Source organism: Cheilinus undulatus, linkage group 13 (genome assembly GCF_018320785.1).
Source record: "Cheilinus undulatus linkage group 13, ASM1832078v1, whole genome shotgun sequence".
Lineage (NCBI taxonomy): Eukaryota > Metazoa > Chordata > Actinopteri > Labriformes > Labridae > Cheilinus > Cheilinus undulatus.
In genome coordinates this window covers 30,771,431-30,842,624 of record NC_054877.1, presented here as the reverse complement: position 1 = coordinate 30,842,624, position 71,194 = coordinate 30,771,431, and the positions used below count along the sequence as shown (strand labels likewise).

The window sequence follows — 71,194 nt, the reverse complement described above, 5'->3', positions numbered from 1 at the left end:
TTTGTTTGCTTGTGTGGACCTGGCTGGACGCCTGGACCTGTGGAACCTCAACAATGACACTGAAGTATGTACAGTAAACCTGAAGATCATAACCTTACTCTATGAGGAGAATAGTTTGACTCTTTTTGGATCTACAGTTGGTTGCTTTTTTTTTTACCCTGGATGGATAAAATACCTTATACTTACATGTCTTCAGTGTTCTGCAGAACTCAGTAGGTGGTTAGTTTAGATTGACCTTAATATTAAAACAGAGTAAACAACCAGCTTAGTTCTCTCCAAATGTGACAAAATCATCCATCACCCCTTCTAAAGCTTACTTGTAAATACACATTTGATTAGTGCAGTGTCTTGAAGGAGGATAAACTGATTGCCTTATGAGCCTTCTAATGATGTTCAGTTATTTTATGATAAACATAACTGTAGTGCAAGAGGTCACCCTTGACAAGCCATGGGTCTGCTTCTCTGTAATTTGTTTTTCCATTTCTTTTAGGTTCCCACGGCCAGTGTGAGTGTGGAGGGAGCTCCCGCACTGAACCGTGTGAGATGGGCTCACTCAGGCAAAGAGATTGCCACTGGGGACTCTGATGGACAGGTGCAGGTCTATGACGTGGGAGAGGTGAGAAGTCTTCTCATTTGCAACAACTAAAAACAAACAGATTCCAGATGAATGACTTGCTGTTTTATGTGTTGTTTCTTTTGCAGCAAATCTGCGTGCCCAAGGCTGATGAGTGGACACGCTTTGTCAGGACACTGGCTGAGATCAATGAGAACAGAGATGAAGCTGAGGAACTGGCTAACGTCTGATTGTTAAAAACCTCTCGCTGACCACCACTCATAGATTTTTCTCCAGAACCTGACACACCTGAAGCACACTACACCACACTGGCTTCCAGCTTTCTCACCCACTACAACATGATTTGGCCTGAGGAGATGTGCAGAGCTAGGGATAGACAAGATGGTTTTAGAAGCGTTATTAAAAGTGTTTCTGGAGTTTAGAGTACGTGTAGGAACAATGAATGTCATGTGTAGCAGTAGTAGTACAGAACTAAGGTTAAGTTGTTTAAATGGAAAACAAGGGAAGTTGCTTTCAGCTGTGGCTGTCCACTCTAAACTTCTAGCTTTGATTACATCCTCAGGGCTTCAGAAACTGCTCTTCTCCTGAGGCCTCAAACAACTCAGCCCTTTTTTAAATATGCAAACCTTTGTACCTGCACCTTTTTATTACCATTTGAGTGTTTTTACATGTTTTCATATTTTCCGGACGGCAAAGTGTTTCAACCAAGCTGACATATCACAATCCTCAGCAGCACTTACTGACTAAACAAGCTGGTGTGCTTTCAAATGAACACTCTGGCCTATGCAGGAGAGTGTCAATCTTATATTTTAACCACTACAATATTTAATATTTATTCTGGTGGTTACACTTATTTAAATATTTTGTGTATTGTTTTAAAATTGCTGCTTTGTACTGAGAGCTTGAGTAGTACATTCCTAAAGTTAGCACTACAAGTGTTTTTACCAGGCAAACTTACTATACATGCCTTGATTTTATTGACTCTAGTACAGTTAAAAAGTGACATTTTTTCTGTACCAAAGGATATTGTTTTATACTCTGTATCTGTGTAATAAGTAGTAGAGAACAGTTCCTGACATGTCCTCTTTAAGAGGATTTAAATAAACCACATGAAATTGTAAGAGATGTAAAGCTGGGGTTGAAAACTATTTTATCACTCGTGTTGATTTTTATTATCTTCCTTTTCCATTCAGTTTATCATTCCTCCCAGGATGCAGCAGTCCGACCTTACCAGGCTGGCTTCAAATTTAAGCTTCTCTTAAATGTGTAGAATGAGCTAAAAAATGTACTGTAGCAACCATGTTTGATCTAACATGAACAGTATTCTGCTTCGACTCATTGTGCTCTTTTCCTGTTTCTCATACGGTTGGTGGTTGCACTTTTCCATTGGAATAAAACTCTAGACATATTGTTAAAATTAAAACCATATGGATGATTTATTTCAATAAAATACAATGACTGAATTTAGATACATTTAATTTATTAACCTAATTCTCGGTTTCTGATTCTTGTTTCACCAAGAAAACACTGAATTGAAAAGTTCTGTACATCAGTAAGAGTGATTCTCAAACCCAAGGACCGAAGGCCCGGCGCCATAACATTACAGTTACTGCATGTTATGACAGTTTGTCTTGTAACATTTGCTTCACTGCTTCCTGTTAATGTACTCTCAGTACAGTTATACAATATGTACAGTATATAACCTCCTGTCTGAGGATCAAGCAATAATGTTGCCCCACACACACACACCGTGCTGACCAATCTAATATAATCTATGCCCTTCGTCCCATGAGAGAAGTCCTACTCACACTGAGTATCAGACAGAAAAAAAATCATATGTGCTACTTATGAAATAGAGAGAGGAGTGCTGAGACTCGGCTTCATACAAATGCTGGAGAAAAACAAAAAATGTAGTTGCCAGGAGCGTTCAGCCACTGAAGATACAACAGTCTGGTCCCGTCACTGTTCACTCACTTACATCCACAGCTGGTTTAGGACGAGTGCAGCACACCTTCACCCTGGAGAGTTATGAGCTGTGGCTGTTTGTTCCTAACTTAATGGCCCTCTATGTGTGGAGTGTATTTTATTGTGCGTGTTTTTGTATCTATCTAAGTGTCTGGCTCCTGGTTAAAGGAGAGAAGGGATGGCATGGTGATAAAGAGACTCAGCTCTCTAAGGGGCCTGAGCTGGCGTGGCAGAAGCTGGCTCTGGATGATGGATGGAAACCACGCCGGAGGACTTGAATTTGGGAAGGTGGAGGCCAAACTTGTTCTCAACACCGGCAAAGGTAGCAGCGGCCAGGCGGTAGCCTCCAACATGGTCGGCGTTAATGGGAGGAAGCTCTGAGATGCGGGACTTGGGCGTGGGCTCGGATCCTGCTGGACGGCTGGTTAGATGAGAGGTGGAAATAGATGTAAGAATTACAAAATACTAACATTTCATTGAAAAACAGATTATGTTTGTAACGGGCATACTTTTTTTGGGTATAATATGACATAAGTGTCTCCTTAGGTTGTCAAACTTCTAATAATTCAATACTTTTTGATATTATGTGCTTTAAATGAAATAATCTCTATTGTTTTAATGATCAATAGTATTGAAAGTACCAAAGCTTGAAGAAAAACTGCACCTATTTCTTAAGATTGGTGCTTAAGAAGGAAATGAATCCATTAAAAATCCCAAACATTTAAAACCCTTTCACTTATTAAATTGCACTCTCTAGCCCTATCCTTTCTAACCCTCTTTTTCCACCTTCATTACTCTGCATTTCAAGACTGGCATAGGAAGGTATCAGACGAGTGCTGTCAGTAAAAACAATCTAATTCAGTATAGGCTTTGTAATTAATTAATCACATATATTAATGATTTGAGAAAGACGGCACTACTGGTAGATTAGACATGCTTCTGAATGGCATCAAAACATTTTACTAGCTTTTGAAACAGGAGAAGTGGAGACTGAGGGTAGATTGTTCACTTATGGTTTCTATCCATAAAATCATAAAAGTTAAGAGCACAGAGAAGTTTTTTTTACACGTGTTCAATGGAAGTTACAAAGCTATTTTAGCCGGTTGTGTGAAGGCATCAGAGTGTGAATAATCAGCATACAATCTTAGACCCATTTTTACCCCCTGGGATTAATTAATCAAAATTAATCCAAATTTTTGACCGCACTATATCAGTCATTTTAGAGACTTATTTATCAAGAAAGAACTGTTTCACATCTTTCAAACAACTACAGGAGAAACTGCCCACTACTCATTTCTTCTGGTATCTACATGACAATTTCCTTCAGGATAATTTTTTTTTCCTACAGCGTCTGCGGATGAGGCTTTTGGCCTTCATCCAGCACCCAAGGGCCTAATTTTAATAGGGTACCATAAGTTGACTGATATAGGACATGCTCCCTCTGGATCAAATTCAAGCTATTTTAACTTACATAAAACTATTTTAAGACATATAAATCTAACATCTTTCTGTGCCCATCACTTCCTCCTGCAGTTTGAAGTATTACAAAGAGCTCATATATAAACCTAAGCTATCTTGTATGCCTTTAAACACAACTCTGCTGTGATAAATGTAAAATCAGTGAGTCCAACCTTCTCCACATGTTCTGTACGTGTCCCTGTCTCAAAGAACCTGATCAAAGATTCTTCGCAATATCTAGAACCCAACTCTCTGGTGGCCCTCTTTGGTACTCCTGGAGATGATGATGTGCACCGGACCCCAATCAAAAGCTGCTGTTTGTCCTTTGCCTCTATTGGCCAAGCATGTAATATTGATCCAAACAGTACTGTCCTGTTTGGAACTCAAAAAGATTTACTACTCAATCACTGACTGTAACAAAAAATCGAAAGGGTATAGCAACATCTTCTGGATCACATTCAGAATCTCTCGTCAATTTAGCTTTAGTACTCTCCTCCTTTTATCTGCTTCTACATAGAGTGGTGCAGTCATGACTTAATTTTGTAGGCAAACATGAAGTTAGTGTCGCATGGGTTCCCTCGGTTTCAAGCCTATGGGAATTTTCAATGGGTTTTTGGATCATTGCTAAAAATAAGATCTGTGTCCAATAAAAGTTTATGAAGCTTACATGTTTTGTTTGTAAAGATAATCTTCATAAATTGATAATATAAACATCATATCTGGTTCATTAATCTAACTGACAAAAGTAAAAAGCTAAAGTCAAGTTATACTGAATTACAACACAGTCAACTGAATTTAACTTCATCAACCGCGGATACAAGTGAAGGGCAGGCTCAGTTGCCGCGCTTCGGATAATGATGTATAGTATTCCCAATAAACGCTGTAGTCCTTGTTAGCTGTCCTTTAGCAACCGCCTTTATTAAGACGTAAAAGGATACACAATTCAAAGGAGGGGCACATTTCCGATGAATTTTATGTAGTAGAATAAAATGTTCAAATCTCTCAAGCTTGTGTTCACCACAGACCTTATTTCAGGCATTTAACCAAAAACTCCCATAGACCTTCAGGCAAGGGAACCAGAAGTGCTAAAATGCTAACTCGCTTCAGTGTTTTAGGACTCATTCTTGCACCACTTAATAGGAAGATCTTCATTACACTTAATCCCTAATTTAATGCACAAGCTGCTTAGTCATTTCTTTATCTGTATCATATTTCATTTCTGAGATTACCTCTCTTTTATTCTTTTATATTATGACAGGTAACCTGACTTCAGGCATTAGTTTGGTTTAAACTCCAGGGCTTGATATTAAGTAAAGTGGTCTGGGTTTGTAACTGGTAGACGGGATCTGTACCCTTTATGGCTTTTTAACACGGCTGGGATTAGTCTAATCTCAGACAGAAGCTTGTTTGATAAAAACAAGAGTTAAACAGATCATATTTTTTAAATTAATAAAAATAAACACGGATATTGTATGAAAAAGCAGTTTCCGTCATGTACAGTATGTCTTCACAGCATGATGTTCTGTATTTTTATATTGGTCTTGTATCCTACAAATGCAGCCTGACTGATACTTTGCCAGCCTTAGCCCTAACAAAACATTATCAACTCTCTAATGTGGTTATTTAGTTAAGAAAAAGAGATATAAATGTTCCCAAAAAACAAAAAGAAGATAAACTTACTGTCCTCCAAAGTCAATGTAGAACCACCGCTGTAAGAGCTCATACGTCACCAGAGTCACACCAAACTGAGGAGAGGACCGGCACATACGAGCTGGAGAGGGGGAAAAACATAAACTTTAACACACTTGAACACTAACACAAACAGAAAATGTCTCTGTATGCAGCATTACACAAACTCACCTCCAGCTCCCTTCCACAGAGCTCTAAAACCCTCCTCTCTCATAATCTTTCTGAAGCAATCGATGACTCCTGAGTAGGTAGTCTGTCCTGCCCTTGCTGCCACCTGCAAACGTGTCTTGATGACATCAGCAGGGGTCACGAGTGAGGCCGCAGGGATACCTAGGAAACAGAGTTACAAAGACATCAGATGATGAATATCACTTCCCTTGTGTGAAGATAAAGTTCACTGCATCTTAAGGCAGTTCAAGTGAACTTAATTTCACCTCTCTATTGTGCTGGCAGCTGTAATGCTATCTGAATTATTTGCATTTCATTAAAGCAGTATTTCATTATACTCAGTGAAGGTTAATTTAGTTTTGACTGACTGCTGCTGCTCTTCTGAAGTTACCTGCAATTGCTCCAGCAGTGAGAAGCTGCAGAGCTCCCAGCCTTCCTTGCTCATCAGCCATGCTAGACTTGAGATGTGCATAAGCAGGGAAATAGATGGCTGAGAAGGGGATGTCTCTCAGGAAACATGCTTTAGCTCCCTATTGAGATGCACAAAGAACAGACAGATACACGAGGTGGTGCTTGAAAGCAGACTAGGAGGTAAAAAAAAGTGCAAGGATTCATAAAGAGTGATATCAGTATATCCAAAAGGGCCTTTGATACATCAGAGATACATTACCTTGTAGAGGCCAAAGAAGCCAAGGTCGCGGACCACGCTGAGTGCACTCACTCGAGGTCCAGTCGTGATCTCACCTGCCACCTGCAGGCGAATCTTCACAATCTCCAAAGGGTTGGTAAAAATCACCTGAGAGCCTCCAGCCTGGAGAAGAAGAAGAGCTTGTTTAAAACACCTCCATGAAAAAGACATCACAGCTTCTGCATATTACATCTATACACCGAAGGAGGGAACCAAGTCTTTTTCAAAAAAGTGTCAAATTTCAATTAAAAAAAAAAAAAAAGATCCTGATCAGTTATTACTTTTCCATTTCCTCCAAGGGTAAGGTGTTCTGGGCCAAAGTTTGTGTAAGGATGAACAACGCTACTACAACAAAAACAGAAAAAACATGTTGTATTGGAAAATGACATTTCTTTTTTTTACCCTGAATGCACTTTTGCATTGCAGCCTACTGTTAGTGACGTCACTTTGAGTTCAGCATGCGTGTTAATACTAACACTAGAGAGCATGCGTGCTGAGATTTCAAACTGACAAGGCCCAACCTTTAGGTTACTGACTGCAGCCACACTCACTTATTCTAATGTTTATTAATGCATTCACAAACCTATGGAGCAAAAAAGGGATTTAACTTACACAGCCACCAGCCAGAATCTCAGCAAATAGGGGAATTGTGTCGTCTTTTGTCGTGAACTTGTCTCTGACAAAGTCGTTCACCTGTGGGGGAAAAAGCACAAGTGGGTTGTGAGACAGAAGACCTCTGGATATTTGGGTCATCTTGTCCTTGTAAACCTGCTCTGGTGTCATGTCTTCATCCAGTACATCTTTATTTCACACAGATTTCAGCTTTTGTTTAACTTCTTTTTTTATTCTGTAGACTTGTCTCAGTAACATTCTTGTAAAATGAAAAAAATATCTATTTCATTACAGCAGAAACAACCACAACTACCGCCTGGAAGTTATATGCCTCTGCAAAGTTTCAATAGCCCAACAGTGAAGGTACAGGGATAGGTCAAGCGGTAGGGCTGTTTAATCACCTCATCCTTGGGTCAGGGGGAAGAGATGTGCAAAGGCTTGTGAAAATTCATCAAGGTGTTTTTGAGATATCATGTTCACAAGAATAACCCCAGATTTAAATACAAACAACCTGAAAACATAATGCCTCTGGCCTCAGCTAATGCTAGTACAAAGGCATCAAAAAAGAAAACCTTTAAACACAATATTGGGTACTTTCTTGTCTATACTTGCTAAAAATGTACAACAGTTACCCAAATGTGTTAGAACCATTAAACTTGAAGCAGCATTTGGCTTTTAACTGAAGATCTATCTTCTCTTTTTTAAGTCTTTGGTACTTTTTGGTTCACCTTGAAAAGCAGATGGATTGGCCAGGTTTTGTGTTTGTCATCAGGCAAATCCATCTTGCAAAGCTCCGATCTGAAACCATTATGTCAGGTCTGAAAACAGGTTTAGTCATACTGGAAGAGGGTAGCAATGGCTGCCGCTGGCGTAGCGATTAGCTCAGATGTAGCATAGTATAGCATCAGTTTTACCAGAGCTGGGCCACATTTCTCTATTAAAACAAGAGCAAATAGCCATAATGAAAGCTTTTCATGACAGTGAGGATGTTATAGCTCTTCTCCCAACTGGCCTTGGCATGAGTTTGATCCACCAACAAGCTACACCGTTCAAAAACACCAGCAGCGCTGCCCTCAAGCTCTTACTATGCGGAGCTTGCATAGTACTGCACTTTGTCTTGTTTTGGAAAGTCCTGCCCTTCCCAAACACTTTATATGACAGGTTTCCCATGCAATGGATATATGACAGTTTATCTGGTATGTCAGGTTACTTTTTGGTGCTAACGTGACTGTAATAACAGAGACTGTGTTGTTTTAAAACCTTAGTTTTCTACTTTTCTAGTGTCAGGACCTACAGCCACCACCTTAATGGCAAAGCATCACCCAATTTCCTCAAAATTTTCAATCATAGCTTCATGTTTTTAATAAAATGGGGTAATTTGGATTTGAGATGGCACAAAACATGTGACAAAGAGAGATGGAGACACATTCTTCAAAATAAAATCCCATCATCGATTTTTTACGGCATGTTTTTTCAAACCACATACTTATGACTGACTGACTGAAAATGGCTTTATGACCCACAAAATAAGGACCAACATTTTAAAACACCTGGTAACAAATACTGTTGAAAAACCTTAGTTTTGATTATGTCTTTTTTAAATAACGAGTGTGATGAGAGGAGACACTCACTGTCAGTTTGATGGCCTTCTCAGGTGCCACTCCTATAAGCTGAGGGACCAGACCTGTGAGGGAGAAAGACAAACTTGATTATTGATTTATATCACCTGGAAAAAGGGTCAAGGGAGGACGGTTACAACGGAAATTTAAAGATAGCTGTCAGCATTGTCCCTCAGCTTTATCCTGAACAGTCTAGAGGGGTCCAATAGCAGCATCTTAAATTACATTAGTTTACTTATGTCTCTAGAGACATCTGAAATGTGTTCAAATATTATCATTGATTATATGATAACATCCAGTTTAAAAAAAACATTTTTACAATCTCTTCTTCCTGGCCTACCTCTGTAGAAGCCGAAAAAGCCCTCATAGCGGAGCACCTTCTTAGCACAGTCAAAGCTGTTCTTGTACATCAGCTCTCCTACAAAGGATCCTGTAGACCTCTGGTTCTGCATGCGGGTCTTCACCAAGTCGATGGGGTACACTGCAGTTGCTCCCGTAGCTTTGTAAATAAAATGCACCCATAATCAGACCAAACACTTTAAAACGGTGCAGATGCTTCATTGGCTGCTGTGTGACCACTTGTCTCTGGTGAAAGCATGACCCACCTCCAGCAATGGAGCCCAGAGTGAATCTATAGGCTGACTCTGCAACCTGCAGCCACACAGGCCTGGAGGCGTCCCCATGGGCCTGATGGAGAATCAGATTATGAATGCACATAATGAAAATGGTTAATAATGCCCTCACTTTAAATAATTGCTGTTTTTCATGCAAGGAAATCTTTCTTTCATAGTTTGAATGTACAGGACAGTTTAGTAATACTTCATGGTTTAGCTTGAGCAAGCCTCCTACCGGTTTCTGGGATTCCACCAGGTGGTAGGGCAGGCATCCTTCCTCCAACGGAGCTATCCTCTCAATGTCAATTAGGTTCAGGCGCCTGATACAAGCAAATTTATTTCTGTTAACATCAGTGTCTCATAGGTGATTTCTTAAGCTATTTTCACACATCCACTTCACAATTTTTCATACATTTCAGACAGGCTGGCCCTGAGAGGCAGGGTGGATGCTGCAGAAATCCAAGAGGAAAAAAGCAATAGAGTCTAACACGATAATAAAATGAAATGTCATTATCTTAGCCACTCAAATTTTCCTGACTTTTGCTTAATTCTCACAATGGCTACCCCTGACTTCATGCCTAGAAATTCAGCTGGTCGTGTTCACATATGCAGAGCATTTCAGGACATTTTCAGACTTTTTGTGCACACAAGAAACTTATAACTCGGTAAAAGTAAGAAAGTAGCCGTTTACCCGGAAGGAGAGTGCAGTCCTGATAACTGGTACAGGATGTCGATTTCCATGGGAGTGATCTGACCAAACTTGTTAGCAGCATGAACAAACTCCTCTGCAGGAAAAAAATCCAGAGAAAGTTATTTTTTAGATAACACTATATCATCTGAAGAGCATCACAGTAATGCAACAGCTTTGTGTACCTTTTGTCACAAGTGTGTCCTTTCGCGTGCCGGCCAGCGTGCTGTAGATCTTGCGTATCAGCTCCATGTTGTTCAGCAGGGAGTTGAAGGCGTTAAAGTAGGAGAAGCTGACCATGTGAGAGGTACTGCCACCAGCAGCCTAAGAGAAGGAAGGTAGAGTGTGTCAGGTGCTAATCTAACAAAAGCTTCTTTTTCTACATGCGTGCAATCTTCAGGAGAAAGCCTCAACCAATGGCAAATAGTTTTTAATGTTCACTAGTTTGTACTACTTGATTCAACTTTGATTGTAATGAGTATTCATTTGTATTATTTGCTCAGTTATACATGCTGTGATTAGATTTAATTCAGCTTTTTTCTAGTTTTACAGTTGCTATTAGTTTTTTTTGGTATATATGGGATACTTGTGAGGGGCAAGAACCCAAAAAGAGCCAGAAAAAGCATCAATTCACTTAAAATAATCTATTCAAATAGAGAGATGAACAACCACAACCATCTGCAAACAACAAACAAAACATGACTCAGTATATGCATGATAAATTAACAAAAAATAACAGGATTAGTTTTAACTAGGGATCTCTGGTAACTTGTAATGATCATGCAGGACATCTGTGTTTTTAATCCTGTGTGAATCATCAGTGTCTGTTATTTGCAAAGTAAAAAATCCAGGGCAAATTATGTACTATATTTTAGCACACACGTAAGTCCACAGATAATATTAAACTTGTGTGAATAAACATCTCTGTAATTTGGAGTGGCAATTGTGTTTTTTTAAAAAGTTGTTACACATTTAGGTTAGAGGTAGTGTTTTTCTTTCAATTAATTCCAGTTCATGTTAAAAATTACTTTATTTTGCATAACTGATTAATTTAATATTAATTCATTTGAATTATCAAATATATATCTGTTTAGAAAAATCTGGTTCACTGTGTTTTTGTTGTTGCAGTCATGCTGCACCTTTGTGTTTCCTTTAGAAATGTCAGTAAATTTTACAGACCTCCCTCATCCTGGGTGAATACACAGTACCAAACACTGACATCAGGGGGTAATTCAATCATAAGAGATCCTCAGGTAATACTAATCCCATGCGAATAGTACTATATTCAAACAAATCTGCACCTTAGGTCTGATTTTCCGTAACACTATCCCTGCTAAATGTGTGTTTAATGTTTCATACTTTACCCTATTCATTTTTTTTCTTCACTTATTGTTTTTACTTTTATTTTCATAAATACCCTTCTAGTCATGGGTGTTGCAAATTAGAATTTGCTTTAAACACTAAGATACTGGCATGGGATGGCTGTCCCAAACAAATAACCCATAAATATGTATAAAGATAAAGTTTCACTTAATTGTGGTTTTTCAGCACTGTTTTTTATATTTACTGCAGTCAATAAACATGTTTGAAGGGTCTTGTTTTCACTTCTGTGTTAGACCTTTTTAATTCAGTTTAGTTCCTAGTATAGGAGTATTTTTCCTCCTTAACTTACAGGATTGAATAATGTTTTATAATGGAACCTTAGATGTGTTTCTTAATAAACCTAAGATTTTTCAGATCTAACCATAAAACACCAACAATAGTTTCTGAAAGTAGTTAAACTTATACAAATAATATCTATGACCTATCTTCACCTGTTTAAAACCCCACAGAACATCATTTTACATTCCTACATCCAGTCTGCCAATCTTTCTTTCCCCAACATATTCTGAGAGATGGAAAAAACACATGCCATTATGCACAGAGGAAGAGAAAGTGACAAAACTTCATTTGATTCCCTGTGCTGGAAACCTTAGGGAAGTTTAACAGTATCAAAGACTAGCTACTGCCAATTCCTAGTAGATTAAGAGATTAATAGGATTATAATCAAAGTCAAAGTTGGAGAATTTAATGGGTGTTTGTATTTGTACAACTCATGTCAAAGCAGATGATGTTGCCATTAGCGGGCAATTAAAAAATATAAAACACTTTTTGGACATTTTTGAACTTTTGTTTCAAATTATCCTCTAAAATCTTTTCTAATCCTAAATTGCCTGTTTCAAGTTTGAATGGCCGAGCTTCAAGGTTTAAAAATTAAACATTCATGCGATTATCTGAAATAACTCTCCTCAGTCTTTCTAAGGCCATAGTGAGGAATAATGATGCCAATACTGCCAGTAAACTCTTCTTGCATGTGCACTCAAACACTCACAGAGACAAGGTTCTCCTCCACAAATGGAGTGAGCATGTGGTGTCTAATGGTGGCCATAATGTCACTGAAGTCCATGGCAGAGATGACACCATTCTTCCCTTTGTCCTTCTGGGCAAATGCCTGGCGTGCATGCTCCAACTGCAGCTCCTAAAACACAGGACACCACAAGGCTGAGTTTGAATAAAGTCAAGTGGAAGGAGAAAATGAGACAAAAGCAACAACTCTGGACTGATCTGTGTTTGTAATAAGCTGACCTGCAGGAACTGGGTAAACTCGAGGTAGTTGAGGCATTTCTTGTTGTCATGACCAAAGTGCAGACGGATGAACTCACAGTCCCAGTTGAAGGGGATGTGATGGTGCACTGTGGTCTGGCTGAAGATGTCCCGCACATTTTCTGCAGTAAAAGAGGAATAAATAATCAATCACTGAGACAGGTTTCATAACCAATAGTTGAGCCAAATAATTCAAATGACGTGGAGGACAAAGCTCTGAGCACGTGTGACCTCCGCAAGAAAGCAAAGGCAAGACAAACAGAAGAAACGGTGCATGAGAGAGATTATGTAAGCCCATGTTAATGACTTAAACCGAGAATAATCTGGTTAACAATGTCAGGAAATTCTTTCTCCACGTGAATTACAATTGAATTGTGTAACCTGATGACTAAACACACATTGATGGTTATGGTGCAATGTAAATATTCCAAAGTGTAACTTTCAAAAAAAGAACGCAGTATTTATAATGTCTTGTTTTTATGTGAAGTGACTCAAAGCTGAAGCAAAAGCACAGAAAAGCCACAGGCTCGTACCAAAGGAAATGGTCCCAGTTCCAGTCTTGTCAAAGAGCTGGAAAGCTACAATGAAGAGTGCGTCAGGTGCACACAACACGGACTCAAACGCAAGAAATTCCTGGAATGAGATCAGCCTGCCATATGGGGAGAAAGAGAGCAAAATATAAGTGGTTAACATCAAACATCTGTAAAAAAGGCCCAAGATCAGATCATAAAGTGCTGCTTTTATGTTCTTTCTCTTCCTTAATGAACATCTTTTGAGCTTGAAACAAAAGATTGTCATTACATATTTCAGTAAGATTTGAGCTGGTGTGTTTTTCAGTTAACTTAAACAAAACTGGTCACCAATATTTTCTCAGCAGATCTAAACAGAAGTCACATTATCTGCAGAGAGCGGGCACATATCACTTCATATACAGGCTGATAAACTGATAGATTTATCTTATCTGTAAGTGCTATAATGCTAAGCAATGATCAGATATAGCTCAATAAATTTTCATTAGTGATGATAAGCAGGGTCCAACCCTGTGCATGTGTTAGCACATACCCGTCCTTTGTGGTGTCGGCCACAGCAGCAATGAGCTGTACGGTTTTAGGGTTGTGGTGGATCTGTGTGTGTAGTCCTAGATACCTCTGGACAAAGTCTCCTGGGGTCATAAACCTTTCTCCATCCTTGTCCACAACACTAGAATACTAAGAGGAGAAATTAAAAAAACATACCTTGACACTTAATTCTTCACAGATACTGACTTATTTGACTTAAATGAGCAAACAAACAACATTAAACAAGCAAAAGCAATTATAGCTTGCTTGCTTGTGTTTTTCTCAGTCTGCTGTGTTACGAGTAATTTACATAACTTAGAGTTAATCCTGCTCAGGAGTGTGGCTTACAATCAGCTGTTTTAACCCTCACAGTGTCCTTGCTACAGGCCTGTTTGGTCAGTGTACAGAGGCAGTGAAGCACAGTGCAGCTGTAATGCTTTGTATACTGGGAGACATTTTCACATGTAGCCCTGATAAATGCCCTTTAAGGATCTTTCCGTTATCGTTAAGCACAGACACATAGTTTAATTATGAAGCTTTAGCTTAACTAGTTTAACAGAGCAAATCTCCGCCATAACATCATGACCACCTGTGCAAACCAGTACAACAGTTTCACCACAGTCGACTGTAGTGGATCTTCTACATTTTGTCGACACAGGATATATACTGAAAATCAGACATTAAATGTAATTCTTTTTAAGACTCTTCATACATTTTAAGACTATTGCATCTAGAATTTCCAACCCATTACATTAGTAACACAGTTTCTTAAAAGTTTTGTGCTGATTGTGGAATAAAAATGTGACAACACTGAAAAGAAAACACAGGTACTATGTCTTGTTGAAGTTTGCAAATTAATCTTTCTTGAAGCATTCTGAGATTAGAGTATGAGGGAAAAGACCTCAATTTGATACCATAAGGTAGCTGACAACGAAAGGTCTTATTTTTTGACAATCTGGAGTTTCAAAGTACCTCAAAGTACCTTTCTACAAGTTTTGCACTTCAGCTAAAACTACAAAGTAGAACAGCCTAAATTTAACTTTTTAGAGACATGACCACTTTGCTGTTGCAACTGATAAAATATATATTTAAAATAAAATATAACTCAATAGCAGAAAAACTTATCACACTCTTGTTTGGTGTATATTAGTATTTTTAAAAAGCAACAACATTTAAGACCTTATAGTTTTTAATATTTGTTTTAAGACCCTGCAGACACCCTGTGACAACAGTGATAATTATACTTTACTGAACTACATTATGTAGTTAGGCGTTTATTTTTTGTGTGTTGTTAAGTTTCTGCTATTTTAAAACAAGTTTCCCCATGTTACCGCTTTTATCTTTTCTACCCTTTACACATTACTTTGCTCTTTTACACCTGATACTTTTTGTACATTTTTGCTTATAGCATTCCTTTAACCTTTTGTATGTTTGAGCTTTTTTGTTACATTTTTTGCTCATTTCCTTTTTATTACTATATTCCCTGCCTTTGAGTAAATGTTTTAAAATAAACTGAAGACACATATTTTTAATCTTGCTTTTTATTTGCAATGATTTTACAATCTTTGACTGTTTTTAAATTAGAAATTATCCAACTTTCATAGATTTGAATATACTGTTTCTGAACAGTTTTATATTAATTCTTTTTAAACTTTAACTGTAGTTTTTCCATTTTTTACTTTGTGTTATTACTTTAATTTTATTTCTTTATTTCATTACGAATTCCTTGTTTTAATCTTTCATGATTTTATGCATTGTCTCTATATTATTTCCTGTCTGTCTGTTTCTTGTTAAACCCTTTAAGCCGCATGTTCTATGTATGAAAAGTTTAATTAAAAGTTAAAACTTGTATTTTCTTTGGGAATACAACTGTCAAGAAAGTGTCTGTATATTTATCTTAACAAATATATGGAGAGCAAAATGTAAAGGTTAATAAAGTGGGATTTTTGTACAGAGTTGCATGACATTGCATGAGGGGTAGTCACATGAAATTTAGAAGAAAACTGAATTAGAAATAAAAAAGCATCATTTGTGTTCATTTTAACAACCACTTGTTTGTGGTTTGAGATTAAGAATGTGAATCATTAACACTTTTGAATTCTTATCTCTCCATTTCTTATGTAAATACTATGAAAACTATCTACCTAAATTATTAGAAATAGGACTTGGCAATTAATCAAAATTGAGATGAAATTGCAATGTGGCCTGCTGCATTTTTTAAATAGCAGAGGGTGCCATATTTGTTTAACCCTGAAATGTCAAAATACTTATTTTAAAACTTATTTTGCTGCAGAGATGTTATGACATACAAATCATGCATCATTAAAGTGTCCTTTCTTTAGAATTGTTACAAAAACTCCAACTTTCCTCATTTTTTTGTTCTTCGTACTCGATATGAGAATGACCTGAAATGATCAAATTTGAAATATGAGTCCGAATAACCACAATTATTTTTTTCCATAATTGTTCAGTCATGGTTTAATCCATCTAATATTGTGTTGGTTATAATAAAGAGTGATTTAGTGCATTTTGAAAGACACATAAGATTAAAACCTTCAAAAATGACTGCTTATTAAATGGCAATGTGTGGGGAAAAAAATGCAATAAGATTATCTTCCCAAATTGTTTATTTGATGTTTATGTCAGCATCTTTTGCACTCCTCACCACTACATTTGGCTCATATTAGTTTAAAAGCTTAATGATTAATTTTTAATGTTTGAAAAGAGGGAGAGAAAAGTTAACTGGGCACAAATTCCTTGTATCTTCAAAAATGCCTGGACAATCAAGCAGACTCTGATTGTAAATGAATTAAAATGTGACACCTTGGATTTCACATTTTCAATTACTTCTAGAAAGAAAGTGAATATAGCTGTAGTTAGCCTTGTCAGTAGTCACGATAATAATGACACAAACAAGGGACTTAAGACTACTTTGAGGAGGATGTATAGAAATCTCTATAAAGAGCATTCAGGGTATATATGTCAGGTCCATGGCTCACAAAAGCACCTGCTCTGTCCCTGCACTTGTACAAAACAGATTTATGTAACACCTTAAAAACACACAAGGTCACCGATCTTGCAGTTGTAGCATGACATGTCAGAAATCCACTACCCTTCATTTCTGCATGCATGGGTAGGCACATGTCCCATAGTGTCTGTGGGCTGTGCTGTCAGCTATTTGACCCAAGTATTTCAGACTCCTGTCAACTACAAGCCAACATGGCAAACACATTGTGGGTCACACACTTAGCACCGCAGTGGCTACTGCAGAAAGGTGAAGGTTAACTAAATCCACTCCTCATGCATCCTCTGCGTGTTTTCTTTCATGTGAAATAGCCTATACTGGCTCTTCCTGTGTGTTTAAATACACATCAGCATAGCTAGTTTTATATAGTCTATAAACTGTTAAATATTACAGTTAAAGCTGTCGAGGCAGTGAAACTAAATTTTCTGCTGAAGAAGCAACTTGAAGCCTTGATACTGAAATGCTGTTTTCCCCACAACTTCTCCACTTAAAACAGCAGTTCTCACAATAAGTATAAACCTTGATTGTGTGTTATGTTAGAAACACAATAATGTTTGGCTGCCTGAGAAATATGATCACTACATCCATTAAGAGCAAGTTATTTATTTTATGTAACACCAGCAGCCTTGTTGGACCTTTAACCATGGTTAATACTGTAATTTAAACCCCATGACTAAACTTCCAAGCTCATTCACAGAGTGATAACAGATCTGTTTGAGCCTGTACCAAATCCAGAGCTTTTGTACAAGAGAGGTCCAAAACATCGCATATCTTAGTAATTTATCGTTGAACAATCATTTAATTCTGATTTGTTTGGGTGAAATCAAGTTAAAGCTTACCTTCTGGAAGATTGCTTTCAGCTCACTTGGGTCCCCACGTTTGGTAGATTGCACCTAAAACAGCACAGCAGATGAACAAAATTAGATACTTTGACGATGTTAAGAAGCATTTTTACATTTCAAAGGGCTGCTGAGTGGAGCAGGTTTGGCAGAGCAAGAGGCAAGATAAGCCAAGTGCTGTGGCTTTGTGTCTCCTTGAAACTCCCACGGCTGTGGGGGAGAAAAAGAGACCCCGTTGAGACGGATACGACACGTAAATTAAAGCTAAACAACACCCTCACAAGCAATGAAGCCTGGCAGGTTACGCAGTTAACCATCACTCGACTGGCCACCAAGTCACAGCTCTGGTAGCCGGCTAACAAGCACAAACTACTCACAGGAAGAGGACACAGCCCGCTGCAATGACATGTAAAGATTTAGAGCTGCAAACAGCGACAGGACGAGTTAAAAATAACAAAGTGATGGCTGTAGCGAAAAGAGGCGACTCTAGGTAGCATTGCTGAGTCTATCGCGGCAGTTTTAGCAGTCTGATAGCTGTTTAGCTCTATCTCGCTAACTTCGAGGTTGTGGATATCACATCAAGGCCAGCCACAGCCGGGCGGAGGCTAGCCCAGTGATGCTACAACCTCAGAGTACACGGCATCCGAGCCACCGTAACTCGACAACGACTCAACGTCTAGCTTTGGTATTTCCTACGCGTGAAAAAGAACAGAAGATGTGCAGAAATGTGAAAGTAAAGGTATGAAAATCGCTACGAGAGCGATGCCGAAGTCACCTTGACCGCCATGCTGGTTTGACGTCACGTACAGTGAGCGAGCTAGGCGCAGCGCACGCCTTCAGACGTGTATAGTAGTGGGATCATGAAAACGAAACCGCGCAGCCTCTCATGAATAGCACTGATAAGCTGATAAATGAAACACCATCCTCTAAATCAACTGTCCCAGAAGTTACGGCTTTGGAGATTACATCAAAGGTTGGTTGTGATTAAGGAGTTTAGAGCACTAAGCATCCTGTACCACACTGTTAACTATAACTCTCCCCTCTCTCTCTCACTCACTCACACACGCGCGTGGACGCGCACACGTTGCCACAGCTACCACGGCTACTAAACCCCCCAGTGGACCTGCAGCCACTAAAGCTACAGCCTATTACCCTGCTGCTATCCTCTACTGCTGCTGCTATTTCTATGTCGACTACTTTGAAATGAAACGCTAAGGGTAGGACCCTGGGACATATTCTAAGTTGGATAAAGTCACTTAGAAGCCAAGATCATCTGTTAACAGTAGTGTCATGGCTAAATGCTACCATGATAGAGCTACAGAAAGGGTAGAGGCGTTCCTAGCTAATGATGCTAGCTGTAAACCTACATTGGTATAGCAGTCCTTATGAGTTTACAAATATGTTATTTTCATAACCATGCCCCCCGTAAAGGCCAAGTTAGGGGGGCCATGGAGGTCAGAAAAATCATGGTCCATTGTAAAATTAATCTGTGATAACCATATTTTACATTTAACCCTAATAATAACCACTCTTATCAAAGCAACAGAAATAGTATTTATTTATATATTCATGCTGCAGTACAGTATAGCTTTTTTCAAAACGTAAACCCCTTTTCTTAAAACAGAATTACCTTTTTTTTGTCAATGCTAACTTTGAAAAAAAAAAAAAATCTGGAAAGTGATATCAAACTTAGCCACTGTATGCAATCAGTGATGTGATCAGGCTACCAGATAGTAAAGTAGAAGGAACTGACATAAATTTAAGGAAAATTAAATTTAATAATTGCAAAAAATCTGCCAAAAAAATATGTGAAAATGTGCAAATCCAGACTAAATGATTGATTATACTTTATTATAAATCCTCATGGGTTTATAAGACACCAGAAATACAATTGCAGTGTTTTACAGAAAGATAAATTCATAACAATTACAAAGTTGCATGATCTTTTCCCAGCTCAGTAGTAAACAATACGTTCTGCCTTTTCTCCCAGGCTTTGCAGATAAAATCTGCAATAGCAAAGGTTCTTTTTCTGAAAAAAAAAACCTCAAGTTTTTCATAGTCATCAAACCAGAAAAAGTCAGCATTAATCTAGGACATTTTCTTAAAAAGTAAATCCCTTAAGTCATCATAAATTGGACAGTAAAACAGAAAATGAATCTCGTTCTCAGTTTCACCAAAGTTACACAAACACACACACTCTGTCTTCTTCTGGAATGGCATTTAACCTGCCAGTCTCCATGGCTAAGGGTAAAGTTCCTAAGTGCAACTGTGCACATAATGATCTCTGTCTTCTAGTGAGATTATACTTCACATAAGACTCTACATCATAACTATTCTTCATGAGACAATACATTCGTAGTTTTAGTTAACACCATATATCGACAGACCATTTTTGTCTGTACTTAGTAAACATAGAACTCTTAATTTCCTGGATGTCACACAGTAACTTATTTTGAAAAATGAATGACATGTTATTATCTTTTCAAGACTGTTTTCAGTTCCTTGGCCCAGGGATGACAATGAGAAACATCCCAATTAAAAATCTTCTTAGTGAGTCTCTGATCAGACATCCTTACAAGCCTATTCCAGAGCTGCAGCATTTCACATTTGTGTCTGATGTTTGGAGGATCCCATCCTGTATCTCCACTCATAGCCAGGACAGATGTGAATTTATGAACTCCCAAGAAGGCCTGAATCACTGTGTAATGTATAGAATTAGACCTCTGATGCTCCCGGGACCCCCAAACACCAGAGTGGCAAAAATGGTTGAAAAAAAGTGGTGAAAAGTGGTAACAGAGTGGCAAAAAGATGGGGAAAGGCAAAAAATATATTTTAAAAAGGTAGAAAAGTGGTTAAAAGTGGCAAAATTAGGGAAGAACTTGCAAAAATGGTTTAAAAGTGGCAATAAGAGATTACAGAGGCAAAAAGTAGTTATAATTTATTTAAAAAATGTACAAATGGGCATCACATCTCAGCTGTATTGATGATCAGGCATGTAACCATACTAGAATGAGGTATTTTTGTAACACTTTTGAAACACAGTCTCTGGTGGTAGATTGCTTACTTGATTGTAAAAGTGCTGTTGGTAAAGTCACTTACAACTGAGGTATTCCAATCCCACTATGAAAACTCAGTTCACTTTTTTTTTCTTATTAGCAATATCTGTTTCTCCAATTGATCTGCATTTTTTTAACACAGCATTGTGTACTTTTGTGGTCCCTTCTTCCCTAGTAAATCAGTACCAGTAGACAAGAGCTTATCTATCTGACCTCAGTGAGGTGTCAGTAGAGATATCCACTGTATTTGCTGTCACTGATAAAGTGACCTCATGCCATTTTCTTCTTTACATGCCCTGTGCCAGGCATGGGTTGTGTAACTTTATATGTTGTGGTGTAATTTGCTGTAACAGAGATGCCTAATGAACAAAGATATTCACTGCTGTATTTTGTTTTTACAGAAGTTGGAGGGCAGTTGAAAGTAAGGCTGGAGTTTAGACAGTCTCCATTAGGTTTGAAAGACTGCTGACTACTGTTTTTATTTGTGTGTAAATTCTCATGGGATTCAACCAGTAAATTGCTTTAGATAAGGCAGTCCAAAGCCTAAGTGGGATAGTTTCAAAGGACCGCAGGCATCCATTAAATCACTGTTTTCAGCTTTTGCCCTCAGGACAAAGGTACAGATCCCCTATGTGAGGAAAAACATTTATCAAAACATTTGTCCTAGTTTCCACTGAATATCTGGATCAGTTAGGGCACTTTAAAGTCAGCCTCCTACCTCAAACTGCACACAGCACTTTCTAATTATTTAACATCCTTCATTTACTATTAAAGAGCTGGTATCTTGCTTCATTGCAGCTCTAATATGCATGTTTTATTGTGTTTGATTTCTTTTCTTGTGGTTTAAAGTGTTTTTTTTCTTAAACTTAATTGAATTACCTTTATCTTTCAGAATATTTTGTACAAATTTCACAAAATCTCAACCTTAGTGGGATACTGTGTTCATTCAGCAGTTCTGAATGACTGCATTTTTTTTTTTACTCCACCAACTAAACTAGTTCCACAGCCTAACTGATATTGGACTGAAGCCAGCGTGCACAAACATTATCCTGCATGCCGCTTTGCTTGTCTTTGTGGTAACAACAGAGCAGCTGACTATTTTGATTGACGTTTTTTTTTTGTGTGTGTTTTATGTCATTGGGAAGCAAGTTGAGTCTGTTTTGTGTTTCAGATGAATCAGCTAATTTAATAAACACTCTTCGGTGATGTTACCTGGCTGTACCCAGAGCACCTGTCTCCAGTGGAGTGTAACACATTGTGAAACGTTTTAGTGACTATAAACTCTAAATCACAACCATTAATTCAACATCCAATGCCTAACAGACCATTAATTTAAGTTGTTGGATCTTCACTTTGCCATTTTAACAATTTTCATTGCCTGTTTTGTGAAGCACAAAACAGTGTTTTTTCAAGATTTTTCTTTATTAAGAGAAAATCCATATTAAATTAGTCATGATTTATGCCCTGACTGTATCTTTATGCATTTACTTGAATGGACATTGGTTTTTAACCAATTTTGGCATTTTTAGCATTGCTTATTTTAATTGATGTCATAAAGTTACAAGCTTTACCAACTTAGCACCATGATTGTAAATTGTGTACACTCTGATGCTTGACACAAACAACATAATGATCATGTTTTTTGTAGAAAAAATGCATAAAGTTATAACTTTATTATAACTATTTTCTTTATTTGGTTCATATAACAACAAACATTACAGGGAATTTAGTGGAACTAGAGCAGCGCTTCACAAAGGCTACCTTCACACCTTAATGCTCAGATCTGATTCTTTTGTTTGGTCTTTCACATTGTGGTTGAAATCCAAAAGATAAGATGGGATTCTGATTTAGTATCACAGAGTAAAGTGGCCTAAATCTAATATAAAAAAAAAAAACAAATTCAGTGTGACATGTGCTGTTCACACTGTCAGAAAAGCAAATATGAGTCACATATGACTATGATCAAATAAATCAGAATCGGGTCACTTTTAACTAGAGTGTAAACACATCCAAAGTGTGGGCTGGGGCCCTCTGGTGGGCCTCAGAGGCACTATAGGTGGGCAATGAGAGGCCATTGATATCTGGATATTTAAACAAAAATGTAATCACATTTTAAGTTATCATAAAATAATAATGGTTTTATTTCAAGACTCAGATGTTACAAAACACAGGCATAAGTTTTAATTCATGTTAAGTTTTTATCATTAATTTTGTCTCATGTATACAGTGTTACAGTTTACTTAGTGTTGGATTATCTGGTGACTCTCCATTAAACACTCCACTATGCAGCTCACTTCCCAATTTTAAGACTTTTCAGTGTTTTCTGAGACATTAATTATAGTTGGGATGAGTTTGCAGAGCAACAAAGTATGTTGAAAAGAAAATAGTTTGAAAAGAAAATTTAAGTGATATGGCGGATGCCTGACTAAAAAAAAAAAAACGGCAGAGGCTCATTTACTGTGACCCTACAAATAGTTTCCAAGTATTGTTAATGTAACTGAAAGCAAAGCGTTTGCAATGAAGTTTTCTGTTTCTTTTTTTTTTTTTTATTTGGTACAAGTAAGGATATTTGAGTCTGTACTTGAGTTTTAGGCCGCAGCATGTTGCAGTTTGTGAAAAGCTGAACTAGAGCATTATAGAAACACTGTAGTTTTATTCGTGAGGAAACCATAAAACTAGGAGAAACCCCGGGCACACAGAAAGAGATAAAGTCCACACTTGTTGGCTGAGACGCATCAAAGTGCGCCCCCGTGTGGCTTTAAAGCGTTACTGCAACTGCTTCTAATATGAGCACCCTTTTGTAAAGGTTCACGAATATGTGCTGATGTCAGCTAATCTACACAAGAGGTTTGCCTGATTAAATAAAGGTTGAATAAAATAATAATAATAAAAAAACAGGGTCATCGGGTATAGTTTGGTATTTTTTTTTATTTTTTATTTTTTGGCTTTGATTGCTGGAACCACATTGGGTTCATTTTCTCTCACTTTGTTTCAGAGGAAATGAAAGATGTGGGAATCGAATTGTACTGGCTCACAATTGGATCAATCGATAAAGAAATAATGAAATGAAATAAACACATACCTCTTCTTAGAGTTCTAGCCTATACGAAGTTAAGTCACATACTCCGCACCGATTTCCGTATTAATAATATTTGAATGTAGTCCACATACATTTAACGATGTAAAAAGAGTCAATACATCAAGTTGGTCGTTTGGCTGTCTCTTGCGTACATCAGGCCCTATAAACGCATCTCTGTCAATCTCAGCATGTTTCATAACAAGAAATAAATACTCACAGGCGCTTCGATTAATTAATAACGCTGATTCTAAAATACGAACTTTGAAGTCAGAAGTGAATAAGAAAACGGCAGCATAAATTTAGCACATTTAAACCCAGACTGTACATGAAACAGTGCGACAGATAGGGCTAATAAATGTCAACTGACAGCCTGGCTAGTTGAATTCCAAGTCACGTGACTCCCGCACCACGTGACCAGCAACAAACCTCCATGGCGGCGCACTGCACAGCAGGACTTGTAACAAGATCAGGTATACAATAAAACACTTTATGAACACGAACAGGCCACCCTCTTAGCTGCGTGTCGAACTACTTTTGTTTCAATGTAACGGTAAAGTAAATGATGTATTAAACACACTGTAAACACGGCAGCAGTGCTCATGTTGAAGAAAGGGGCGGTAATCACCCAAAACCAAGCTAATACCCTAGCTAGGTGTATCTAGCTGAATTGAAACGAGAGAAGAGCGCTTTACTTCACAAATGCAATTCACAAAGTATTTCTGTTAACCTAACGCATTTTACAGAAGGCTACTGCTGCATTTTTACACCAGGTTTAATTTGAAAGAAAGAAAGACCAACATGCACTGGTGAAAAGTAATGTTCACAACTACAGTGAATCATGACAATATATGATGGTACTAGAACTGCCCTATGTTTTTACTTAAATGGTCCAATTACTCTTAAATGGCAGATAGATACATCGTTGTGTCTTTGTGTTTTGCCTGAACCCCTGTAGTAGTTAGCATATTAAAATGATAATTTTGCCTATTTTCTAATGTGGGACATTTTGGATAATGAAGGAGGAGAAATCTGACTAATTGAGGCAGCGCTATGATCAATGACTCGCATCTTTTGGCCATCAGTCCACCAAAATGCTTTGATTGCACACATACTGCTTGTGACCAAACTAGCACTCTCTTCCTTTTTTTTTGTTTTTTTTTGTTTTGTCTTAATTTTACTCTCCAGTTGCCCCTAATGAAGCTTCAGCAACACACACAGAACAAAGTACACTTTTTATTGTGTATGTATTGAGACATTGCACCTTTCTTTATTATTTTGCTTTTTTCTCTAGGACTGGGTTCCTTACTAAGGAGAGTTTGTTGTATAACAAACTCCGGTCCCCCCACAGCCTTACTGTGCCAGCAACACCGTTGCTTCTTCTGGAGGAAGTGGAGAAGTTCTCATAATGTAGTTCGTCCTGCTACCGTGAGGCCTGCATATGCAGTACCAAAGGTAAAGTAAGAGTGTGTTAAAGAAATTATTTTCAGTCATAAATGACCTGTTTGGGAAGCCTTCCCTATAGCCTTCTTTTCAGGGATATAATTAATTTCATGTTTTTCTTATGATACAGGAAATTCTCACACAACACAAAATTTCTGGAGGTTGAAGTGTTGTTGGAAATTAGTGACAGTGTTTTAATTGCCTCATGGTTTTTCAGTCTTAATTTTATCTTATTTTCTGTGTTAACTTTCTATGTCAGCTTGTCTTGGCTGACAAAAATGTCTACAGGAAGTGCATAATAAGAAGTAAAGAGGGTATATTCAATTCAATTCAAATTTGAATTTTTGGCAAAAGGATTGTTTATTAATGTACAGCACTATTCCTAACCTACACTGGTTAATGCTGATTGCAATCATTGGACCAACTATGCAAATGCTTTGTCTAAGTGTATTGAGCTTTGACTGTCTTCTTTTGTTCTTGAAAGCCAATTATGATGTAAAAAAAAATCGAATGTGTACATCATCGTCCTGCCTGAGTCTTAATTTATTCCAGAATTCTTAGAACTTTCTAATTAAGTGAAAATGACACAAGGAAAAAATGGATGAGATAAAAAAGATTATTGGTAATAATTCTATTGAAAGTCTTCTGAATATAGAAGCATACCCTTTTCTTCAGATAATCGTTGTAAGTCAAACAAGTAAACAAGTAAAACATTGTAATAAAGTATGGCTAACCCATCTTGCCCTATCTTTTCTCTCCTCCCTGGATGCAGCACATTGAGCGGCCTGACTATGTAGGCACTGGTCTAGTCCCAGAATGGCCGGACTACATAGAAATTAAAGGTCAGGAGCAGGTCGAAGGTCTTGCCAGCGCCTGTCAGCTTGCCAGGCATGTACTGCTGCTTGCAGGACGCAGTCTCAAGGTGAGCACTTACTCATGACAAGAAATGTCTTTGTTTCTGTGTCAGAAGAAAACACAGTATTTCTTGTTGCTTCCAGGTTGGTATGACAACAGATGAAATAGACTTCATTGTGCACCAGGAGACAATCAAGCACAACGCCTATCCATCCCCCCTCAGATACGGGGGTTTCCCTAAGTCAGTCTGTACGTCTGTGAACAATGTGGTCTGCCATGGCATACCTGACAGGTAAACAAGAAAATCTGCTCTTAATATTTACGTCAGAGCTGTCTTTGGTTGTGTGGGAAAAATGTATATGCTCAGGCTATGGACTCATACTGCACCCTCTCAAAGTGAGGAAAATAAGAAACGAAGGCTAAGTAAGCATGTAAACATTTATTTGCATTTTTGCTAGACTTCAGCTTTATTTTTACCCAAAGGAAATTAGTTCTGCAGCAGCTATCAACACATGACAAATACACAAAAACAACATTAGAAGTAGTGAAAAACAGAGACATTATAACCCAGTGGTTCCCAACTTGGTGTCCAGGCACCCCTGGGGGGGGGAACGTGGGACCCTGTCTGCTTTGATGCTTTTATAATTAGGTGTGTGTGTGTGTGTGTGTGTGTGTGTGTGTGTGTATGCTACCTTAAAAGATTGAAAAAAAGAGGATCTGTTCATTTTTGAGAAAAAAATGAATTTTTTGAGGTTATAAAGTTGTATATTTACACCAGACATCCCAAGAATATTGCTGCACTGAAACAACTTTTTGAAGAGGAATGGTCCAAAATTCCTCCTGAACATTGTGCAGGTCTGATCTGCAACTACAGGAAACGTTTGATTGAGGTTATTGTTGCCAAAGGAGGGTCAACCAGTCATTAGCCTAGAGGTTCACATACTTTTTCCACCCTGCACTGTGAATGCTTACATGTTCAATAACAACATGAAAACATATCATTTTTTGTGTGGTATTAGTTTAAGCAGACTGTGTTTGTCTATTGTTGTGATGTAGATGAAGATCAGAACACATTTTATGACCAATTTATGCAGAAATCCAAGATATCCCAAAGGGTTCACATACTTTGTCTTGCAACTGTATGAAGGCTCATTATGTTGGAATTATGTCTATGAAAAAAAGGGATTTTTAATATTTTTAAGTGGGTCCTGAGGGGGCTAGGCTTTTTTAGATATGAATCTGGGGTGAATTCTTACCAGAATTTCCCCTCTGGGGAAATTTAGAGAGCATTATCTTATCTTATGAGTAAAAGGGGGTCCTGCTCGTAGCACACTAAGGCAGAGGCTAAAACAAGTTGAAAACAGTACATTAAAGTGCATCATTTAGTGTAATAAAGTGCAATGACATCAGGTAAATAAAAAATAAATGGACAATCAAAGTAACGTAAATAAGTAAGGTAAGGGTAATTAATTTCTAACCAAAGCATACATTTAAATAAACTTTTTTATCCAGAAAGATCTGGGTGCAGCTGTTGTTGAAGTTGGAGCAGAACTTTGGGAATTGCCGCTGTAAGCAACTATATCTGTGATGATTTCCATCCCAGTGACAAATGCTTTCTCAAACTAGTGGTTAAAACTTTGGAATATTTATAACACGTGATAGGTTGAGCTGGACTTTCCATATCTATTTCATTATCTTTAAAGGAAGACACATCAAAGTCTGGCTCCTTTTCAATATAAAGATTACCAGGGGTCAAATCCTGTTCCTGTAAAGGGCTTGGTTTTGATCATTTTTTTGCTGTACAGTTGAAGGTAAACAATGTGTAAATATCTTTTTGTTCTTTGCAAATCACATGCCTGACATGTGTAAACATGGTTAATATAAGAGTTTCTATAAATGCACCATAATGTTTTTAACTGCATGTCTTGCAGTCGGCCTCTTCAAGATGGAGACATCATTAACATAGACGTCACAGTGAGTTTATCACCCATCGTACAAATGCAAAGTCAGAAATAAGTGAGAATATGATCAGAGCAGCTCCTCTTCCCTAATTAATTGTAGGCTATTTATGTGTACTCAGGTTTACTTGAATGGTTACCATGGGGACACCTCAGAAACCTTCTTAATCGGTGAAGTGGATGAAGCTGGCCAGAGATTGGTGGAAACCGCCAGGCGCTGCAGAGATGAGGCGATCGCTGCATGCAAGCCAGGTGAACGTCTTTGTGTCATAGGAAACACTATCAGGTAAACTTGCACAAAAATACACTCTATAGTATTTTTTTATATTCTCACCAGTAATTTTATATTTTACTGCTTACAGTGAAATAGCTCGTGCCAGTGGCTTTCAGGTGTGTCCTTATTTCATTGGACATGGAATAGGCTCCTACTTTCATTGCTATCCTGAGATCTGGCACCACGGTAAGCTGTGACACATAATCCTCCCTTGTATGCATTGTGTGATATTATGTTGATATTTTACTTGCTCTTTATATGCCAAAAAATATTTGGCCAAGACACTTGAAATCAAGTAAGCATTATTAGATAAACTGTTCTAAACTGTATGAGTCACTGCACTGAAATTAAATGGGATAATAAAAGCTGAAATGGTCAAACAATGATCTTACTGTCATTAAGAGAATTCTTATTCCCTCTGTTCAGCGAATGATAATGACATGACCATGGATGAAGGGATGGCTTTCACGATAGGCAAGTCATTGTTTACATTACTGTGCTCATTTAAGTGTCTCTGTGTGAACATATGGGGTTGATAGTGTCTGTTACCTTATAGAGCCTATACTGATGGAGGGGTCTGCAGAGTTCAAAATCCTGAAAGACAAGTGGACAGCAGTGTCTACAGATGATAAAAGGTACAGAGTGGACAACCAGAAATCTCTGGCACCATGTTTGGAGCAATAAGATGAGCAAAATACAAACTCCAGAATGACTGGCTTGTTAAATACTTGTTAAATGCACAAGAGCCTGTAAAGCCTCAAATAGTTGTTTTTCGATGAATGCTTGTGTTTGCTAAGCTTAGCCTTCTAGTTATAGTTACATAGATACACAAAGGAAAGGCAATAAGCCTGCATGGATATAAAAGAAGAGAGAAATGACCTTGAAAATCTCACATTTGCATTGTTTTTCCTGATTTGCAGGTCAGCTCAGTTTGAACACACAGTTGTCATCACGTCTGACGGAGTGGAGATTCTCACTAAACTGCCAGAAGAAGAGAGCAACCCGTGACCTGCACGACTCTACCTCCTCACACTTTTTATGAACTGTTAAAAATGGGTTTACAAGCTACCTTTGTGACAACAAAACACAGCTAAAAGAACTTGAGTGGTAACTGAAGACACACATATTCTTCTACCGTTATGGTCGGAACATTTTTTTTAAAAGTGTTTTCTCTTGTTAAGTATTTAAAAACAAATTTATTTTTTAAATATATGTGGAGTTATGGCATATAGTGTTTGTATATTCAATCTGAGTAAGGTGTATTTTCACCCTCGACTGCAGCATATTCAGAAAGAAAGTGGCTGCTGGTGTGTTCCTCCTACTAAAGTCAATAATTATGAGGGTTTATTTATACCTCTCAGAATGCAGTCTTTTCTTTGCTAGCTTCTTGGCAGGCCCAGTGAATCTAGATTGTTTTGCCAACTTACAGATTTGTGAGGGTTTGGTTGGTTAGGTAGCAATAGGGGAAGCATGGCAATAATATTTGAAACTGAGAAACTCCAAAGGTCCTCGGCCAGGACTTTAAACGTGCCACTCACTCTGTATTTAGTAAACTCACAAAACTCCTTAAGTTATGTATTTAACTTCTGTTATACTTTTTTGTATTACCTTTTAAACCACACTTTTCTTTGAGTTGTCTATATTTGATGCCCTATTATACAGTAATGGTAAATGAAGCCCTTTATTTTTACTTAATTTTGCAGTCTAATTCAGATAAATCGATATTTAAAAACAATTATCCTTTAAAATGACCATAAAGACACACTTTTGCTTATATTAGAATGTGGTGATACAGTTCCTATAAAAAGTATTCACCCCCTTGTTTGAACCTTTTTTGACATAAATTAGTCGTGGACGTTACATTTAGACTTTTTTAACACAAAAAAAGAAGAAAAAAAAATAGAAATCCAAGAAAAAATAGTGATTGCATAAATATTCACCCTCTTTTAAGTAACTGACCTAATTCAGCAGAGGTCCAGCCAATTGAAGCTGTTGCCCCGTCCAGTCAGAGCTTTATGGGAGAGTGGCAAAGAGAAAGTCACTGCTGAAGAATACAGATTAAATCTTGACAACAGTTTGCCAGAAGGCATTTGGGAGATTCCATGGTTAAGTGGGAGAAAGTTCTTCTGTCTGATGAGACCAAAATTGTGCTTTTTGGCCATCAGACAGGATACTGTGTTTGGCGAACACCAATTCTTAATAATAATAATAATAATACATTTTATTTATGAAGCGTTTTTCAAGAACTCAAAGACACTGTACAAAAATAATAAAATACATTGCACAAAAAGCCAAAACAGGACAATATCACAATCAAACAAATAAGCAAGCAGTTAAAGTGACAAGACAACAACAGAATCAAACATTAAATTCTTGCACATCATCACAAACACACCATCCCCACTGTGAAGCACGGCGGTGGCAGCATCATACTGTGAGAGTGCTTCTCAGCTGCTGGCCCTGGAAGGCTTGTTAAAGATGAGTGGCAAATTATAGTAAAATCCTGGAGGACAATCTTATTAGGTCTGCAAGAGAACTACATCTTGGGAGGAGATTTATTTTCCAGCAAGAAAATGACCCAGAGCATACGTCCAAGACGACAAGGTGAATGTTCTGGGGTGGCTGATTCAAAGCCAGACCTCAATCCAATAGAGAATTTGTGGCTGTGCTTGAAAAGAGCTGTTCATGAGAGTTCAAGAGCTGCACGGTCTGACAGAGCTTGAGCAGTTTTGCAAAGAATAGAGTAAAGTTGCAAGGTCAAGATTTGCAGGACTAATTGAGACCTATCCACACAGACTCTGTGCTGTGATTGCAGCATCTACTAAAAACCAGCTTGAAGGTGGTAAATATTTATGCAGTCACTTACATTACGTATTTTTATTTAACTGACATTATTTTGTAGAAATGTGATATCAGTTTTATATTAAAGAGGGATTTTTTTGGCTCAGAAAGCCAAATTATATTGACCATTATTGATTTATAAAATCAATTAAAGGGCCAAACATCAAAGGGGCTGAATACTTTTTACTGGCATGGCTCTTAATGGATGTCTTATTTGAGATACGTTTGCTCCTTTGGCTATCCCTTTAATTCATGAAATAGGAAAAATGCACATCTGCTGCCATATAAGTAGTGCATGACAGGAAAATAAATAAAAATGCTAACATGGGTTAAAAAACAATGCCCATTCAAGTAAACCTGTAAAGACTTTAAAGCATAAATCATGGCTAATGTTAATTTAATTTTCTCTGTTTCAAAGTAAAAAAAATCTAGAAAAAGTTTGTTTAGTGCTTAAAAACTGGCAGAGAAAATTAAAGCATTGACAAAGCAAAGATCCTCCAAACAACTTAAATCAACGCTCTTCAGCTGTTCGAGTTCTAACGGAAGTCTTCTCTGTTTGAGGGCTACTGTTTAGTCAAATCCACTAGATGGCGGCACACCCTAATAAGTGATACTTGAAGCATTTTTAAATCAACACAGCCCTCATACTTTCACTCCTAATGTGCAACAGCACAACACACATCAGACACTAATTTCTAAATTATTCGAGTTCATATTACCATTTGTTTGAAAACTCTATCAGTATATTTAAGCGTCTCTCCTTTTTAAAATCCAAACTAATTAAAAAGTGCCCAATTTATTTAGGTTGTTCAAGGGGATAAAACCTTAAAGCATGAGTCAAACTTTTTGCCACAACATAAAATGTATAAATTACTATACGTTCAGACATTGTTTAAGTCAGAGTTTGAGTGATAGATTGTACACATTGAAGAAAGAATATGAAAACAAGATACCAGGAAAAAAAGCTTCCTCGGGGTTGTAAATTCCAGGCATAGCATCACTGTGTTTTATCTTTTCAGCCTACCTTTTTCTATTTATACCTTTTTTTTTTGTCTGTGGGTGGATTTGATTCAAAGAAAAAAGAGAGATTGAATATCTGACATGGCTCTCTCTGTCTTAACCTCTTCTCTCCTTTTTTCTAGCTGTAAGTGAGGAGGTTCTGATGACATAAGGATGCAGCAGAGAAAAAAAAAGGGGGGGAATAGGATTCCAACCCACAGGGTGTGTTTTCTCTTCCTGCCACTGCAATCTTTGTGTGTGTTTCTGCGCTCGTGCCAGTGCCAGTTTGTGGGTGGAGCAGGAAGGCAAATAAAGGTGGGTCAGTTAATCAGGAGTCTGGTCATATACAGCCAGGAAATGATTCATAAATCTTAAATTTATTTGACCAAGTCATATGATGATAAGGATTACATGTACATTTAGTCAACTTTCAGTAAAATCATGTGGGAACTAAAAGAAATCATAAGCCAAAGCCCCTGAAATACAGAACTGTAGTGCACCACGAACTGTAGCAAACAACACTCATGTGATTTTACCGTGTGTTTGTGTGTGAGGGCAGTTGTGTGAATATTCCCTCCATCATCATGTGATTTATTAAACAAAAAAAAGACATATTAGGTTTGAAACCAAGAATGACAGAATGAAAGCAGAGGGCGTATTTCAGGAGGAGGGGGGATTGAGGGGGATTGAGGGGAGAGGACGGTAGGACGACAGGATTTAGGGAGGAGCAGGGAGTGGCAGGGTAAGGGTGTTTTGGATTGTGGTCATGAATTTTCTCTCCTGACTCTCATTCTTGTTCTGCATGTCAGGACTCATTCCTGTTCCCTCCTCTCTGCTGGTCTCCTGGGATCCTGGTGCATTTGTCTTGAGGGTCTTTCTCTGTTTTAAACAAGCAATTAGAATATGTGATGTGCTTCTGTTTTTTGGAATAAACATCAAAGAAGATTCTTTCCTTTTGTACTTTTGGTTACAGTATCTCTTCAAGAAAAAACTCAAAGATAATTGATTGGAAAATGTAAAAATCTTTCTTTCATCTGGCTATCACAGATTTACCTTATATATTTATTTTTGCATCCATAGACAGTGACATTCAACACTTTTGCAAAGATATTTGTCCTGTATGTATTCCAGACACCAAATAGCCCAGAAGAGAGATTTGAAGAGAATAATTTTTGTTCCCTTTTTCTTTAAATTGCCATGAACAATGATTAAATATTGCTCAAAAGAAACAATGACTTGACTCAAAAGTTTAAATTTTAAAATGCAAAAATTAAAGCAGTGTTGCTTTCAAACACTGAACATTTGAATAACACTGTTATATTAGTTCCATATATTCTCTTTCAATATAGCCCAACAAAGGGCATGCTTCCATACATTTGATTCTACTCAGTTTTCCAGGGAAAAATACATATATTTTGGTTGTTTTCTCAAAAACCTTATTCATCCTAGACACAGTATGATGTACTTTAAACATTCACTATGAATTTTTAATTGACAATAACAGGCCCAGCCAAAATTATGTGGGCCCATAAAATACTGTAATCTTGGCACCACGGCTAACTTAATCATTTTGCCTTCTCAAGACATGTCACAAAAATGACTTTATTTGTTTCTATCTCAATCTATTGACATACAAAAGTTTGTAGACATGAGTTTGACTCAAACCAGTGTTGTTCTTTCTTATGTGCAGGCTGACCCCTCCCTAAAAAAATCACACTTTCTCAGTTACTGCAATTTTTCCTAGAGTTGTGCAAAAATCATTCATTTTTTTGTAAGAAACATTAAATCATGCAGCATTGTGGTTTGAGTCTTGCATCAAGCCTAGAGTTAAATTTTTTTCTCTGTGCCTGAGTGTTGAATCTCAGATTTTTTTTCTATCTGATTAGCTGTTAAATTTGTCCCGATTTTGAACCTCTTTCCATTGTTATATAACAAAAAGGGTTTACATTTGGTTTTGTTTTTAAGGTTTGTCTCTGTTGGTTTCTGTTTCATTTATATGTGTGTTCATTTTTAACACCACTCAGGCATCAATATAGGAAAGTCTGTTAGTTTTGTTGTGTTTGACTTTAGGTTCAAGTTAAATACGCAGGAGTTTGTGATGCTGGACGTACAGACACGTGACGATTACAGCTGCATTTTCTGTGGGTGAGGCCATGTTTGTGTGTGTCTGTATATGTGCTGTACTCACCGTCTGTGTCAGACTGACCTGTTCCTATTGGACAAGGAGATTGATGTGTTGTTTCTCCCACGTCCTCTCATACCAGGTGTGCATACCTACATCTATGTACAGTATGAGTGTGAGACTGTGACTTATCACACTTACCTGGGATCTCACTGAGGGGCACCATGGGAATTCTTGGTTTCCTTGGAAACTGTGGCATGTACAAATGGATGAATCATTTTCAGACCTGTGAAGGCAGACATTTCTTACACACACATACACAAATGGTATTCTCTAACCTTGAATAACCCTTTTCTAGGGTCTCAGTCAAACCACCTGGAGGCTTTACAAAAACAGCCGAGTTTATCAGTTAAATTAGGCATGCACCAAGTTAGGACAAGTAGCAACAGGCCAGCAAGATATTTACAATGACTGTTTCCTCACCATGAGGAAAGGTGAAATGAGGCAAACTCACCATTTCTAATCATTTTTTACTTCACTACAGTTTCAATGGCTTTACTGATGATAACTTAAACGAGAAAACTGACTGATAAGATCCTGGCCCATAAGGATTCCATCCTTGCTGCGGGACAGTTGACCAGCTCTTTACCCTTGCAGGATTTCTTGAGGAAGCAAGGGATCTTGGGGCTGCTTGGCGAGCCAAGTCCTTGTATAAACAAAGTGAGAGCTGAGTTTGCATCCCGATTACAAACTCAGACATGTTGGCCTCTGCCAGGGTTGCCACTTATTTTCGATTCTGTTAGTGATTTTCATGGACAGGATCTTGAGGCGCAGTCAGGGAGAGGAGGGTTTTTGGACTGGGGAACTCAGACTTTTATATCTGCTTTTTGCAGATGATGTGGTTTTGCTGGCTTCTTCTTCCAGGGACCTCCAGCAGGCATTGGAGCAGTTTGTAGCTGAGTGCAAAGTGGTCGGGATGAGGGTCAGCAACTCCAAGTCTGAGGCCATGGTTCTATCCTGGAAAACGGTGGATTGCTCTCTCCAGATGGGAATTGAGTCCTTTCGTCAAGTGAAGAAGTTGAAGTATTTCACAGGCAGATTGGTGCAGGGTCAGCTGTATGCAGATTTATTGGAACATTATGGTGAAGATGGAGCTGAGCTGGAAGGCAAAACTCTCAATTTACTGGTAGATCTTCATTCCAATCTTAACCTATGATCATGAACTCTAGGTGATGCCCAGGAGAATGAGATTGCAAGTTCAGTGGTTGAAAATGAGATTCCTCAGGAGGGTGTCTGGGCTCAGCCTCAGAGACTGGGTGAGGAGCTCAGACATCTGGATGGAGCTGTAAGTAGAGCTGCTGCTCAACCACATTGAAAGAAGCCAGTTGAGATGGTTTGGGCAGCTGATTAGGGTGCCTCCTAGAGGCCTCCCTGTGGAGGTCTTCCGGGCACGCCAAACTGGGAGGAGGCCCCCAAGTAGACCAAGGACCTTTAGGGGTGATCTCCTCTGGCCTGGGAAAGCTTCAGAATCCCCCAAATGTTACTGGGAGAGAGATGTCTGGGTTGACTTGATTAGCCTGCTGTCACTGTGACTCAACCCTAAGCAGAGGGGAATGGATGGATGGATAGAGTAAAGAAGTGTTTGATAAGACTCTAGGGGCTAAATGGAAAATCAGTGACGAAGTTGCTGGTTAACCACTAGTTTATTGTGGAAAAACTCATAATTAGAAGGAAACAAATGAGGAATAAATAACTAGGGAATAACCAGTAGTTTATCAGTACTTATATTAAAATAATTTTGTAGTTATGGATGAACGAATGTGAAACAAACTAGATCCTAACCATTAATTAATGAGCAAAACTTGGTCAAGTCCCTGGGGGACAAATAAGGAAGTGTAAGTTCAGCCAGGAAGACTACATTTTTTATATACAGGACTATTGATTTTTAAAATTTTTTATCCTTTTTTTTGCATCAAACTGAAACTTCTCGCTGTCACTCAGTATGTTTACATGCACTCTTACATCGAGCAGGTTACCAGAAAGAATTTGTAAAACTTCTTGTCTAAGGCTAAGTACATTTATGAGGGCTGTTTTGGGGTCAAATTAGACCATATAGACTACATGTGTCACAAGCTGCACTTAATCTGTAAGAATGCGTGTGTTTTGTGTGTGGGGCACAAGAAGATTCTCATAAACTCAAGTCACCAGACCGGTTCAGGGAGGTTCCCCTCTTGATTGACACTTACAAGGTGGAAAACTTTCTCTCCTGACCCCTTGACTCTTTAATGAATGTGTTTTGTCTTATTTTTAACACAGTGGAAATATTTTTGGAGGAGTGATCTTTTAAAGACCACAGATAAGCAGCACAAGCTGTCCAACAATCCCATATGTGAGGCTTTGATTCCTGGGTGTAACTCCTTGGCTTCTGTGTGTCTCTTTGTTCCCTTGACGTCTTTCCTGACTATACCAACCAAAGAAGGCTGCCACACTAATGAAAAGCTTGCTGCAAGAACATGGTATGCATAACCTGATAAATGCTAACTGTATGCCTCTGTTGTTCTCTGAGATCCACACAAACACAAACAGCAGGGAGCTCACTGTCCTCCACAATGTCCACACTTCATGTGACTAAACTAGAGAAAATAAACATTTATACAACTTAAAACAATAACCCTCTAGATGTCTTTGGGCCTAACTAAGTGTGTTGTAACATTTGCCTGAAGTTAGATAAGCCTGAAAGCAGGAAAAATGCATCCATCCTTAGAATCTTTCACCCCAAAGAAAGACGTAGTAACCACTACTGATGTGAGGTATCAGACCTTCATCTTGATTTCAGCAGAGAGGTTAATATAGACAAACATCAAATTTAATGGTTAGGTTGGGAGTGACTGGCTTGAAGGCCCCACAGTCTCATTTGGCTTGGTAGTATGCTAGCAGACTCAGAAAAGACCTCCTGGTGGGCTGCTTTTAAGGTTTAGACCTGTTTTAGAAGTAGTCACATGAATGATGGCTTGCTTTAACTTAAGCACAAAAATTCTAGCTACATAATTAATGTTACTACATAAGCCAATGTAGCTAAGTCAGCTTTAGCAACCTGAGCTTTAGTAAACATAGCTAAAGCTGGCATTGCTATGTAGGTAACATATCTACATAGTTTATGAAACTGCTTTGTGAACTTAGCTTTAGCTCTGTAGCTCCTTTATCTATAGCTAAGTTAGCTTTAGCAAACATAGCTAAAGCTGATGTACCTACATAGCTGCTTTGTGAGCTTAGCTTTAGTTCTGTTAGCTCCGTTAACTACAGCTTAGTTAGCTTTAGCTATGCAAGCTGTAGCGAACTTGTCTAAAGCTAACTTAGCTACGCAGATAACGTAGATGCATAGTTTACATAGCTGCTTTGTGAGCTAACCTTTAGCTAGCTCCGTTATTTATATATCTTACAAAGCTAAAGGAGCTATTTAAGCTTCTCTGGCTGCATTAGAATGTCTTCAAGGAGAATGAGCGTTTTCCTGTAAGCAGTTTACTCTGCTTTATAATTTGCTTTGTGATTAGGTTTTGCAAGTCAAGTTTTTGACTTTTATCTTTTGGCATCCTAACCCTTGCCTTAACCCTTACTCTAACTCTAAACAGAGCTTAAATCTGATTTCATTTTGAAAGTTTTAGTGTGAATTTCTGTTCTGAGATTTATGGTGTCTCAGATGACCTGTCTGTGAGCGTGACCATCAGAGATGAATGGTCTGCAGCCAGACTGTCTTGGTAGCAAAGGTGGTGCCCAAAAAGATTGGAAAACAAAGAGCTTCAGGAGTTGACATAGCCAAATTTACCAAAAATCTTTTTTTCTGAATTACAAAAAACTCGCAGCTCGACATAAACACAACACAATGTGCAAGTTTATGAGTGAATTCAGTGTAATACAAAGCCTCCTATATAGCCCAATGTATAAAATAGGAATGAGCTTTTGCAAGTGGTGTAATACAAAAAGGACTAATTGTAAAATATTGCCGTGCAGCAGCTATACAGCCCTTTAACTAGTTTACTGCTACAGTCTAGACCTGTTCTGAATGAGAAGTACTCAGAAAACCCCTAATGATTCAGGACTTTATGAATTAAACTGACTTGGCTTAAAGAGGTTTGAAAAAACTGAAGCAGATCTTTGCTGATTCCCCATAACATCAAAAAAGCCTGATGCTGGCACAAGATGGGTGCTTATCACCAAAGTCTGAGGGATTTATGCTCTGGGCATCAGGAATGCTTGTTCTTAGTGCAATGACAGACTCTCTGATACTTTCTAAGATTTCAGTCTGGTATAAGTGGTGGAAACAACAGTTTATCATCAACAAACAAGAAGTTTGGTGGACTTTTTCCACCTTTTTGTTCAGGATTTTTGTAATAATAAAACTGATCCCATGTACAAAGTCAAGAACATGAACTACACATTTTTGTATCAGTTGTCTAAGAGAGACTTTTATTTTGCAATATTTTTATAGTTGGCCCCTCCTTGTTTTATTTTCCTGTTGCTACACCCTCAACTTAGGGTAACAGTATTTTATTGTTTGTCACTGAGCCACTTTACAGAAGCAATTTGGGTTTTATTGTCTCTCTCAATGAGTGAGCAAAGGGATATTATCAACGTTGACTTTATTTTTCTAGCTAGTCCTGGGTTGTCTCTGCTTATTGCCAATCAACATGTCAATATGACAATATCTAAAACATCATAAATCAGTGCTTTTGATCACCCTTTAAAACTTTCAGTGGTTTTTAAAAATGTTAAACCAATAAAAAAAGTGACAAAAAATGCTGAATATGACAGTTCAGAGTTAAACTGTTTGAAAAATTCAGCATTTTCCCCCCTTAATATATACATTTAAAAGACTTTTTATCAGGCCAGAATGAAATCAAACATGTTTTTTTCAGTAAGACAGGATAACAACAATATAATATGTCAAAAGCTGATATAATGACCGAGTGCAAACTTGAATCCCTGAGGGAAAGCTGACCACAGTGAAAGTGAACTTTGAACGCCCCTCAGGTTAGCTAACATGCTTTTGAAGCACACCTGCCACCTCCACAGGGTCCCCTCCCACAACAACTACCATCTCATATTACATCCTCTGGCCAGGGCTGGGACACACTCACACAGACACACACTCAACTTTCTTTCACATACAAAGCACTTATTTGGGAGGTATATGAACAAAGGGGGGTTGAATTGTCTCGAGGGTGTTATAGCACTGCTGGACATGAGAAGACATCAATTACCCCTGTAATCAATACACTCATCAACGAGGGTAAAGGATCTCTTACAGCCTGTTTGTGTGGCTATGTTTCAGATGAGTGGATAAGCTTTCAAAAGAAATGGGATCAATACTGTAAATGAGAAATTCCTCATAGGGGGATGTAAATAAGACATTTGTCCTTACAATGTCACCTGATTGTGAACTGATGGCTTTGTTTTTTTCAGTTTTTGCCACATGCGGTACACAGCTCCCTTAACCACTTTGATTTATCCTTAATGTGTATGTAACATTGAGTAACAACATCGCATTAGCTGAGGACCCCATGTATAACCCCTATGGGAAAAATAATTTTCAACTTATGGTCATTTTGGGTATTATATTTAAATATAATGGAATAAATGTATCCTAAAACAAACATCTGAATTGTTTCATTTTTTAAAAATCACTTTAAAAAGTGTAAACAATGCAGTTTGTGAAGCTAAAACGCAAAGCTAAAGCTATAGTGCCATATTGCATTGCTCTCTATGTTCAATAAAAGACACTAAGGCTAAATAACAAGTTCACGTCCATATGAAAACAAAGTGTAAAAGACAAAGCCGGTAATAAAGAAGCTCATAGACTAATATCTTTTTTGAAGCAGGCTGGCAGTTTATAAGGCTTTACATCATGCTAAGCTAGCAATTACCTAGCTTTTGCTCTAATCTTGGTATCGACAAAAGAATTACATCAATCTTTTCAGCAGGATTTTATCATACAAGCAAGGGGTTAAATAAGCCAGGATTGTGGATGTGGATAACTTCATGACAGTGCACAGCCAGGTAAGACATTTTCCTATCACTAGTTTTTAGCTCATACGCTACATGATGTAAGCTAGCCGTCTCTAAATTTTGCTTTTAAGTTTACCATACAGATAAAAGAGTTAAGCTACATCAGACTTTTCAGCCATGTCTTGGCATAACAGCAATGAAATTCCTAAAATATTGGTGAATTAAAATCAAGGAGCACTGAGGTAGATAATCTTATGCTCAGAGAGAGTCTGGCGAGCTGTTTGTTTCTATTTCCAGTGTTTATGCTTCATTTAAATTAAGCTAGCCACCTTCAGTCTTGCTTTAAATTAACCATACAGACAAAAATAGCATCAATCTTAACAGCTAAGTCTGATCTGAAAAGGAATTATTTGTATAATGTGGAAAATGTGGGGTTCAATAATTAAAGGTGCAGTGTGTAATATTTAGCTAGTAGCAGTAGGCGGAACAAACTTGGTAGAAAAAAAACACAACATTTATAAGTAGGTCTATCTAGATTAGTGTTTAAATCCACAATCTAAAAGTTATTTTAAGCCTTTAATCCATACATAGGGAGGGTCCTCTCCATGGGCGCCACCATCTTGGCATTTTTGCATTGTGCATGTTTGTGTTTCTTATGAATGAATCCATAACAACTTATGAGGTGCCGTTTATCATTAAAGAGAGAGTACGCAATTCAAGACACAACATAAACAGCGGAGATGAACAGCGCTTGTCTGTACTTGGCATATTGTTATTGTCTTGAATGAGAGCCCCCTGGTGGCAGAATTTTACAAACTGTGTGTTTAAATAATCAAGCAGTTTGTATGTGGATGAGAAGGAAGGAGTTAACTGGCGAGTGGCCTTTCTGTTTACAGGGTTTATGCTAAATCTAGCGAGCATCCTTCGAGCCTTTGTGTCTAGCTTTGAACCCATAGGCGACAGACAAGAAACTGGGGTTGAGCTCCTCAGCTAAGTCTTGGGTGCAAGAGGTACAAGAGACCATGACAAAAAAAGAAAGAAAAAATATTCAATGTTAAAAAAGAAAGAGCTAAATTCCAAATAATTTAGGGCTTTTTTGACTTTTCTTCCCCATGAGGCACTACTGCTAGTCAAAGATGCAAAAAAGTGTGGGTGTCAACCCCTCCTGATGAAGCTTCCATATAGCTACTGAACTTTTTATACTCTGTATCCTTCAGGCCTGTTGTTACTTGAGAAAAGCTTAATGTGCAGCCCATTAATCTTTTCTTTATGCTCTTTTTTTCCTGAATGTATGCCGGGCTTTTTGCTGACAGATTTTTCACCTACTTCTCTGATTTCAATATGGTGCTCGGAAAAAAAGTGTATTCAAGTGTTGAAGCTGTGAAAGATTGAGGGTTTGGAGTTCAATGTGATTGTGTATCAGACTGTGCCTGTGTGTGAATTTATCAGTATCCCAAGGCTATGTGTTTCTACAGTGTCATAAAAACACTACTACACAGCTCATTGCACCACACCCTCAGGTTGGTTTGTTTTCCCTTATTGCTACAGCTTCAAGAATAAATAAGGGGGCTGTGGCTCGGGTGAGTCCAGGCGCTGATTTTCAACCTTTGTCGAGTGTCATCTGTTTTCACCGCCAGTCCTCTTCTTTGGCACCCGAGGCCAGGTTGTTGCTCCTCTGTGAGATGAGGTGTATCTTACTTATTGTATACTTTAATGGTCTGCTCTAAAGAATCTTATCAGTATTTAAATGTATTAAAAGTTCTGGATGTTGCACCTTGAGAAAATGTCTAATAGGAGATGGGAAATGCTTGTAGTATTAGCATTTATCTGCTCTACTTTTAGGATTTGGTGTGACTTTTACAGGAAATCGTGACCAAATGTCAATGGATCAATGCTCAACTGAAGCTGCCATGGCCTGTCAGTATTTTTAAGTGTGGGCAAGACGTGTGGCCTTTATTTCCCTGGTGGTTTGTGGAGGAGAAGAAGAAGAAAGGAGGAATAATGATATTGACAGGTTGTGTATTTTGTAGAGACTGCATATTTGAAAAGATGAAACTGAAAGAATAAATGGCACATTTAGGCTAAATGAAAGAAGAAGAGGCTACACTAAAGGGATGTTTTAGACAGCAGAAGCATTTAATCTAGTCATTAATTAATCTGGGCTCAGAGGTTTACTTTGCAAAATAAATCTTCAATCCAAAGTCAAGTTAAGCAAACACACCTCAACACTGCTGTATCTTATCAGCAATAAGACTCACTCTTGTGTCTGATCCTCTGCAGACAGAACCATAATCTTTGCAGCTGGCCTCTGCTCTTACCTGGAAGTAGAATAAACACAAGCTCAAACTGTACGGGAAAAACAACACAGTGAAAAAATAGTCAAGTCACATGGTTAAGGGATTCTACGACTTACCAGGGGGAGATTTCTTTGTCGACATGTGACTTCCTTTGAAAGAAAGCTTTGAAACGTAGGTAGTCTTGTTCTGATGTTTAGATGCAGCATATTTTCTCATGTGTTTTTTGAAATTGATCAAATACAGATAGGAAATGTTTGCTGAAACACAGTTGATCCTCAGTGAAGATCTAAAAAATCTCTGTAGAACCTGCATTCCTCCCCTGCTCTTCTCCCTCTCAGCTCCCCTCTTGCACCATTATTTGTGCCTTTTCTACTGTATGTGGGCAGCTCCTTTTTATCCCTCTCCCTCTCTCTGTCTCTGTCTGCCCTCTTTCTTTATGCCCAAACAGACAAAGCCTGCGTTGTCTGCCGAAATGCTGCACTGCGAGGACAAGCTTTGGGGTCAGCGTCTCATGGAATGCCTTGAAAACCATCTAGTGAGGGAGTGTGTCCATGTGCGGGCGTGTTGTACCCAAGCTGGTGTCTGCAGACGGCTTCTGGCACTGTGACTCATCTCATGAGTCATTACAGAAGACACAGACAGTCTGCTGATATAGCAATTAACAATCTGAACGAGGATGCCAGAAGGACTGTAATTATAAACTTGTAATGTCTAACTTTGGATTTCTCAGTTTGTAGATGGAAGCAACGCATATGTGCAGATCTCAACTTCAAAATCAAGTCTTTGTCTTGACATTTCCCATTCATATCTTTATCTTGTTTTCCGTTGATTATTGTTGTTGTTGTCTGCTTCTTTGTTCTACTGTGGAGACACCAAAATTTGTAAAACCCCATGGATACTGAGTTTATTGTATCTTGCCATATGAACGGGGGGTGCTCCCAAGAAGACGACACCCTGAGAAGACTGTTCAGCATATAGGAACCCTAGGCTGTCTTTTACAGATTTGCAATCAAGGTTTGCAGGATGATATGACTGACGGCCCAGACAATCCAAAACTGAATGCACGCAGCCGATCTCTGGTCTCTCGGGTTGCCAGGTCTGCCATGACTGCCCTTCACTGTCAGGCCTGGTGTCTGCAACACGTGCACTGAAACCTGAAAATGTGGAGGAACATTATGTTCAGCGATGAGTCCAGATTCTGCCTACAGCAGTTGGATCACAAGGTGAAAGTGTGGAGAAGATGCTGAGAATGATATGCTGATTGCTGCACTGATAGAGTAACATCTTTTGGAGGAGGCGATTGTGCGATTGTGTGGGGCAGCATCTCCCTCACTGGAAAAACTAGGCTTGTCATCGCTGGAGGCAATCTCACTGCAAAAATATCAAGATGAGATTCTGCAACCAGTGGCGATCCCATATCTCCACCGACTGGAACTGAACTCTCTCCTCCAAGATGACAACACTCACGATGACAACCCCCACAGAGCGGGGTTTATCAGAGACTACCCTCACAATCTGGGAGTGGAGAGGATGGAATGGCCTGCCGGCAGTCCTGACCTCAACCCCATTGAACACTTGTGGGACTAGCTTGGGTGTGCTGTTTGTGTCAGAGTGACCAACAGAACCACATTGAAGGATGCGATGCCGTCCCACAGCAGTACGGGACAAGGCTGGTGACCGGCATGAGGAGGTGGTGCCAGGCTGTTGTGGCTGTGTATGGTTCTTCCAGACTCTATGTTTGCCAAAGGCATGAAATGTTAAATTGCCAATATGTCTTTTTTCTTCAGACTTCAATTGTCCAATCCACTAAACAAAAGTCAACAGCAGAATAAGCTGTTTGGCAGAGAAGACTTGGTGAATTTTTCATGGGCACAGCCAACGTATTCAGCTCTGCTGCTCATCTTGTGAATGCATGTTCCTTACAAATGTATCGCCATTTAAAAGGAAAATCAACAGGCTTTCCAACAGTATTTGTTGCCAAGATGCATTGTTACAACAAAGAAAGATCTACCAAACATACATGTCCTTACTTTATAGGTTTAGTACTGTGCTTTATTTCATAGTTTATATTAAATGGTATTATTACTCTACCATATTATATCCCACAGTTGAATACAGTATCATATTTTATAAGATTGTGTAGGACCCAATTGCCTTGTATTGTATCTTGTAGAGAGAAAAAATGTCTGGAAAAAACCCCACTACTGTCTTGCCACTGTGTTTCCCCCTTGCTTGTGTGTGTTAACTGCAAGAATGTGAGCAGAGGATTTATAATGAGAGCATGGTACATTTGGGTGGCTCGCAGTTTTGTGCATCTCCCCTCTTAGGGGACTCAAACCTATTTTTATTACCCCCTGTCTACAGGGATTAACAGGTTTCCCCCGAGTTTAACATAGAAATCTACTGTCAGTAGCTGCAAATGTACACCCTGGAGGACCACTAAATTGTAGCAAATGTGTTTTGACACTGCCTGAGGCAACACCATTGACCTCATTAGGTTTCAGCACTAAATTTCTCCAAACTGACAAACGGCTCACAATCTTTAACAGCCAAAATGACAGTATGGGTTAGATCTCCTGGCTGTGTTAGGTGTGGTGGGATAGTGTTGAGAGTGTGCCAGGGGTGGCCAGTGGGAGGGGCTGCCTGTGTAAGTAAAGTGGACAGGACTGAGTCTTCCATCAGTCAGCCAGTCACACTCACATCTCCCGCAGATAGGACTCACCTCCGGACGTGTAAGCGAGTCTTTATTTATTTGTTTTTCATGGAGGTCAGCGGGCCCACCTGTGGACTGTGGCTGCTCGCCTTTCTATCGGGATGTGGGCTTCTGTCGGCTTTCAACCTGGACACCGAGAATGTCCTGAAGAAGAGCGGGGACCCGGGTAGCTTGTTCGGCTTCTCTCTGGCAATGCACCGGCAGCTTCAACCGGAGGATAAAAGAATGTAAGAGCCACAAAGATTTTATTGTTTTGAAGCTACGCATGCCATGAAAATACCTTTTGTTAGCATGTAATTAAAATGTCACAGCACTGTAGACGACTTTAGCTTTATTTTATACGGCCAGAGCAGGTACTCGTGTTGAAATAGCCTCTCTGAACCCATTTTAAGAACTTCAGACACCATTCAGACTGTAAAATGACACTAGGGTGCGACACGCTAGGTAATCATTTGAGCTCAGGTATGTCGCACACACTAAAGACACAGAAAAGCTTTTCCTTTGGCTGCTTAAAACAACGTGCTTACTTTTTTAATTCATGTGGGTTTAACCACGGACCAACCTGTTGCTAACCTTAGGTGAGTCTTGCCCTCCAGGTTACTTATTTATAGAGTTTTATTGTACTTCAACAGCTACCCCCCCCGTGCACTCAGGTTTAACATTTGTGACTCTCCCAGAAAGGTTTAAAGTGAAACCAACCGAGTCACACACATTTAGGTCCAAACATGCCATTGAATCACTGTTGCCATTTGGATTGGCATTGAATCAGAGGAATTTGTCTCTCATCACAAAGGCTTACTGCCATCAAGTACTCACTAGTTTGAAAAAGTCAGACTTACTGGATGCGTGTTTGTCATTGATCCAACTTTTAATGGCTGTGTTGTGTTATAATCACTGGGGCAAGAAGCAGTATGTTATTACAGAAACACAGTTTACCTATTTTTTTTTATTCAACCTTTATTTAACCAGGTTGGTCCCACTGAGATTAAAAACCCCTTTTCAAAGAAGACCTGGCCAAGACAGGCAGCAGCAAAAACACAAAGTTACAGACGGATATACAAAGAGAGACAAAGTACAATTTACAAAGCACAACATTTTGGATTTAAACCATCTATGAGTCATATCTGGGAATCAATTGTTCAAACAGCCGAGCTAAAACATCGACATCCCATAGAATCTGCCTCCATGTCTTTCATTTTAGATTTAAAAACATTTAAGGAAACCAGTTCCTTGAGCTTTAAGTCATTCTGTAACAGATTCCAGCCTGAGGGTGCAGAATACCCAAAAGCCCTTTTCTCAATAAGTAATGTAAGTAAAAAGTTGCCATGCTGTCATAGTATACTGGAAAAATAGTTCAGTGTAAAAACAATATCATTATTTAGGGGTTGACCAATTACTGGCCTGGCTAATTATTAAAGCTGATATTTGGCAGTATCAGCATCTATTTTACAAATAATCGACATGATCAAAAAAGTGCACTATTTGGCTGCACTGCAAAGTGGGTCTTCCCCTCTGCCTTTATTTTCACTATTCACAGTCTCACAATATCCTGCATACAACACAATCTGATTGGCCAGATGTCATCAGTTCCAGCCAATCAACACTCAATCCTGGGTTTCACTGACACAGTGAGCTTATGGAATCTCTTTGTTTTCCTGCTACTAATATGTTTCTTTGTGCCCTATAAATTAAATCCTGTCAATGTTAAAGCTCCTGTGAGGTGTTTTTGGAGGTTATGAAACAGACCTGATGCCTGTGTATCTGATTATTTCTGTGTAGTAATGCTGAATGATTTGGTAAAAATGTGCATTGGATAATATCATAATTTGTGATTGTGATTATAATATAATACATGAATCATATATCATATACAAATATTAAGTAGCATAAAAAGCAGAAAGTTTTTACAGTACTGATTTAAAAATAACTCAGTAATTTCCAAAAACCAAAGTTTTCCTTTTTTTGAATCTTAAGGTACTTCTACAGAGTACAAGTGCTGTGGTGCCATTGTAAACTTTTGCAGGTTTCTTTAGAAAATATTTACAGTGAGTGATATGATTGACTACCTAAAGAAGGCTGGAGATTTTTCCTCATAAATACGGCTCACACTGGACAGATAGACTGACGCCAGATAGACTGTTCATATATCCAGTGCTTGAATATGGGAAAGCTGGCATTTCCATCTTGTACCACCCATAGGCTGTACAAAATATTGGACAAAGCCTGAATGATGTCAGCCATTTGGTTATTAAAGAGGGCCTCTGAAGTCAATCCCAATTTGTGGCCAGATTGGAAGCGTCATATCAGACCAACCTTGGATCAACCATGAAACAGACAAAGAGATGGAGCTGAGGCGGGTTTTAAGCCTCCTGACATACTATTCCATGTTGGCTTGTAGTTGAATCAGATATGCCACTAATAACACATAACTTGTTTCCTTCTCAAAACAAAAATCCATCCATCCATTTTCTATACCACTTATCATGTTTGGGGTCACAGGGGGCTGGAGCCTATCCCAGCTGTCATTGGGTGAGAAGCAGGGTACACCCTGGACTGGTCGCCGGTCAATTGCAGGGTGGACACATAGAGACAGACAACCAGGCACGCACACATTCACACCTACGGCCAATTTAGAGTCACCAGTCAACCTAATGAGCATGTTTTTGGTGGTGGGAGGAAGCCAGAGTACCGGGAGAGAACCCAAGCATGCACGGGGAGAACAGCTCCACACAGAGAGGCCCTGACCAGGAAGTGAACCAGGGACCCGTGAGGCCCCTGCACCGCTGTGCAGCCCCAAAACAAAAATGGATGAGTTGAAAAAAAAAATCACCTTCAATACTGAGTGTGGCCAGAAAACATCAACTATCCCAACCAAAATTGTTATTTGAGCCAGGGTGTAAACATTTATTTTCTATTGTAAAACTGAGCATTTTGATATAGGGCAGGGGTCTGCAACTACATGTGCACAAGGGCCAGCCTTTTCTTGGAAGATGCCGAAGGGGCCAGACTTCACAAAAAACAAAATTGAATAGATGTTTTAGTCAAATAAACACATTGTTGTTTAATTCTTTTGCTTTCCTTTAAAGAATAAATATCGTTTTGCCTTTGGCAGGGATAATTCCAGTCGTCTAAACTGCAACTGCCACTAGGGGACAATTGCAATATTTTGGCTACATATTTCTGAGGCTGGCATGTGGCCCATCACTGGGTTTGATGCTAAGATGCTGTGTTGTGATTGGTGGGAAAAACGGACATGTCAACAGACTGTTTTTGTGGTTTCCTGGCAGGAAAAAAAGAACTCTTCAAGTACCTAAAGGGGAGAGTTGATGTGGAAAAGGCAGATTTAATGAGTATATGTTTACAATGCATCATATTCACTAATAATTACTAATGGATTTCTATAAAATGGATCAAGCATTAAGCTACGGTTTTATAGCCTACAGGGATTGTTTTAATAACATACCCTAAATATTAGGGGTGGGTAAAAATATCGATTAATCGATGCATCGCAATATTACCCCCCTCAATTCAATATCGATTCAGCAAATCCTCTGAATCGATTCACCTCCTGGCCAGTGGGGGTCATTGTGCGTGTGATTCACGTTGTATGGACAGATGTCGCACTCGACCAAACAACAACCAACCATAACCATGTTATGTGAGGTTTATCACATTTTCCAAGAGGAAAGAAATATTATTAAAGTTTACATGCACTTTACTTTTTCAGTGTTTATACTGAACTGACATGTTTTTTACTTTTGTACTCCTGATGCACAAGTAAGTCATTATTGTGCAAATTTTTATTTTCAGATGTTTTATTGCAAAAAATTTTGAGGTGACCTTCCACATATGTTCACATGGGCATGAAATTAATTATTAAAAATTGTCAACAGGTCATTTGTGTATTTCTACTTCTTACTGAATCAACATCAAAGCATTTAAATCAATATCGAATCAATATTGAATTAAATCGCAACCTAAAGAATCAAAATTGAATTGAATCGTGAGGTTCTTAGCAATATCCAGCCCTACTAAATATTAAATTCTAAACATGTTTTTCCTCTGTACTTTTTCTGGTTTTAAAAGTCTTGTAGGGGCCGGATGGAAAGCCTTGGCGGGCCTGATGTTGCCCCCGGGCCGCCAGTTGACAATCATTGATATAGGGTATGAATGTGACTTCCAGTTCCTCTGTTGCCAGCCTCAAGTAAACACTCGAAGAACAGCAGTGTTTTACAATTTACAATTATGGTTGTAGTTTATAGTACTAACACCTAAAGGGTCATGACAGTATTTTCATGTAATGCCAGATATCCTGAAGTATCAAGACTCTGAGTTATTAAACATTTACATGTTTCAACCTCTCCGAAGAGTTTCCTTACTTATTTACACTCTGTTAGTGCTGCAGCACCGCTACACACACATAGTATTAGTTTGTGGCCTAGTTTTAGGCTGTGTCTAAATGAGGGACACATGGTGATGAGCACAAGACCAAAGTCACGGTAGAGTCCCCCCTGCTTCAGGTTGTAAAAATGAATACAAGATAAGAGACAGTTCAGTTTGTAGGAACTGAAAAAGAAAAAAAGTGTAGACACTGGAGAAAAGATAAATTATGATTCTTAACATATGCAGATTTCATTAAAAGGACTATGGAGAGGGAAATATACCCACTCAAGGTCTGTATACATGATAAACATCATTGATCTACCCTCATGTTGCTCTGATTAATCTGGTGTCAAACATTTATTTTGGAGGTACTTTAATAGATTTTTATAAAGTCTGATGCATGACAGTCTTCTCTCCTACCAGCATTGTTGAGCTTTAAACATAACCTGCATTTGTTTGCTTATAGCACAGGTTTGAATGTATGTGTGCATGTCCGAGCAGGCAGCCATGTTTGTTTTGAAGGTGACGGTGCTCGACCTGCTGTTAAAGAGGTGGAATGTGCTCCCACCGTGGACTCTGTGCTTGTGCGCAGTTGTGTGTTCGTGCGTGTTCGGTGTGTTCTAACACTGCTGAAGCGTGCTGTTGCTGAGCACCAAGGCATTGCTGTGTTGTCAGTGACTTGGAAAAGCGTCAGAGAGCTCAGTCTGATACATTCCTAACCTGAGGGCGGACAAAAAGGAGAGTGGATTGATTGATAGGCTTTATGTGCTGAGTTGGATTTTCTTCTCTTGAGTTGGTTAACATAGATTGCAGCAACATGTGTGATGAAGTAGGCGTGTGCTTGCTCCCTACTGCTGGGTGTGAGCTCTCAGACACAATCCTTTACAAGCCATGCATGAAAAAAAAGATTTTTTGTAGTCCTCCAGTGACAAATGCTGTGTGTACCTGCAGGAGAATCAGGGGAAGATGTGACCATATAAATATGCATGTCCATGTTTTTGTTTGTGCAGCATTCCATGGTTGGTCATAATTACCAGATAGGACTGCTGCTATCATCAAATGAAGAGGGAAAGCTTGAGTGTGAAGAGGAGGGAGGAGTCAGACTGAGGGTTTAAAGAAGTTTAAGCTCTTGGAAAAAAGTGTGGTGTGTGTATCTCTGTAATGTCAATATTAGGCTGTTTCTAGACAATTAAATGATTAAAGTAAGTGTAAGGACTTCAAAGTGTAAGGTAGCTCTTCCTTTCAGGTTGTTTGAGGTTACCTAACATCAAAAGATAAAAAAATAGCCTTCCAAAAAGAAATAGTTATGCTGAAGGAATGCAGAAAGGAACATGAATCAGATTTACATCTGGGCACCAAATACAAGCTGTCAGACTCCAGCCTGCTGATGTTGGGAGAGAAGTTGGGTAACACATGATATAAACCTCTGAATCTGGAATACATTTGGAAGTGAACGCCTATACTTGATGTGTTGCTAAGCAAAAACGAGAAAACTGCTTTCTAAGGTGTTGAAATTGCATGGTAACTCATGAAAGGGTTTGCAACACGTGGACAAATAAAATTGTCATACAGTGATTCTAAGATTAAGCAATATCACATGAGAGGGAGTATCTTCACTGCTGTGATTTATTGATAGGCATGAGGCCCCAAGTTGAGGGCTATATATAATCCCAGCACTGACAATATCCAGTACAACATCTCAACCTTAGGCTGGCCACACAATAAATGATTTTAAGCCTGATTTAAAGGGGACATATCATGCAAAAATAGCTTTTTTCAGGCTTTTCTAACAAAAATATGTGACCCTGGCCTGTCCACAATCCCCTCAAGTACCAGAACACCCCCCCCCCACCACCACCACCACCACCTTTTTCACCAGCTTTCAGAAAAAGGGGTGCTGAAACAAGCCATTCTCAGATTTTCCCCTTGTGATGTCATATGGGGAGTTTGCCCCACCCCCAGGTTCAGTTGGCCCTCCCCGCTTGAAAGAAAGCTCTGCCCTCCTCTCTTGATCCTCCTCTCAGCTGAGGACCAGGAGAGCCACACCTATTTCCCAAGAGGGGCAGAGTCAGGGGCGGAGTCAGACAGCTAAGTAACAGACACAGAAACAGCTCGTTCTGAGCAGGGCTTAAACAGGGTTTTTTAGAAATGCAAAAATCTTATACTGGAGTTTTTTTCAGTAACAGACTTCACAGGCATGTTTTGGGGACCTCTGAGACCAATGTAAACTTGTCTTAAAAGGGTAAAATATGTCCCCTTTAAGGCCAGGTTTGCCTCCCCTGACGATCGTGGGAGCGTATCTTCAGTGAAGGGTCATCACACACAATTTTAATGCTAACTTGTTTGTTTGTTAGCGCTAGTGTCGCTTTTATGGTTACGTCTTTTCTTGCTGCATTCCTCTTGGATGGTTAGTTGGTGTAGGTTGTAGCAGTCTCATTGTGAGATGGTCATCCTTTATTTCTGACATTGTCAGATCTTTATCCCAGGCTATCTTTGGTCGCAAGACCATGACTCTGTCGACCTGTTGCACAGTGCAACATTTGACCACCTTTTCAGAGCCATAACCAATGATATCACCACCACTGGTTGTCTTTTGTCCGGAACAGCCCAAAATCGCACATTACATGCCAAGCTTTAGAGAGACAGAAAAAAAGGTTCTTTAAAGAAATGCAACAGCCACCAGATGGGTCTTATAGTTGAAGCAAATAGGCTGGGTAAAGTCTTCTAGCACAAACAAACTGCTATGTTGTTAATAATAATGCATATATTGCATGACAGTGGTATAATGCTACATACTGCTATCTGACTAACTGAATTATGTAAAATCTCTATTAAAATGTTAAGTGTTGGATGATTGTATTTGCTGCAATTTGTGTCTGTTTCAGCCATTAAAAGCTTCACCCTCCTCTAAGGATTGCCTTAAGAGGTGCTGACACGCTGAGTAAAATTGGCAGGGAAATTGATGTAATATCAATATTCAGCACCAGGGATTAAATATGTCTTCAGGAGTCAGGACATTGATATATTGCAAAATGAATGTTTAGTCCCATCCCTACTTCAGTGGGACGCCTCTCTCTGTCTCTAATGATCACTCTGTACAGATCCTTGTCATGCTGTGGTGGGAGTGCCTGGCTGTGTGTCGCTGTCAGTGTGTTTTTAGAGTCACTCTCTATCTCTCTGTTTGTCTTTGTCCTTCCTGCAGACTAAGCTTGTGTGTTGGGGTTTCCTCTGCTGGTGGTGAACGATTAGATAAACAGTTGGGTCACTGTCAGGGAGACAGTATGTCAGCCTTATCACAGCATCAGGCCTTGACACATCATGTCACTTTTCCATGGCAAATTATCAGAATAGTGTAGTAATTGAGATAAAAGGATTGAGATTAGTCTCAATTAAGAGATTAAATTAGATTAGTCCCAGTGTTAGAACTATGATAAGTAGACCTTATAATTGTGATCATGTCTTTGCAGCATAGATGGATGGATGTAAACTTGGTGACTTCATCTATTGGTATCTGTAGAAGATTTTATGATGACATTCCCCACCGGATATGCTCACTCCAACTAACTTCAGGCTAATGGAGGATGTGTCCAATGCCAAGTCTCATCAGCCACTTCCCCTATTGTGCCTAATTATTGTGAACTCTTAGCCATAATATGGTTAAAGCAGATAAGTTTTAAAAAATTAAACCTGTATTGTTTTTACCACTACTCAGCTCAGCTACAGCACTAGCGATAGCCGAGGCCGGAGGCACCCAAGGATGAATTAAAATGATCAGATTTTGGAAATCATGTCAAATATCAAGGTAATTGGGCCTCATGTTCATCCTTTGCTTTCCAGGCCATTCTTGTGAACATGATATCTTCAGAATACTTTCAGAGATTTCCTTCAAACATTGCACAAATGTTTGTTTAGGCTCAGGAATGATCTACAGGTGCATCTCAAAAATTAGAATATCATGAAAAAGTTAATTTTTCACTTTAATTTAAAAAGTTGTTCTAGATTTATCACACACAAAGAGAAATATTTCAAAGATAATTTCATTTTAATTTTGATGATTATAGAGTACAGCTCAGAAAAATAATACTTTAAAACATCTCTCAAAAATTATATTAAATTATATATTATATTAGAATAATATATATTATTATATTAAATTTCTTGTCAGTTATTAAGTCCTAAAAAGAGCTCTAGTCAAACACACACAAAGGCCCAGAGTCCTCATTTTCTTTGTCTCTCTCTGGTTCAGTGCACATAACCACAATCATGGTGAAGACTGCTGATTTGACAGTTGTCCAGAAGATAATCACTGACAGAAAGCCACAGAGAGTCATTGCTGTAAGGGCAGGCTATTGTAGGGGGCTGTATCAAAGCATATTCATCGGAGGTTGGCTATGACGTTGAGCTCAGCCTTCAGAGGATTGTCAAACAAAGCAGATTTAAGACTTCAGAGGAACTTCACTAGTAGGGGATACAGGCTGGAGTCAGTGTATTATGAGCTACCACACAGTTCTGTCCAGGAAATGGGCTATAAGTGTCGTGTTCCTAGTGACAACATCGTATGGTTTGGGGTGCCATATCCTCTGCTGGTGTTGGTCCTCTGTGCTTTATCAAGTCCAGAGTCAATGCAGCCGTCTACCAGGAGATTTTTTGCTTGTGAATGCAATATCTCAAGAATGCTTTGAGGGAAATTTTCAAACTTTGCACATACTGTATGCTTACTCTCACACAAGGATGAACTGTTTGTATTTTGGAGGTCAAATGTAAAGGTCATTAAACCTAACGGTCAGCCTTTGTACATAACAGTTGTACCAAAGAAAATACACCAGCCCCTCTTCTTGATCAACCATTTTACTTTCACAGTAGGCACTTGGAACTTCGCAAAGGCATGGCCACTGCGCTGTATATCTGAGTTTGAACAAGGCTGTAAAAATGTTACTTCCCAGTGCTGTAGGAAAAAGGCATTAAAACATGGAACCAAAGGGGTATTCTTTTGCTTTTGTAGTCTCAAGTGGGCACACGAGGAACAGCAGTGTTACTGCTTGGTTTGCGGTATAAGCTATATAAAACATGGACATAGTCTCAATGATGTCACTCACTGGTATGTAAAGAGTTTTGAAGCCCAATGATGGCGGCTGCCATATTGGAAAGGTTTCATCTCTTAACAAAGATGTGAGGCTTGGGTTGGCCTTTATCCTCCTCAAGATGCAACACGCCTAACCATTTGACAACCCAGTAACTCCCAAAACTATGCAAATTTGCGTATCAGTGCTTATAAGGTTTAACCAGTAAGTTACAGAAAAAAATCGCAATCCATACAGTTTTACAAATAAATGAGCTATGGCAACCAAAACTGTTCTAAACTATGAATATGTTTATTTCTTCTGTAAAAGTAGCATTTGATATAATCTTTAGTTGGGATTCATTGGATTTTGCAGCCAGCCTCAAGTGAAAATGATTAAGAACTGCAATTTTTGAACTTTTGCATTTTTTTTAACATGTTGCTAGTTGATTTGCAACTACAATCTGTCAAAAAAAATCATACCTGTGTTGCTGTGTCAGTGCTACTTCTTTGTTGCATTTCCCCAAAAGGACACAGCTTAGCTAAAGGCCCTGAATAAATATTAAAATATATCATCCTTTCTTTATCAGTGCAGCAGTGACCTGAGAACCAAAGTCCCCTTTTTCAGAATGCATTGGCACAGCTTTTCCATTTATCCTCTTGACTTCCTGTGTCTCAGGAAATAACAGTAGTGGAAATGTTCCAACCACGGATTTACCATCAAGTCACGAGACATCTATCTGACGTCAGACTTGTCACACAAGCGCATGTCCTATCTGTTTCATTCAGGGTGAATGTATGTGTTTATATTTTTACTAGCGTGAAGTATTGCAAAGCTCCTCTTCAGACTGTGTGTTATTAAATGACTGGTGTCGTGCTCCCATTGTAGTTTGAAAAAAAATAGATTGGACACTTAATTGGTGGGATAACTTCACAAATTATAGCGATACGGTTTTGAAACAAGGCCAAACCAATCTGAGGGTTACTATGGGATAAACAAACAAAGTTCGCCATGCTCCCGTGGTGTTAGCTTATTGTGAAGCATTTTATAATGTAGACATTTTCTTTTATTTTGAGTATCCTTAAAACCCATTTACAGGTCCGACTAAGACCTCTAGCAAGCCATGCTTTAAAAGCTTCTGCTTATCCTCATCAAGCCTGCTTCAACCAATATTTATGATGATTTACACACTCTAAAGTAGTTTTTAAAATCTCTCCCACATGCAGTTAGTGAGGTCTGCTCTCCTGACATGCTGATCACATTAGATCTCGGCTCCTCACTCTGCCTACAGTATGTCTCGGTAAACTCCCTCCCAGATGTTGTTTGTCTGTATCTGAGGATTCTTTGTGTTCCAGTTAAAATGGCTTTTCCTAATCTGATCTAGTGAAGACAGTATGCTGTACAACATTAACTCGGAAGGTCGTGACAAGCCAGATCGAACTCCTTGAAAATACTGAGAGAAAGAGGAGCGATTGGGGAGGGGCTTCTGATAGTATTTGTGTATGTTTGTGCCCTGCTCTGCACAGTAGACCTCCACAAAGCATCAGTTCAAGGGATGACATCTTTGATTTACTTTGTTGGGAACCCTGTGAACTGAGTGCCCATCCACGACTTGGGTGTGGCATTTGCCCTTGTCCTAGTTCACAAAGGCAGCTTCTGTGCCTCTGTGCATAAAATGAGAGATAGAGGACTTGGTTCAGTCAAGCACAGCAGGCGTTTGAAAGAGGTCTTTGACTCATTTGTACCGTGAGGACATGGAACATCAGTTTGGTGGAGGATGTGCTTGTACGTGAATATGGCTGCTGTGTGACAGTAGACTGGAATGTGTGATGATATAATCTGCAATCTGGAAGAAATGCCACAACGCTTCTTTTTTTCTGGTGGCTCATATAATAGAAGAATGCTGCTGCTTGAGCCTTTTTCAAACTTAATTATAATGCTTACTGTTATTAGGTTCAGTAAGAACAAAAGATAATACCTTGCACTTTATATAAGCAGAAAATCAATGAAAATAACCAGCAACACCACCCCCAATTCAAACACAAGGTTAGAGCAAGAAGTAGGATGTCCAAAGTTAACGATAAAAGAAGGAAAAAGTAAGACAGTAAAACTCTAAAAATGTTTCCATAAAAACAAACTACAGCAACATAAGTTTAAAAAAGACCAGTTAAATTGCATTTAAGTGCTGATGGCCAGTCTGCTCTGAGATTATTAAAATTAGGTTCACTCAAACTACCTAAAATTGTAATTAAATCCATGTGAATGGTTCATACCAAGGTCTTTTGCTAATAACACTTGTGGTTTGGTCTATTGTGTTTGGCTGTAATGATGAAAACAATTCAAATTTCTGTGTATTTTTGACAGCAGGGTCCTTTTTTCCATGTGGGTCCTTGAGTGCAGCTCTTCTGTAGATATGTAACTTTTATAAGTACTTTAAAAATAATGGTTATAATTTTGTTATTTTTGTATGTATAAGATAAAAAGTGACAAACAGCATTGTTTAATAAAATAAGTTAATAAAAAATAAAGATGAAACAAAATGCATAACAATGCAAAATCAAACAAATATTTAAATAATGATAAGTAAATGGAAAGCATAGCATAAAGTAGGTTAAATGCAGTAATTCTAATCATGTCAGAAGGCCGACATAGGAGGCATAACTCACTGTAAAACAACATTGATGGATTATGTGAGTGGTGTACATCTGATTGATCTGCATTAAACTTTTAATAGATTAATTAATGCTTGTATTGCAGACTGCTGGTTGGAGCCCCGAGAGCAAAAGCCCTGAGTGGTCAAACATCTAAAGTGACTGGAGGACTCTACAGCTGTGACATGAGCTCTACATCAGCAGGCTGTGACAGAGTTAACTTTGACAATAATGGTGGGATATCTTTGCATTTCTATGATTGGTTTTATACATCTACACACCTTTTCTTTGAGTATTTGCGCCAATATTTTGTCTCTGTGTCTTTTTTCTTCCATTTAGAGGATACAAAAACAGAAAGCAAAGAGAACCAGTGGATGGGCGTTACAGTCAATAGTCAGGGGCCGGGAGGAAAGGTTGTGGTACGTGTGTCACTGTGTTTGATTTTAACCATCAGAGTGAAGAGTTTTGTTTTGATTCTACAAACCTAATTGCTCAGCTAAAAGTTAAAGTGGATAAATGGATATATTGATCAACAAAAATTAAATTAGTAACAATTTTAGATTACTGGTTTATCATACGCTAAAATATCCTCAAAATTCTCTGGTAGAGACTTTTCCAACATAATGATTTAAAATTGTGAGTAAATTAAAATTTGATGATATTTTATTGACTTTATTGTTTGTAGATAATTTGATTTGAATTTATTTATTCCCAAGTTTCAGGCCTTCGTATTGTCCAACCAGAAACCTTTAAAGGAACAACATGGGGTTTTGAATCATGCCATGTTTTTTTTCTCAAGGCTTTCAAGCAAGTTGGTAGTCCAGTTTGATGAGTAATATGAGATGAAGCTCTGAATTAACTGGATCATTGAGATCTGCAACTCATCTTTGTTTATAATATCATTTCATCTGCAAGTTACTTTTGGATGAATCCCCCTTAGCTTATTTGAATTTAGTTGATTTTTTTCCAACCAGCAAAAAAAAGCCTAAACTTGATTTGATATTGGATTAAGTCTTCAAAGCCTTTTGATAACATATTATATTCTTTGATTAAACCAACATCACTTCAACTTGCCTGCTTGTTTCTGTTTCCCTGGTAGACCTGTGCCCACCGCTACCAGCGTCGGAGCAATGTGAGGACCCCCATTGAAAACCGTGACATTATTGGCCGCTGCGTTGTGTTTGATCAAGACCTTACTATTGATCCGTACTCAAATGAAGAGGGAGATAACTGGCATTTCTGTGACAGCCGCCCCAGAGGCCATGAGATGTTTGGGTCCTGCCAGCAGGGGCTTTCTGCCACATTTGACAAGCAGTACCACTACCTAATCTTTGGGGCTCCAGGGGCATACAACTGGAAAGGTAATCTAATATATGACCATTAAAACTAGTACTTAGGGAAAAGTATGGCCTATAGCTTATTAAATATCAGACATATACTGATGTGGCAAGTATTGATTGCTTTATTTTTTTCTCAATTTTGTAAAACCATGGAGGAGATTTCAAATATTTATTGTCTAACTTGAAAAAACTTTTTTTTTTCAAGTAATTACTCACTTTAATTGAGTGGGCCAAAATAAAGAAAGAACCCTGTTATATATGTGTTTCACTTTCAGAAAAGAGTGACAAAAAATATTGAACTTTTTCATGATATTTTAAGTTTTTGAGATGCACCTGTACTGCTTTACAGTCATGTTCAGCATTACCCCCATCAAGATTATTGTCATAAGTTTTTAAATGATTTTATTTAAAGCCTGTGTTCACTTTTATGTCCTTATTTGTCTTTTTTAGGTATTGTACGCTTGGAACAAAAAAATGATACCCTTTTAGAACTTGGCATCTATGATGATGGTCCTTTTGAGGTCGGAGATGAGAACGAAAAAGACCCTGACCTGGTCCCTGCGCCTACCAACAGCTACCTGGGTAAACCCCTGTTTGCTCACGCCAGTCATAATCCAGCACTCCGTTGTACTCCACTGTATGAAAATATTGCTGTTATGTAGTCAAGCTCTTGTCTGACTCTGTCTCGCAGGCTTCTCTTTGGACTCTGGGACAAAACTGACCAACAGGGAAGGCAGGCTGACAGTAGTGGCAGGAGCTCCAAGAGCAAATCACAGTGGTGCGGTGGTGCTGCTGAAAAAAGGTGATTCAGGAAACATCTTGCTAGAAGAGTACACTCTGGAAGGAGAAGGACTGGCCTCGTCCTTTGGCTACGATCTGACTGTATTGGATCTCAACGGAGACGGGTATGGCTGACATAAACAATCTGTAACTTCTGCATTTAAAAGTGCTTCTTACTCACAGAAATGTCATCATTAGGTGGCAGGACATTGTGGTGGGAGCACCTCAGTACTTTGAGAAGAACGGAGAAATTGGAGGAGCTGTCTATGTCTATGTCAACAAGAATGGGAAATGGAATAAAATCGTACCCACCAGAATAGACGGACCCAAGGACTCCATGTTTGGCCTGGCAGTAGAAAACCTGGGAGACATCAACCTGGATGGTTACCAAGGTTAGGCTGAAAATTTTGTTTGTGTGCATATCCTTATCCTTAAAGGAATTGTAGATATATCTATGTCTTTTCATTGTGAGGTCATTGTTGTCTCTGTGGCTGTCAGATTTTGCAGTGGGAGCTCCTTATGAGGATGATGGCGCTGGAAAGGTCTTCATCTACCATGGATCAGCCACAGGACTTAAATCTACAGAAGCTTCACAGGTTTGTCATACAGCAAATGAAATATATAACCACGATCAATCATATAATTTAGCACACTTTTATTCCATAAAAAAAAAATGAGACGTAACAAGAGCCTTAAGGGGGAATACATGCTACAAACCTTGTCCACAGGGGGCCCCAAAATCCAGAAAAGGAAAGATCCTCAATGTTACTTGAATGAAGTCATTAGATGTAGATAGTATATTTGGGGGGCAAAACTACTGCTTCATTGAATGAAAACAACACCATAGTGTGAAATGTATTCACAAAATGTCTAATATAATCCACTTAGTCCACAAATTTCATACTCCCCATCTTGAAACCAGCCTTCTGCTGTGATCAGGATAATCCGGATGTATTGTTTTGTATCAAATCCTTCTCAAAAGTTTTGAACAAGACTAACGGTAGATCTTATCCTTTCTGATAGCCTTAATCCTGCTGGATTATTTTTCCGAGTTTTGTGGACTGTTCTTCAATGACATGTGTGGAATTTTCTTAGTATGCATGAATATTTCAAATTAGTTTGACATACTTGAGTCCTTCAGCTTCATGTTGAAAATGCGCTTATGTGAAATGTGAGCATTTAACACAGTATGGATTTCTACTTTTTTATGGTAATCTGACAAAAAAGCTCCTAGGATTATTGAATGTGTGTGTTTTGTTTTGTTTTGTAGGTTCTTTCAGGCCAGCCAGGAGTCCAACTGTTTGGTTACTCTTTGGCGGGCAATATGGACCTGGATAAGAACTCGTACCCAGACCTTGCTGTTGGATCCCTCTCCGACTCCGTATTTGTCTTCAGGTGAGCAAAATAGTATTTCTCCCCCTCCAAACATCTCTATCAAGGTTGAGAATTTGCTCACTATGATGTTTACGTCCCATATGGACTTGTATTAGGAAAGATTTCTATTTTCTCTAATAGTCCAGATTTTTATAGAATTTGTACCAGGATTCTCCAGAAATATGGAGGAGTCAGCCCGTGGGAAAAAGAAGCCAGCTTGGGGGGGTCTAAAAGCAGAGACAGATGAGAATTACATTTACTGTTTTCTGGCACGAATCTCTTTGTTATGATGCTTTTAGTGACCCATAGGCCACCGCCACAATGGACAAAAACACAGCGTGTTGCTGGTTGTCAGCTTTCAATGAAGACAGTGATATCAGATAACAACAGGCTGTACTGAAATGAAGTACTCAGGGATTTTATGTCAGTTAGGGCAGCAGGGTAATTCCTCATTAAGACTGGTGATGCCCTGGGCTCATATATCTGCCCTGCTCAAATAAAACTAAGCCTAAATCAAAAATACATTCACACCTAGATCTCAGGGTTTTTACATGTTTACAGCAGCCTTTTTCCAAAATATCTAGTGTATTAAGACACATAGTTTGGGTTTCACTTTGCAGGGACTTCGACTTACTTGACTGAGAATGTAAAAACATCAAGACCAGACTTCATCTGATATTAAAGAGTGAATTAGTGATGAACATTAAACCAGTATTACTTAAAAAAAAGCAGTCTCCAAGAGTCACGTGGCAAAAAGACAATGAAATAAACAGCATTTTTAGTTCCTTTTCTTTTTATAAACTCACATGATGTTTTAAGAATAGTCTTGTAGTAACACTTGTGCATTGTGGGGTAATAAAAATATATATTTTTTTCAAATAAAGAATTAAATAAAGATACTCACTTCTTTCTGTTCTTTCAGAACCCGTCCAGTTATCAGCATCGAGAAGAAAGTCACTTTTTCCCCCAAAGAAATCAACTTCAGTAAGAAGAGCTGTGGCAGAAATTTCTGGTAACATTTTTTTTTTTAAATATGAACAAAGTTGATGCAAGATCCTGTCTGTTGAAGAGTTTTAATCTTTGTGTCTGACTGGATGAGCTGTTTTCTGTCTTCAGCTTGGATGTCAATGTATGCCTCAAGTACACAGCCATCCCAAAGAGCTATGCACCTAAATTTAGTAAGCCAACCTCTCTGTTTTCCTTTATTGAAATATCTGAATAATAGATTGATAGATAACAGCAAACCATGTAGAGAATAAACAAATTACACAGTTAAAAAGAGATAATTTCTTCTGCCTCTGATTTCTTTGTTCTTTATGCTCTTGTATACTTTGTCTTCTTCTCATCTAGACGTGGAATACTCCCTCAAAGCCGACGCTGACTTAAAAGAAAAAGGTCTTAAACCAAGAGCCATTTTTGCTGATTCCTCTGACTATGAGTACAAAGGAGCCACTGCCATGGAAAGCAAAAGGCAGGTGTGCTTTGCACGTCAGCTTGTGGTAGAGGAGGTAATGATGCATACTTGCCGCTTCTTCTTTTTATCTAAGTCAGTTGTTGTTATTGGTGTGTAAAGCTGTGCCATGTCGTTATTCTGCAGGAAACTATTCAAGACAAGCTGCATGCGATCCCAGTGGATGTATCTGTGGAGATCCAGGAATCCAAACGAAAACGCAGACAGAGCTTAACTTCGCCACTGGCTCCTGTCCTAGATGCAAATGAACCGGCAACAATTCGATCTTTGGTATTTATTCCTGGTTATCATGAATGAAGTATGGCTGCCATTAATATGTGGTTTATTTTTATGACATCAGGCTAATTTTCTAGTCATGGTTATGTCAAAATATTGTTTTGATTGATTGATCATTGTAGTAAGAGCAGCTGTCACTTTTACATGTGCTGTGGATTTATAATTGCTCCCACTGTATCTATGTGATGTTGATGTTGTGATTGTGAATGTGATTGCAGTTGCATTTCCTAAAGGAGGGATGTGGCAGTGACAATGTTTGTCGGAGCAACTTGCAGGTGAAATATCGCTACGGTCACAGACCAACAGAGGGTGGCACCTTCACTCCCTTAAAACTGTAAGGGAATACACACATACACACACCTTTTTGCTTTAGTATAACTTAAGCAGAGGCAGGCAGGAGTGCCAAAAAATGACAATAGGTCTGTCAATTAATCACATTAAGCTGTGATCAAAGTGATGTGAAATAAGTCTACCACTGCTCCTTAATGTCTCATTTCACTTAAAAAACTCACAGAGAGCTCAGTGGACAACTCAAAGATCATCCTCTCCTTATGTTATCAAACAATAACCTTTTTACGGATCACTGATTTCCTTTGTGATCCAAAACAAATGTTTTTCCACTGTGGTTAGGTTAATGTTAAAATATTTGATCTACCTATTAAAGCAGGTCTGAATTCAAACAGGAGGTCAATTACCCTTACTTTAAGACTGTAGATAAATCCAAAATGACACATAAATGGTTTTTCATGCAAAATAGTTGAATTTTGATATGCATTAAATAAAGTGCAATTAATAACAAAATACGACAGAAACTTTGAGATTAACTACAAGTAAATCTTTAACAGCAATAGAAAACACACAAGGTATTCTCAGTCATTTGGCTCAATTATAACATTTTCTTTGTGGCTTTTTTCAAAACTAAGTTTACGGTTCAGCTTCGTGTCTGAGCCAACATGTGTCCATGTTTATTAGTGGATTTTAACCTGAGAGTGAGTGGCCTAGTTGCTGTTAGAAACTTGCAGTTTTTAGCATCTGTGTGATGCTAAATTATGACCACAAACACAATTGTCTATAGCTGACAGGGTCTTTCGTTAAGCCTAAACCTTGGCTGTATGGTCAATGGATGAATGAATGGAAATTAGAGCATCCAAATAACATTTTTTAAATAAAATAAAAATCAACTGAGAATGGCATCAATGATAATGACAATACTGGCTCCCACTGACAAATTAATTGAAATTAGATTAAATCTGAACTTTTCTGACTGCTTGTAAAGGAAAAATAATTAAGCAATTATCTCAGAAGAAGTCAGGCAGAAGAAGCAAATAGAATGTTTCTAAAGCAGAAGGAGCAGAGATTACTGATATGTATTTCAAAATGTAGGAGCAAGAGGTGAAAAATAGACACACAGTTATGGTACAGATACATGAGAACTATATTTTGATATTGTACTTTTTAGTATCCCTATGATTTCTTTGTATATCATTGTCTTAGTTTATTTCTTAGAACTGTTTCTGACAGCAAGTTAGCCTTTTGGCTCACAACTGTCTGTTTTTATGCTCTTAAGGGAAAATGGTGTGCCGGTGATCTCTCTCAGTAACCAGAAAGACATCGTCCTGGAGGTCCAAGTGACAAACCTGAATGGAGATGATGCACACGAGGCCTTTTTGAATGCCTCCTTCCCACGCTCTCTTAACTATGCTGCTTACAGAGTGCCAGCTAATGTGAGTCACTCTCTCTCTGTTACTTTCAAACTGAAAATTCCTTTGGTCACCTTTAAGTCAGGTGTACACTGTGCTATTTCAAGCCAACAAAACAAACCTAATAAGGGAGGCATTTTTTTTCCATATTACGTACCTCTTTATGTAAAACTCTTGGGGCGAGGCAGAATGAACTGTGAATTCATAGCGGCGTTATTTAAATGGGGAATGTTTTCAGCGCTGCAATTATCTACAACTAGCCAGTCATATGCTGTGATTGGCCAAATATGTAAGTTTCATAAATCACACATGGACCCTGTCTTAAGATGATTTCTATACCCAAATCTGTGCTGTTTTCTCAGCAGGTTTAATAAGTGACAGCCACTGTACAATCCAATTGTCATGCACTACCTGAGTGCTCACAATGTACAAGTGAAGCTGGGACAGATTGTAACAAATGTCAGTGGAGTTTCCTTTGAAAAGTTTCACAGATGGAGGTTGAAGTCATAACTAATGTCTCATTTTCAAATCAAAGAGCTAAAAACAGTGATAGAACCAATCTCACCACCTCTCCCCTATACACACATAAACAGCATTACCAGCAAACACAACTAGCTGCTAAATGATAACAAATATTCAGCTGGAGATTTGCAGGTAGGCCTGTTTCCTGTTCATTTATCTCCTTTATTATATTTGGGGAAGGCACATCAAAAAGACATTCCTTTCATTGTGATTTAAGATGCTGTCAGTTAGTTTACAAGTGAAGAAAAAAGTTGAGGATTCTGCTCGTAGGGCTGCTGTCTCTGTGGGAGGGTGTGCAGTTGCACCACCAAAATATCAAACATGCCACAAATTCATCAAACCGCTCAGGGGGCAGCTTGTTGGGCTGTGGTCTAGTGTTGTGTCCCACAACAACGCACGACCAGGCTGAAAGTGGGCCTGACTTCCAAGTGAATCATGTGACTCAAAATTCCTGTCTGAATCAACTGGAAATCGTACAGTGTACGCCCAGCTTCCAGCTTTTTTTTTGTTTGTTTTATGTTTTTTAAAAATCTTTTATCTGCTAATTTCTTCATGTCCATGTGTGGAACTTGGAGAGAAAAGAGGAGAAAATGCAACAAAATAAGAATCAACCAATAACATTATTTTTGACCATAACATTTGTCTTTTTAGATTTCACTATTGCCTGAATATTGAAATATATGTGTTCATTTTCTATGCCACACATTTTAATAGAAATAATTCAGCACACATATACACATATTGCATGTGATGAGAGAGTAAAAAGAGCAAAACATAAACCTCCCAGTCCTTTAACATTACCTCTCAGTCCTTCGTGGACATGAGCTCATGTGCCATTCACCTGAATAGGCAAGTGTCTCGTGAGTGTGCATTAAAAGGGGCGCTTGATTTTGTTTTCTCTGTACTCCTGTCTTACACTTATTTGGAAGATGGAGGAGGTTTGCGGGTCTGATTGATAATTATTTCATTATTAATGGATTTCAGGAACTTCAGGTAACGTGTATCGCCAACAAAGAAGGTTCTAATCTTGGCTGCAAGCTCGGAAACCCCTTCAAACGTGATGCACAGGTGAGAGAAAATCTCCTTTTAGAAAGGTGTCAGGTAGCGTTATTAAGATTTAACTTCATTTTTCCGTTTCCTCATATTGACCCTCATAGTCTAATATAACATCTTTGCTTTTGTGTGTCTAGGCAACTATCTACATTTATTTGAGTACAGTGGGCATCTCTCTCGGCACGACAGAACTGGAGGTTGATCTTAGTCCTGAAACGTATGCACATAAATCTACCTAATAACACTGATCTATATTGTGGAAATGCTATGCAATTAAATAAGAAGGGTTGTTTCAAAGTGGTTTCAAACATTTGATTATGTGACCTCACCTTGTGTAAACTTTGATCCTTCAGAACGAGCGACCAGCAGAAATTAGCTTCTGTTAAAGCAAAGGCAAAGGTGGCCATCGTGCTGCAGCTCTCAGCTACAGGGTAAGAAACAAGCTGACATAGAGCTAAAGCTCACAAATGCAAACGTTTCACCTGATTCATGACACTGTGTTTTTCTGCCTTTCCAGAATAGCCCAGCCATCTCAGCTCTACTTCACAGGACAGGTCAAAGGTGAGGCAGCCATGAAGACTGAGACTGACATAGGCAGTGCAGTCAAACACCAGTACAGAGTGAGTTCAAGAAAATCTTTTTTTGTGTGGCTTTCACTCTTCAGCACGATGGAAATGTATTCCTATTCTCTTTGGTTCTTGGACTTTCCTAACCCAGCATTCTCCGTTTAAACACGCTTTGGTAAAATAATTTACAATCTTTGAACCTGACAGCAGTCATCTATCACTCAGTATGACTACTTAAGCGTTAGAAGTATTGCTGCATTAGACTGACTAAAACTGGACTTTTAAGATGCATGTAAGCATAGTAGTCCACCATAATCATACTAATTTTGAATTTCTCAAAGTCAGACTCACTCACCTAGATAATGAGGTTGGGATCGCTTTAAAGTAGCATGTAAACACCTCAACTGGACCAGACTGGAGTAGAAGTTCTGCTCCATAGTTTCCATGCCAGCCTTTGATCCAGAAGTGAGAAAGACTGGAGAAAATGGCAAAAAGGGGTTAAAATTGTTAGCAAGTGACAAAAATGGGTTAAATGTGACAAAAAGGTGTTAAGAGTGGCAAAAACGTGGTGAAAATGGGTTTAAAGTGGCAAAAACTGTCGTTGTTTTGTCTTTATCATTATGACTTTGATACTTCACTCTGTGGCGTTTTGAAATGTGTACAAGTGAAAAGTTAGCTCCAAATAAAAATGTATTATTATTTTACTGCCGATGGAAGCTGGCATGTCACTGGCATGTACTTTTGCTTCCCATATGAACTGATTTTCCTGTATACATCAAAGCCTGCTGATACAAAATTAGTCAATACAGCTCTAGTACAGACATACTTATACATTTTTGTAGAATTTGTAAATAGAGATCGAATGAGTATTATCTGACTACTCCTGTCTTGATTTACAGGTTATTAATCTGGGAAAACACCTGACAGGCTTCGGCACCGCCACCCTCAACATCGACTGGCCGAAAGAGACAGAGACAGGCAAGTGGCTGCTCTACCTGATGGATATCACCTCCACCGGAGTTGAGCGCATGCAGTGCTCTCCTCAATCAGAAGTGAATCCCCTTGGCAAGGTGAGTGGACATGCAGTATAAACATGTGCTGCTCATCCTCTCTGCTTGTGCACATGTGCTAGAGCAAACTGTAATTTATTACTGAAGCAAAACATTTGACCTAAAGTTGTACTTTTCCTTCTCTACTTTTAGATACCAGTCAGCAAACCAAGTAACTCCAGGAACAGAAGAGCTGCAGATAACTCCAATGCAAACAATGAGGGCACAATTTCCCTTTTAGTTGACAAGAAGAAATTTAAAACTCTGGTAACACTTTTAATCCATTCTCTTTTGTTTTATATTGTTTGTATTGTGCTTTTGTTGCCATTAGAAGGAATCCAGCTGTAACTTTGTGTTCCACTCTGTTTTGACAGTCGTGTGACAGTGGGGCAAACTGTGTGAAGATACAGTGCCCCCTGGGGGGTCTGGACAGTAATGCAGTGATCACTCTGCACTCTCGCCTCTGGAACAGCACCTTCATCGAGGTAAAACAACAGAACTGCACCAACAAGAATACTCAACTTTCAACCACTGAAAAGAATTCAACACAACACAATTTTATAATGGACAACATTTTTAAATGTCTAAATGTGATTGTTCCTCTTTTCTTTCAAACAGGATTATTCCGACTTGCATCACGTGGAGGTGATCGTAAAGGCCTCTCTGAATGTTGACAGTACAGCAAAGAACGCAGTGCTGCAGAATGCTGAGACAAATGTAAATATGTGACATTTTTAAACAACACAGACATCAAAACTTTAGCTTATCTTTTCAAACAGATGTGCTGTTTTTTTTCCTTGTTCCTCAGGTGAGACTGACAGTGTTCCCAGAGAGACGAGCAGAAGGAGTGTACTCAGGAGTACCGTGCTGGATCATCGTGCTGTCCATCCTCTTTGGACTGATGCTTTTGGCTCTTTTGGCTTTCCTTCTCTGGAAGGTAGGACTTCAGAGCAAAAGATTGGGAGACACCCCACCACTTTTATTAAGACATAAAACAGTAACATTTTCATGATTTAATGTAAAAACACCTGGCACAAAGTTGGATTTTTTTTGAAGAACACTATCTTGTACCATGTACATAAAAACAGTAGGTATACACAGCACCTTGTACATATTTTCTAACAGTGTCCCTCTCCTCAGTGTGGACTCTTTGGGAAAAAGAAAGAGGACCCATCAGAAAAAGAGAAACTGACACCAAATGCTTGAAAAAGAGAGAGGGTAAAATGACTAGGCCGTCAGAGAATGAAACTTTTTTCTCTTTCTCCTTTTTGCTACTAAAGTTCAGCTTTCTGGTGTTTGTCAGGCAGTGGACATTTCTCATACTGTGTCACGACTGCTTTAATAAAAGCTGACTGATATTTCCTGCTGAGTTTATTACTCACTGGTTTCACACATTGTTATGTGTGGATGGTTACAGTTTACCTGCATGATCGGGGGAAGTGATGGCTTATAAGCACTTACTGTTACTGACTGCTGTGTTTAAAATAATCTTGGGGGCTGTTCTGCATCTCTGAGTTTTGTCTTTTTGTAAAAACTTTCTCTAATTTATCTTGTTGCCCATGCAGTCACTTGGCATGGAAGTTTCTTTCTACCTAAAGAAATCTATCCTTTTACAAGAGGAGCACAGATGGCTTGTCTTCACCTCTTACTGGATTCATTGCAATTCCAGCTCTTGCTTGAGAATCTGATGCGATTTTTGCCTTATCGGTCCTGTTTTCCAAATCATCTTCCCTTCACTAACAAAATGGTTCTCTTTTTTTCTTTCTTTGCAGTGTGGCTTTTTCAAGCGTGCCAAATATGAAGACAAGGTTCCCAGTTACAACGCTGTTCGGATCAAACGGGAGGAGAGAGCAACTAACCCTGGGGTGGGTAACTGGGAAAGCCCAGAAAAGAAGCCCTGGATGACGACATGGCACGACAAAGAACATTACTCCTAACAATCAACCAGATCTGGCTGTACTGAATCCCTGTGGCTTGTTGATAAACTTCAAAATTTTCCTGCTTTGTTTTTGCACAAGGTGGACTGTAAATATCAACTCTTTTGCTTGGAAAAGAGAAATGAATTGTGGGACCTTACATGTGATAAAAACGTTTTGAGTAATCCTGAACTTATCTTGGACCAAGTCTCTGTGAATCACTGGAGGAGGGTTTAATTGTGGGAGAAGGTCCTGCACAGCTGCCGCCTGTTTTAGCTTGTTTTTGTACATTAACTACTTTCAAAGTGTTGGCTGAGGGGCAGAGGGTGGGAGGTTTTTTTTAGTTTTTTTGTACATTTTCTGAATTTTTATGGCATAATTGTATTTATTCTTTGTGAGGAGTTCTTTATAAAACATGCCCTAAAGGCCAAAGAGTCATACTTTGCAAAACAGTTGAATGCAAAAATTAATTAGAAAATACATTTTAATATCCGCCTCATTTTTATCTTAGCCCCACTCTTATGGAAATACCAGCAAAACACCACTCTTATGGTCAGCGACTTTCCACAGTGATCCAGAGCTCAGTTTGTAAATGTTTTGTGCGGAATCCACACTTCATTCACTGTCTGTAAAACAGGATGAGAGAGAGCAGAAAAAAAGTTAAATAAAATGTTTTTCAATGTTGTCATATTTAGTTGAAGTGTGCATGATTATTTAAGACAAATAGGAGCAGGAGGGGTCAGTGTACCTTCAGTCAGGTCCACTTCCTGGTTGCAACCAACCTTAAAAGTCTGAATAAACTCTTTTTATCATATTTATTCTGTTTTTGAAAAAGAAAAATGGGGAAAAAATGAAAAATTCTATGTTTTAATCACAAAAATGGAAAAACAACAAAAAATAGGCTCATTTTTTCTTGTTTTAAAAAAAGACTTGAAGAACAGGAAGACGTTACCCAATGGGAAATGTTAACATTTCAAAACAAAAGCCTCAACGTCAAAATAAAAGCCAACATTTCCATGAAAACACAACATGTATTAAATTCCACAGTGATACTTTCTATAATTTCACCATAAATCTTAATTATAATAGTACCTTTATTTATATAGCACCTTTAAAACCAGGTGTTTACAAAGTGCTTTAACAGATATAGCAGAAGGGATAAACATGAGGATTGATCAAATATATTAATCAAACCAAACAGAGAAGGTCTTGGGAGTCAAGCAAGTAGAGCAAACTGTAGCACAAAAGTAAGCACAAAAATAAAATAAATAAATAGAGAAGACATCACAGTGATTTAAAAGATGATGCAGAATCTGACGGCCTTATCTAAAAGGTTCTAAAAGCAAAAGCTCTTTCCCCTTTAGGTTTTAGTCTCAACTTTGGAACGATCAGGAAGCCCTGGCCTGAGGAGCTAAGGCTGCTTGATGGCTCACATGGCTCAGCATTTCAGAAATATTATCCAGGGCAAGACCCATAAGAGCTATATTCTCATTTCAAACATTTTTTGTTAAATCCCACCTCTTCATATATCGACTCTTTCTAAACTGCTTAGTCTGTTTAGAGTCTGTTTTGTCCGGTCAGAAACTACCTCCAGTTCAACTGAAAACTGAGGACCAAGGACTGATTATTTAAGAGACATGGGATACACTGAGAGTCTCACTCCTTGGACTGCAGCAGTACAGCACACAAGATCTTACTGTAATAGAGAAGGCCATTTTCACAGCTAAAAATCGGTTGACCTGTGAATTAAAACAGACCAAAACTCATCTTTTAGAG

At 38.6% G+C, this 71,194-nt stretch overlaps 4 protein-coding genes across 13 annotated transcripts in view; 3 read left to right on the top strand and 1 right to left on the bottom strand.

The window, feature by feature from the left end:
- LOC121519857 (dynein, cytoplasmic 1, intermediate chain 2a-like) overlaps positions 1–1,981 on the top strand; it is a 9,913-nt gene extending 7,932 nt beyond the window's left edge. For 2 of the 7 annotated variants that reach the window (XM_041802937.1, XM_041802939.1), the window contains 3 exons: positions 1–64; positions 491–616; positions 703–1,977. The exon at positions 1–64 is cut by the window's left edge and continues 77 nt beyond it. In XM_041802937.1, the coding sequence (XP_041658871.1) occupies positions 1–64; positions 491–616; positions 703–804 (292 nt within the window). In that variant the 3' untranslated portion in view covers positions 805–1,977. Of the gene's footprint in view, positions 65–490; positions 617–702 lie in introns of all 7 variants that reach the window. The other 5 variants (XM_041802936.1, XM_041802935.1, XM_041802938.1 and 2 more) reach the window with 5 other exon arrangements.
- Positions 1,982–2,050: 69 nt separating this feature from the next.
- LOC121519856 (calcium-binding mitochondrial carrier protein Aralar1-like) lies at positions 2,051–18,486 on the bottom strand. Its single transcript, XM_041802933.1, has 18 exons — positions 18,416–18,486; positions 17,641–17,694; positions 13,781–13,926; positions 13,252–13,367; positions 12,701–12,840; positions 12,447–12,593; positions 10,261–10,399; positions 10,079–10,172; positions 9,623–9,707; positions 9,379–9,460; positions 9,114–9,272; positions 8,786–8,838; positions 7,155–7,235; positions 6,525–6,665; positions 6,246–6,384; positions 5,858–6,016; positions 5,678–5,768; positions 2,051–2,960 (listed from the first exon to the last, which is right to left on the bottom strand). The coding sequence occupies exons 1-18, from the start codon at positions 18,425–18,427 to the stop codon at positions 2,747–2,749; spliced, it is 2,052 nt and encodes a 683-aa protein (XP_041658867.1). The 5' UTR covers positions 18,428–18,486; the 3' UTR covers positions 2,051–2,746.
- Positions 18,487–24,173: 5,687 nt separating this feature from the next.
- On the top strand, positions 24,174–33,087 carry metap1d (methionyl aminopeptidase type 1D (mitochondrial)). Of its 2 annotated transcripts, XR_005992797.1 has the most exons (12): positions 24,174–24,245; positions 25,067–25,227; positions 25,988–26,137; positions 26,214–26,362; positions 28,002–28,044; positions 28,151–28,314; positions 28,391–28,488; positions 28,729–28,776; positions 28,859–28,937; positions 29,223–29,409; positions 32,286–32,457; positions 32,952–33,087. XR_005992797.1 is itself a non-coding variant. In XM_041804355.1 (10 exons), the coding sequence occupies exons 1-10, from the start codon at positions 24,206–24,208 to the stop codon at positions 29,308–29,310; spliced, it is 1,020 nt and encodes a 339-aa protein (XP_041660289.1). In that variant the 5' UTR covers positions 24,174–24,205; the 3' UTR covers positions 29,311–30,120. The 2 variants fall into 2 exon arrangements, 1 of the variants encoding a protein (XP_041660289.1); XM_041804355.1 differs by lacking the exons at positions 32,286–32,457; positions 32,952–33,087 and having other exon boundaries at positions 29,223–30,120.
- A 12,155-nt stretch (positions 33,088–45,242) lies between these two features.
- Positions 45,243–70,097, top strand: LOC121520086 (integrin alpha-6-like). Of its 3 annotated transcripts, none has more exons than XM_041803340.1 (26): positions 45,243–45,504; positions 57,478–57,605; positions 57,711–57,790; positions 58,471–58,732; positions 59,162–59,293; positions 59,403–59,616; positions 59,690–59,883; positions 59,990–60,087; positions 60,762–60,886; positions 61,788–61,877; positions 61,982–62,043; positions 62,216–62,373; positions 62,463–62,606; positions 62,831–62,946; positions 64,180–64,336; positions 65,819–65,902; positions 66,025–66,104; positions 66,241–66,318; positions 66,405–66,507; positions 67,353–67,523; positions 67,656–67,769; positions 67,877–67,987; positions 68,121–68,219; positions 68,311–68,439; positions 68,643–68,720; positions 69,275–69,411. In XM_041803340.1, the coding sequence occupies exons 1-25, from the start codon at positions 45,326–45,328 to the stop codon at positions 68,706–68,708; spliced, it is 3,174 nt and encodes a 1,057-aa protein (XP_041659274.1). In that variant the 5' UTR covers positions 45,243–45,325; the 3' UTR covers positions 68,709–68,720; positions 69,275–69,411. The 3 variants fall into 3 exon arrangements, with proteins under 3 accessions (XP_041659274.1, XP_041659273.1, XP_041659271.1); XM_041803339.1 differs by having other exon boundaries at positions 68,628–68,720; XM_041803337.1 differs by lacking the exon at positions 68,643–68,720 and having other exon boundaries at positions 69,275–70,097.
- The last annotated feature ends 1,097 nt before the right edge of the window (positions 70,098–71,194 follow it).

Bases quoted from the DNA above. Each gene is read 5' to 3' on its own strand.
- LOC121519856 (XM_041802933.1), bottom strand. The intron at 12,594-12,700 runs GTCAGCTTATTA...CCTGTGTTTTAG, and splicing joins AGTTTACCCAGTTCCTGCAG to GAGCTGCAGTTGGAGCATGC. The intron at 10,173-10,260 runs GTACACAAAGCT...TTTTTCCTGCAG, and splicing joins GGACACACTTGTGACAAAAG to AGGAGTTTGTTCATGCTGCT.
- metap1d (XM_041804355.1), top strand. From the start codon at position 24,206: ATGGCGGCGCACTGCACAGCAGGACTTGTAACAAGATCAG. The intron at 25,228-25,987 runs GTAAAGTAAGAG...CCCTGGATGCAG, and splicing joins CTGCATATGCAGTACCAAAG to CACATTGAGCGGCCTGACTA. The intron at 26,138-26,213 runs GTGAGCACTTAC...TGTTGCTTCCAG, and splicing joins TTGCAGGACGCAGTCTCAAG to GTTGGTATGACAACAGATGA.
- LOC121520086 (XM_041803337.1), top strand. From the start codon at position 45,326: ATGGAGGTCAGCGGGCCCACCTGTGGACTGTGGCTGCTCGCCTTTCTA. The intron at 57,606-57,710 runs GTGGGATATCTT...TCTTCCATTTAG, and splicing joins AGTTAACTTTGACAATAATG to AGGATACAAAAACAGAAAGC. The intron at 68,220-68,310 runs GTAAATATGTGA...CTTGTTCCTCAG, and splicing joins TGCAGAATGCTGAGACAAAT to GTGAGACTGACAGTGTTCCC.